Source organism: Sinohyriopsis cumingii, chromosome 15, assembly GCF_028554795.1.
Source record: "Sinohyriopsis cumingii isolate HCF-2022 chromosome 15, ASM2855479v2, whole genome shotgun sequence".
Classification (NCBI taxonomy): Eukaryota; Metazoa; Mollusca; class Bivalvia; order Unionida; family Unionidae; genus Sinohyriopsis; species Sinohyriopsis cumingii.
The window spans coordinates 109,409,650-109,481,738 of NC_142975.1; the positions used below are offsets into that span (position 1 = coordinate 109,409,650).

Sequence of the window (72,089 nt, forward strand, 5' to 3'; positions counted from 1 at the left end):
AATTGGGATTGCATTGTTGGGCATGGAAGCGCCCATGACATTAAACAAAATGAAAAAGCTAATAAACATCGGCTTTCGTCTTCATCATCAACAGCACACACTGAACTTGCAAAGTTTATAAATGCACATGTAATTTGATCAAAGTTCGATTTACTAAATCTCTTTATAAATTAACTTTTCTCAGTTACTAGTGTTGCTGGCGATCTATTTTGTACACTTTTTCCAGACAGTAAAATCCCAAATTATTATTTGTTTACTAGAATGAAAACAGTTCAGTAAAAAATCACACAGAAATCATGTCATCAATGAAATATGGTACATTGTAATCGATAATGATTGAGAAAACAAGATTTGGAAAAGGCTCCTATAAACAGCCTGTGTCTGAGTATTAGTTGCATTTTTGTACCTTTGGAATGGGCACTCAAATGGAACAGGACCGTTCAGAAGATGCAAGAGTACAACACATGCATCTTTGGCATTAAACAATTAAGTTACTATCCTACTTTACTAATGGTTGTAGATCTTGTTAATAATTACATATGCAATAAAGTTCTAAACATCAGTATGTATTCCTGAATATCGGTATTCATGTCATAAGCAGTCAGTATTTTTCTACTCTTGGGTTGACAGCTGTGCTTTCACCAAAAAACGTATTGTGATGTCTAGTTTATCCTGAATGGCAATGGTGCCAATATGACAGCCTGTATGGCAGCAATTACAACCATCTTTAAATTCTTTTGTATCTTTACTCTAAAACAGAAAGTTGTATCGACATAGGGAGTCGACAAGAAGACTTCTTATAATGTTTTGTTGGTCATAAATGAAAACAGTGCCAGTCTGAAATCCAATATGTCCACCACATAGCTAATTTGACAATTTTGTTATTGATGAAGAATATCAGAGATGATATTAACGCTAGGCAGATAAAATGAACAAAATGGTCTTTTCTTGAAGTCCTGAAACTTCTTTGTGGCCAGCAGAGCAACAGTTCCTTCAATGGGAATCCTATTTGTTTGGTCATTGTTAGAGGAATACTCCTGGTTTATGAATCAGGTTAGGAATATGTTCTTACTGTTCTGGTGTAACAGTTCTAGAATTTTCAATACAGATTAGAGGAAATAATTATTTAGCTCGGATTTGTTAACTTGAATGTGTTCCAAAAAGGTAACCAATTCAAAAGTAACTGTTAATTGTTACATCCTCCCCTCCCCAAAAAGGACGTTATGAAGGATTAGGGTCAGTGAGCCAAAATATATAACTCAAAAAAGAGATATATGTGGATATAATTGAATTAAATTTTCAATATCCATTTTTGTAGATTAGAATCATGATGGTGTTTGTTAAAACATTTGCTTTACAAGATAAATGAGTGAAGTAAATAATTAATAGCCAAAGAGGCTTAACTATTTATATGCTTTACAAAATTAAAAATGCAGGCATTAGCTGCAATCTCTCTTATTACATACCACAATATTTTCGTGTGTTTAAGCTGTCAGCAATCCAACTGTATTAAAAAGGAATAAGAAAGATTAGTTTTTTGTTTTAAAAAAGTACATGTAGATGGCTTGGAACCAAGACAAATTGCCATGGCATTATGAGATAGGAGTATTCAGATCAACACAGTGGAACAGTTTATCAAGAATGAGTTGTGTGTATACATTTTGGGAGTAGACAGGATGGGTGCAAATCAAATAGGATACACCTATCTATGTATGTACGTTTATACTTTTGTCTATTTCTACAGGACATGCAGCTTATTAAAAATGAACGTTATCGAAAGCCGATGAAACTTGATAGATGTGTGTCATGCTGCATAAACCCACCAGGTTAGTAATGAGTTTAAATTGTGGTACTATGGACAATAGTGTCAAGTCATGACTGTATGTTACACCCCAAGGCTGACTTATAGTGTTTTAATTGTCGATATGTGTATGTGTGTGTGTGTGCTTATAGAAATAAGAAAGCTTTGGCCAAATTGTTTTCCAGAACTTTAAGTTTAGTAACCCCTCAATCCTTTTACCTTTAAGCATAGCATGATTGTCAGACAGCAAGCAGATAAAACAAATTCAAGTGGCCTATTAACCAATCTAATCACTGAGCTTGGTGTTTATCTCACCTTTTCTTCTGCATGTGCATACAATTTCAAGACTTTATGCTAGTGGAAGTTGGGGTAACTTCAACATTTGTAATCCAATTTTCATTACATTTTTAGAACATCAAAGTCCTCAGTCAGTTAAAACATTTTGATTTTAATAGAAATTATATAATAATTCCTTGTATTACATAGCTTTCATTTCCAGGTTGCCAAATTCCACAGCTGCCAAATGTCCCATTTTCCCGGTATTTTAATCAAAAAAATTATGTCAAAAATTTCTATGCAAATTTCTGTTTAGAACATGCACGCGGTTCCACTCTGAAAGTATATGCATCACATGTATATAGGGATATAGTTTTAAAATGTGATTTGTTCATTAGAATTTGAGGCTACCATGACACTCTTTAACCAACATATTTGATTGCGCAACTAAGTTGCCACTATTACTGTATCTCATCATCATACTACGCAGCTTCTAATAATGTCAACAAACAAAGCAGAAGATTCAGAATTTTCTCCAGCAAAGAAAATAAAAATAACTGGAAGGACAGTTAAGCCATCATGTTTAGATTTGTGACACCATCTAGTAAAGGAGACAACTTTGCATTTTGCAAATTGTGTAATTGTAATTTTGCTGTTGGGCAAGGAGGTGCCCATGACATAAAACAACATAAGAAAGCAAACAATTTTATTCATCAGATTGCTGCTTCTTTATCAATAACACAGCCTGAACTCACAATATTTGCAAATACAAGAGAGAATCTTGATGTAATTCGATCGGAAATTAATTTTACTAAATTGCATTTCAAACTGAACCACCATCTATCAGTTGCTATTGCTGCTGGCGATTTGTTTTGCACACTTTTTACAGAAGGTAAAATCGCAAAGGATTTCTAATGTGCTAGAATGAAAACAGCTCAGAAAAATCTCACAGTATTCAGATCATTAATGAAAGATTGTACAATGGAATCAATAATAATTGAGAGAAAAAAAACAAGATGAGGAAAGGGCTCCTATAAACAGCCTGTGTCTGAGTATGAGTGTGTTGCACTCCTGCAAATTCTGAACGGGCACACAAATGGAACAGGATGTTCTTCCAGAAAGTACAAGAAATGCATCTTTGACATTAAAGAATTAAGTAGGTTATTGTATTACTGATCGTTGTAGATGTTGTGAATAGTTACATATACATTAAAAATTTTAAAATCAGTATTGGTTCCTGAAGATCAGTATTCTTTTTACAATCAGTCAGTATTTTTCTACTATGGGATAATCAGCTATGAAATCCTCAGTCAGAGCTAGACATCTCATATTATTATTGTAGGGTTGATAAGAACATGATCTGACTCCTTAGTCTTAACCAACATATGGAATATTTTCCTCCTTTTCCTTGGATTTTCTTTACTACACTTGTGCCAAATTGCTCATCAGAATTTACAAGTTCCCATTTGTTGACAAGTAAACTTTTGTCGTCCAGATTCCAGAAGTTCTGACTATGTGCTGTTTTTAATTTCTATTTTTAATCAATCATGACATACTATCTGATGGCTTATGGCAGTAAAAATACATGAATAATAATGAGACCCTGGTATGTTCAAATTGTTTACAGTTCTCCTTAAAATGCTTATTTCAAAAATACCTTGAGGATATCTAATTGATGTTGCTATATGAAATTGAATATTGTTTTAAGGACTATGTCAAGAAGCCATTGAGCTCTATAGGGTTTGGAACAATGGTTTATGAAACTAGTGGAGGTAGTTAAGGTTCAGGTATGCTTTACAAACTTTGTAATTGAACACAATGTTTACTTTTGCTGCAGCAGTCTTGAATTACACTTCTGGACTTTTAAATGCATGTTTTCCAGATTGATGATAGAGTATATGAAATTTTGTTACACTTTTCTAAAACCTAGTCTAACTTTAAAAAAGATTGCCCTACTGAGAATGCCTTATTAGGATTGGCAGGTCTATTATGTGCATGTTTGCAAATTTTGGTAAATGTTGTAGTCTTGGTCCTCATGCCTTCTCCCTCCCTGGGGTCCAATGCTCCTTCCCACTGATGGGTCAGTTGTTGGATGAAGAGAACATATGGAAATTTGATAAGATGTTGAAAGTAGTCCATGTCTCCATGTTACAGACTTATACGCAAATTCCTCTGGAGCCAGGACATAAAGATTTTGACCATTATGGTGAGACTATATGGGACTCTTCTTGCTCAGATATTCTGCTATACCCAAAATCTACGACGATCCAAAAGCTTGCATAGAGTAGTTTAATTCGGGACAGGTTTCTGCCATGTGTGGTCTGACCCAGCTTCTATGTTCCAGCTACAGGTAACTGCCTCCAACGATCACGGCCGCTTAACCCACCCTAACCTTTTGGACTCTGGTGTATCCCAAGTGGGGATATCAGCTGGGGCCAAGGCTTGCGTTCCAGTTAAAAACTTAAAGGAATTGGAGCCTGAGCCTTAGTGACTGCCTGGCATGCCGGTTTCCTTTCTGCAGATTCTTTTGAAGGAGAAATCATTGTCTCCAGTCGCATTTAAGTGTTTCTTGGAGGCCATGGCAAGGACTCCACATCTTGCACTTCGTATCAGTGGTGCTCCCTGCACAGTTCTGCACCGTCCACAGGGATGTCAACTTAAAAACATGAGGTGGAGACGTTATTAGGAGGTCTCGTCACATTCACTTTCACACGATTTAAGGACCAGCAACGTAGGTATCTGGCTATGACTCTGGACCCATTGAAACCAGCGAAGAAGCAGAATGTACCATCCCTATTGGACCTCCAAAATGTTTCAAAATGGATCAGCCCCAACAGATTCAAAAGTAGCCTCAGTTTAAAGCTCCCTCCCATCCATCTGGTGAAGGACCAAAGTCTTAGGATTCTTCCCCCGTTTCCAAGGAAGAAGGGATCTGCCTTAGGGATCAATACTCTCCTCTGTAGCCTCTTCTGCATCCAGCAACCCAGTAGGTGCTTGACAAGCCCACTTTTCAAAGGGTTGATTGGCATCACAGATAATATGTCGTTCTAATCATCTTGAGGGATGGATACCACTTTCTGTTCAAGGCAAATTCTCCCTTTAGAAAGACCCCTATTTTCTTTCAGCAGTCCAAACTTCTTTGATTTGTGAATAGGGTACACACCTGTGCAAGGGTGCAGTTAAGAGGCTTGAACATGACTAGTCTGTGATGTTTTCTTCCAGAATCCTTTTGTTTTTATGGTATTAAAAATGGTAGAAAGGTTTCAATCAAAATCAATCATTCTGTAAATAGATTATTGCAGAAAACATGATTCGGGATAGAGACTACAACTTCAGCAAAAAGCTCCATAAGGCACTGTGACAGGACAGGATGTGTACATCCACATCCCATCTTCCTGCCCTACAATAATATGCCTCTGTTGTTGTTTTCTACTCCTAAAGGTATTTTGTTTTTGAGCTTTTTTTATGTTCCTCCAGACAGAATCATTTAAATCATATTCCTCATAAACGACTTTGCCACATCGATTTTACTGTTATCTCCTGGAAACTATGAATGCTGCTGCAGAATTAGATCTCTTCGGGAGACGTAACTTGCACCTGCACCAGTTCCTTCTTTTGCCAAACTGGAGACCATGCAAAGACCCAATATTAGTCTAAATCACTCTGTGATCTGTCCTTCACCACCACCATCATTTGTATCTTAATAAGCACCAGTTTCTGACAGAGTCACATTTCTCTTCTTACTGTACTCAGATGTATAGAATTCAGGAAGGAGTCAGAAGGAATACATCTTCAGGGACATTGGTCTTGGGAAGAATGAAATCTTCATATAAATGTAATAGAAATGCAGACATTGTTACATGCTCTTCATGGGTACGTCGACCTCAATGTCTTAATAGTGTACCGTAGGTACCAGGGAGGTGCACATTGCATGGAAGTCAGGAACCTTCTATGAACAGTCTTAGAGTAGATCACTCTCCAAGTTTGCCAAGTTTGGGGTAAATGGAACATCCTGGGTTACAACCTGTCCAGATGGGATCATGTGGTCTTCACGGTATGGTGTCTGTGCCAATCTGTAGTATTGCACTTTTTAGTATGTGTACTTCTTCACTAAATTCAACAAGCAAACATTCCACCTTTTATGTCTCTGCAATGTCAGATTAGACCATATGGGCAGTGAACGCCTTCATCCTTAATTTGATGATAACCCACTGTGGCTTAAATGGTCATGTTTCAGCAAACTTTTCAACCAATTGATAGATAAACCCAGTTGACTATCACAAAGAGGAGATACCTGCTGTTATACCATAGGGAGGCTTTCCTACGCAACGCCTTGTAGATGCTCCACCTCATCAAATGCGATCGATCCACCAGGATCGTGTTTTTTTAGTCAGGTTGCCAATTGCATCACCCATACTAGAAGGCAAATTGCTTCCTTGGTTTTTTATGCAAACTGGAGAATCCCCTGTGAATGGTAGTAGGAAAGACATTTGTTCTAGCCGCGCCCACTTGAAATGCAGATGCAGACTTTTAACTTAATATTCTAGGAAAGAGAATGTTCTCTGTGTACTGTTACAGGGCTATAATGCAGCCCTTTCTAACACTCTTATGTTCTTTAGGAGTTCCACCATTTAGTCACACCTGTATCTGTCTGATCTTCTCAGGTACTTTGAGCATGAGAGACTCGTATGCTGGTCACTAATGTCAAGATGAAACCTGTCATGTGTTATTTGTGCATTGTCTGCACACACCCTCCATAAAACCTTTGATTGAATATGCATCAATTTAAGACGGTAACTGTGCCGATGGAACACGTATTTTACAGCCCACACTTATTACCTACACCCGTCCGCGCAATTTCTTTTAGGGTCATGCATTCTTTTCTTCAGCTAACTGACCTGATTGCTTATAACACGATTCGGTCTATAAGGCGGTCGGGCTATATGGCTCCCAACTACCGTGTTATACTGGGCTCACACTCTATTTTCATTAATTTGTTCTCTACTTTCTCAAAGTATATTGTGCTGCCTGTTTGTTACTATTTTCATACAATAGTTTGCAAGATCATTTGTGTGTTAATTGATTAGTTACACCCTCAACATATTGGACACTATTTCATACAAATTGATAAAAATTAATATTTAGATACATCTTAACAAGAGTATTTTAGCATACCTGTCAACACTCATGCACGGAGGAAGAAACTACTGATTTTTTGGGTTGTTCTACGCCTACATCCCAATTTCATAATATCTCCCGATTTTCGCAGAGAACTCCCTATTATTACATTATGTGGATATTTATTTCTCCTAAAAAATTCTACATACTGGTAAATAGGTATATCATATGCAGTCTACAGATGCCATGTTATGTTTTATCACCCATGAATATTGCTGTGACGTAATAATTACTATCACACACAAAGACTTTTTCTTCAGCAAATATAATGTTTAAACGTTGTTTGCGTCAGTTTGTTATTTTTTAAAACCCTACAACAACACTAAAATCAGAAAATAAACCACAACTTTAAAATTGTCAGCAATTAATTTCACTATCAAGAAATGATCACTGTGAATGCTGTAGCATCTCCATTCCCAAAAAAGAAATTTACATCAGTGAACACATGGCATTGCTCTGCCATATATAGAAAAATTAATTAAAATGACTAAATTAGAAGAAACAACAAAACATGCCACACAGCGTATGTGCCCTAAAAAAACTAACGCAGAATAAATATATTATTTAGTAAACAATGTTAAATGTCTTTTGAGATGAGAATAAGGAAATGAGGTGTGATACAATCATCAGAAAAAGAGCTGCAACATGCTGGGTAGCTTGAGACAGCATATTTAGCCATCGCTAGTTACAACGTAATTGGGCATTGTTTATTTGCCAATCAGTTGCTTGTGCTTACATAAACACGCACTGTAGAACATAGTTTCTTTGAATTATCTTGAAGGGTCAGTTCTTTTCTCAAGATAATTGCAATGATAAGGATTAATTGTTAATTAGTCACACTGGCTTTCTCGCTCATTTACTTAAGACTAACATTTAACTGTTGTGCAGTTTTTCCACAGCTGACCAGAATAATAAAATAGGGCACGTCCTGGGGGAAAAAGAGGTGCGTCACAGGGTGAAATGGTGCATCATTTGACAATTCCACGGTAAATCGGTCAATATTTAGTGAAAACGAGGCTTACAAAATGCCACGAAAAACTTCCCAATTTTAAGTCACAATCTCTCCATTTTTGCACTCAATCTCTCTAATTGACTTTTAAAAAGTTGATAGGTATGTTTCACCGTTACCAAAAATTCTCAAGTTTGAGTGCCTTTGGATGTTCAGCCCATTTGTCCTTTTGTCCTATTAATTTTGTGTACCCTAACCGTCACTCATAAAAACTGATACGTGAGGGAATATTGATTAATGTATTACAGCCATATTATAAAAAATATATTGCTGTGACCTAATTTTAACACTGGCGTGTCATAATTTCAGCTATTCAACCATTACACTCTACCTACATTTCATGCTTGAGTGACATTTGTATTTTCAGCTATTAGAACCTCAGTATATTTGACCTTATTACATCAAGACTAATCAAACGTTTGTTTCTGTCCTGCACTAATTAAATGTCATTGATGCATCATAGCAAATAGTAATATATACTTCATCACAGTTTCGTGTTATCAATTTAGATTAATAATCATGTCCTGAAGGGGTTTGAATTCTAACCAGTTCAGTCTGCATTAGCTGTCATGGTTTATCTCTCTGCATATCACTTAATTCCCACTGCCCAGTGTCGGTCTGTATACCATCGGTTATTCCAAATGTGCTTCTGTTGGCAAGGGGATTCATATTTACAATTGCTCCTATTAAAGTTTCCAGTAAAGATGCTTGAAGCACTTATATTTTAATAACATATCGATTCAGCCACTTCATGTTTGAAATATAAATCTGACATTCTCAAATACTTACTGTGATTGTAAACCAGTCAATGTTTTAGGTCATGTCTGTTTGGTAGCACCATGGGGTAAAGAACTTGGATGCTTTCTGGTTCCTTTTCGTTAAACACCTAGTCAAAAAATTGATAGCACATGCATTTACACCACTACTGACCCTTTCCATTTCCCAGCTTGGAAAATAATGGACTAACCATTAAATTCGGGCTGGGGGTTGGGACTGGGTGTTTACCTGTTTATTCATAAGGTCTTGTTACTGGATGCATTCACGTGGTCAAGAAGAACGAGAGTTCTTGCAATTTATTTCAGTAAACTTCGTAACACCAATTCAATAAAATCACACTATCTATTTCATATATGAATATAGCTCATCCCATGCTTTTTATTCACCCTAAGCCAAGCCATATCCAGTCCATGCTCCTGCTTTGGGCCAAGAGGTGAAGAAGAAAGGTGATTCCTGGTTATAAGAAATAGTCTGTTGTATTTCATGAACCCTTCATATGGTGTTTTAGAAAATACCATCATCACATAGTTTCCTTTCAGAGTATACCATTTCAGCTCCATGCCAGGACCATGACGTAAAAAATAGGATACTTCCAAGCAAAATGTTTGGCCATAATTATATTTCATTAATTAATTCTTTCATAATGTTCCATATTTGGAATAAAAATTGCCTGTATATATTTAACCTGTTCTCTCAAGCATTCCTGTCCTTGGGACGTCCTTCTTGTTGGGGCCATCAAGTCACAGTCTTATGCCTATTTACAGCTCATATCATATGCTTTAGGTGGTTAGGTAAAAACTTCTTTTTATCAATGATTTCGGTTTTCTTTCTCATGGAATGAATGCCACAAAAGTAGACATCGTGTTCACATATTGTTTGTGCCTCTAAATTTACTTGCTAAAGATTAATGTCAGAAATTTATTTTCTGTTAGAAATACCTCAGCGTGCTGTTGAATTATGTTATTGTCATCATCCTAATAGGCAAATATGTTTGTAAAAGAATACTAAATTTCAATGATCAGAAGTAATTGAATGGTCAAGATAATATAGGTCTATGACACAGCCAGCAACAAATGGTTTTTACAAGGCAATATATGGAATTTTTTCCCATTTGTTCCTCAGACTTCTGTTGTCAATAGAAGTGAGATATATAGTGGCTACGCACGGGAAAAAACCCAAACAGTCATTTTGTACACATGTGATCTCTTTATGCAGGTTTGCCTTTCAAATTATGACAAACATCATACACGCCATTATTTTTATTATTATTATTGTTATCATTATTATTATTATTATTATTATTATTATTATTATTATTATTATTATTATTATTATTATTATTATTATCAACAGATTTAGTTGAGTGCAATATTTAATATGTATATGTTGTTCTCTACAAGATTACTATATCATGCTCACATTAATCCCTATGAAATTAATTCATCACTAACTCTAAAAAAAAACTAAACTGACCTTTGTGCACCAAGTCATAACACCAATTTAGTCACTAATTTACAACTTACATGTACCTGAGAGTTAAAAACAGAGGATTGACTATCTTTGGTCAACTTGCATAAATAACCATAACAATGGCATTTACACTCCACTCAATATCTGGATAAATATTTGCCTAGCTCCCAGAGATCAAAATATAGTTGGCTTATGTGAGAGACCTGTAATGGATAGGGATGAAAAGGAACTATATATGGATATTATTTTGTTTATTGTATCATGCCTTATTCCTGATGAAAAATGAAGCAACTCCTATCACTCCTAAAACATGGGTGTTTTGTTCATCAGAGGTGGCTTTAATTCATAGGCATGTATATACCTGTCACACTGGCATAAAGGCTGACTATCACTTCTGCTGCAACAGCACTTACGACAAAAAGCCCCCCCCCCCTTTCAAATTTGACACATTGTAACATTTGAGTTACACTCACAGTGTGAATGGAGACAGTAAATAAAAATGAAGTGAGAAATGTTGACACATCAATTAACGTGTTGGCACAATCATTCCTAACTCATTAAGTAAACATTTTATTTGCACATAGAGTTCACTGCCAGTATACTCTGCGAATAACCGAAAGCAGTGAGAAACCATTATTTAGTTTGAAATACCTGACCACTTACCATAGAAAGCAGGTGGTTGTTTTATTCATGACATACATAGGAAATTGGGTGTGGGTTGGGTAGACCACTCGACTGCAGTGTAAAATTACTGTTTTAATAGGCTCTGTTTTTGTGTGTGTATTTTATATCTAGAGAAATTTATGACAAGAAAAGTTTTCAGGCACTGATAACACAATTTCAAATACTACTCTTTGGATAAGATCAATATAATCAAAATATTTGTATCAGCAGGAAATGTGTTTTCGACCATATGTTAAGACTATTTAGATGTTTATATGCATATGTATTAGATCCTGCAGCTTCAGATTGGTTAAAAATGTTATCAGCATTAAAGAACCTTATTTCTGAACAGAGTTTTATCATACAGTGAAATTATTTTTAAACAAATATGTTGCTGATCTATTTTGATCATGCTTAGCAATATTGCATGTTGCCATAATTTTTAAAATATATTTGATCATACTCTTTGAATCAGTTTATGGAAGTTAAGATTTCAAAATTATTTGTTAATGAGCATACAGCTGTATGTGAGGAAACTGATCAGCAAATTTGAACTATATTTTAAACTGAGGTAAAGTGCATTATTTATCTCATAATAAGACCGGTTAGGAAGCCTTCTTTATTTGTTAAAATGTTGTAGGTGGACTTTTCTATGGAGAAGATATCTTCAGTAAATTTTTGCAAACATTTTGTAAAGTAGTGGGTGGGTTTATTATCAAGTATGGACAAGCCATGATATAACTACAATAAGCCATGTTGTAAGGATCTTCGCTGAGTAGGATTTCATGGTAAATGATACAAAATACCATAATTTTGTATTATTTCAGAAATTATATAACAACACAGAGTAAAATCCTGGCTTTAATATGTTTTTTTTTTCCTCAGCAAACCTGTCCGTAAGAGGTGTAGCTTGTGGAGGGAATGAGAGTACTTGTAGACCATTTTGTATTCCATGTATCAGAAATAATCACATCAATCCACTGGTGTGTCCAGAGCATGGAAAAACCAGACCTCCACTTGGTAAGCTACAATCTAGATATCTACCTGAACTGGTCATAAAGTGAGTTTATGATACAGCCCTGTATCCTTTGTGCACTAGTCCGTCATGCAGTGTGGATCGTGGGTCATCACACCAACAACTGGTTGTTACCACTATGCAGTTCATCAGTACTTAGAAGCATCACTTCTAAGTTTCGGCCAGTAAAAATTATTCAATATGCATGATAAGTATTTGATCATGTCACTCAGTATAATATAATATTATCCACAGGCCCCAAGGATGTACAAACTATTGTAAATACAAGAGAGAGAGAAAAAAATGAAAATAAAAGTCGTTAAAAATACATGGTTATGTTAAGTATAAAAGCTCAACGTGAATATAAAATGCTGAAACAGGATAAATCGGAGTTCATGTATTTCAATATTTACAATGAAAAATGCTTTTTGAGATATTAGTCATACGTTTTTAGTTTGAACACATTTGTGATCAGTTGCTTTGTGAAGTTCCTTTCATAGAATAGCACCGAAGTAAGCAAATATATTTTCTAAATTGTTTTTGGAAATGGTGTTTTGCAATGATCATTTGAAACTGATCTTAACTTAGGTCCTTGGTACGGTTTTTCTGTTTTAAACTTGCCATTCAATATATTGTGACAAAGTTCATTCCTTACTTTAAACATTAATATGGACATGTGATAGGGCTAATCTGTTTTCAGAGTCCATCCATTCAATTCTGAGAACAGAATTTTGGATAGTGTATAAAATGGTAATTTTAGGACAATTCTTTATATTTGTGGATTCCTTCAATATTACTTCCAGCTGTATTTCACCAAATTATGCAGCAATAGTCCAAAAGAGGAAGAAATGATTGCATTGTAAAACAGTTTCTGATGGTTGAGTGGTAGATAATATTCTACCCTCTGTTGTAGGTAAATTATTAAGCTTATTACAGAATAAATGTGTTTCACTTGCTTACATTATTCTAGATACTTATCCACATACTCTCAAAAGTTTTTCTGTGTCAATAATTTCAGTTTCATTATTGAAGATATGCAGCTCAAGATGTGCTTATTTCCAGGCAACATTGTCTTGGCTTTCAGGGTATTGATAAACATGTCATTCAGTAGCAACCATTATTCAACTTGATATAAAACTTCACCCATTCTTTTGTTCAGAGTTAGAATCAGACTCATGTGAAGTAGTATCGTCAGTATATAGATCAGTTCTTGAATGTTTTACCTACAGTTGCAAGATACTTATAACCAATCTGAATAATACAGACCCTAAAACTGATCCATTTGGAATGCCTTTGTTGATTGACTTCAGCTCTAATTTTAATGTTATCTATAATTTGATTTCTGTCAGATAGGTATGATCTGAATGATGACAATTCCGAAACAAAGTCAGTTAAAATTTTGAAGAGAATTTGTGAAATATTTTAAGCAATTTCAGCTCCTGGACAAACCTCATAAGTGTTTCACTGCTTTAGGACTTAAACTATGAAAGAGAAAGAAGTGAAACAAACAATTTAGTTATAATCAACAAGCAATTTATTTCTCTACAATACACAGTGAAAATTAAAGAGAAACTTAAAAATATTGTTCATTAAATTTAAAATAATCATAAATGTTCTGTCACAAGTCCAAAATAAAAATAAAGAATGTTCTGAATACATGTATTTCCAAAAGCCATTAAAGCTCTAATATAACATGATGATGCAGTCCAGAATGTCTTTGCACTGGTTCACTGAAATCTAAAGTAATCGATTAATCTGCAAGTCAGTGAGCATTTTTAATAAGTCCAATGAATATTTTAAGAAAGTAATTACACTCAAATTATATTTGACAGACTGATCTAAAGTTGGAATGAGTTATATGTTTATCGAATCCCTATTTATGCACATATTGCTTTGACCTACATCGAAATAGAATGTAACAAAAAAACTAGTCTAAATGTAAACAAGAATATCCTTAAACTCAAATGCTGGTAAACATTCTGTTCACAACTTAAAGCTATGAGCAAAAGTTAGGTACATAAACATTCTTTTGCAAAAAACAACAAAAGATAAGCAGACAATGTAAATATGATGAGAGAACTTACTTTCAGCGTTCTTGAACTGTTTAAGTCCAATTCTTCAATGGTCCTGAGAACAAAACCTTGCTTCATAGCAACAAATATAGTGCCTTAAATGGGCATTCAAAGAAAATTATAATCAGTCGCAATTCCTCCATTAATTTGAGAGTAGTTATGCATGATTTATTCTGAGTGGGTGGGGTTTAGGTGGTGGGAACACTGTGTTATTCCAGTCAAGAGGGAGAAAGAGGATATAACCACCTAAGCATCATAACTAGGCTTGGGATACACACAGATCTCAAGAACACCTCCTGAAAATTTATACTGATGAAATAAGAGCTATCTCTGCAAGCCTCATGTTAAAATGGAACGTGGCTCTCTGAAAAAGAATAGAGGCAGTTGGTTGGCATGTACAGTCAACCTTCTCAAACTTTAATTTGTATGATCCATCTTCACAGAGACAAGAACTGGACCTGGTAGGTCCTGGATTCACTTGATTATTACTCCGTAAGGAAAGAAAGTCATTGCATCCCTCTTTCTGTTTCACTGGTAATGGCATCAAAGCTTAAGTGACCATCAATGGTGACGTTCTCTTATTGTCATTTAATACATAGCTAAATTATTCTCTATGCATATAGGTTTATTATCTTGATCATTAATAGAAATGAATATGTTTTTTGGGGTCTTGGTTATTGGGATTCCGATACATTTTACTTGTTGTACCTGACATTGTCCAGGTTATGCATTATAAGTTTTTGAACTTACTTTCTAATAATAACTAACACTTCATTCTGTAAATATTAAGAGCTTTCTAGAGGGTTTTTTCCCATTAGGTAATGGGTTTGTTTTAGAAAATGCTAATTGTGACCTGAGGTCAAGTAGAAGACTATATACTTTTATCACAGGAAAGATTATTCATTCATGCTTAAGATCTAGCAGAATCAATTTGTAGTATTGTTGTGTTCAGTGTTCATATGGGCTGGAGTTTATTTCTTCAAATTATTTAATTCAGTGATTATTTTCTCTGGATGCTCATACAAAATAATATACATACAGAGATATTCGCCAGGAATTATATTACTGTGTTTCAACAAAAGACTCTTGGTACAACACAATACAGTCTGCCACTGGCACATTAACTTCTTCAGCATTGGGCATAATTTGGATTTCTGCTAAAGTTTATTCAGAGCTTTAAATTATTAGGTGCCTTCAATTCTAGGATTATGATGATTTCATAATATGCAAAATAAACATTGGAGAGAAAAATGCTTATAAATGACCAAAATATTGAAATACGGACATGCCATATTGCAATTGGTTTTCCTTGGCAGTTCTCACCCATGTTTATAGTTGGTCCTGTTTAATGACTGCCCTTGCCAATCTTGTTGTCAATACTCCTGATTAGATGGTTCTATTTACAGGGGTTTCTTCTGAAACATTCTTAAAATAAGTAGTCTGTCCAAAATTAAAATGGTGCTGGTTTGGTACCATCAAATAGTTGTCATTAAAAGTTTGTTTTAGCTTCTCCTTTTGAACAGACATTTTGACATGGGCTTCCACTGAAACAATTATTAAAATATATAGTTTGCTCCTAAATTAAATTGGTGCTGATATGACTTCCCAATATGATATGACTTCTTCCACAGTGGCCATCTTGAAATTGTCATTACAACTATTTCTCCGAAGCTATGGTCATACTTTTTAAACACTTGTTACAATAGGTTGTTTATCCCATTGAAATAATGGCTACCTTGATGGCCATCTTTACTTTTATGGCTGTATGTACTGAGTAAATGATTGGTATAACTGAAGGAAATGAAATATGTACCTGGCTCTGAAAGAATATTATTCAGATCTGACCATCAACATGGCAGCCACATTATCCATCTGAAAAATCTTAGTATCAGTACTCCACTTTAATGTGGAACTGATATGGGTTTTTAGTGTTTATCACTTAAACACTTCTTTCAATTGGTTCTGAATGAAACTAGTGCAGATCTTTCCATGTACACTCTTGTAAATGAGTCTGAAAACCAGACCTATAGGTACTTGACTTTAGTGTTAGGTCAAAAAGTTTGTATTTTTGTACTTTACCGAGCCTGTGAACACAGTGACATGTACAAATACAAATAGATGTTAATGTCTTTGTGTCATGTACCTGTATATTTAATTTGTATTGTGTGCATGACCATTGTCCATGAATAAGATTAGCATTTTGGTGAGTATCTTCATTTTGTCATGTTTGTAAGTTTTAAATAGGCTGTTTACTGATATCTGAGTTCAGGGTTAGGGATTTTTTAGAAACTTAGAATGTTCTGTAACACTTTGGTCATGCTATAGGATCATATGTTGTCCATTGCATATAGCGATTTCACCAAAAAATTCTAATGTTGCCTACTTTGTCTAAAATCAAAATGGCACCAGTTTGAAATCATTCACTGAGGCCAATACAGCATCTAATTTTTAAAACAATAATCACTGAAGAACATCAGACATACATTCAACACATGGCAGTTGAAAGGAAGTAGTGGTCTTTTTTGAATTCCAGAAGTCATTGAGCAAAGTAGAGTGTCAGTCACTTCAAGGGACCCTTGCTTTCATTCTAAATAAGATGAAACCATATCGTTCTTTGTTTTTGCTGCTGCTGCAGCAATGCACCTAAAGTTATGAAAATTATTGAGGACAGGCATCTGAATAAGGACAATGATCTTAAGAATAAAATGGATCACCATGATCTATATTACAGACTCCACTGACTCTTTTGGATTTTCGGTTTTGAAGTTCATTTATAATGCATCTGTATAAAAATAGCTATTACTCTCTGACCACATGAACACATTTCTGTGATCTATATTTCATGCTCCATAATTTTACATTTTGTATTCTTGGTTTATTTATCTAGTACTTTGATGACAGTCATGAAACTTGATTATTAATTACATCTCAGTTTTACACCTCAGTGTATCAGGTTTCATCACTGTCACCTATATTTTGACACAGTACTATTGTAGACCAGGCATATTTTAGTTCATTAAAATATAGACATTTGCACGATGTAATCTTTTGTCTTCTCTGACCACATCTTCGCTAGCCAAGGCTCCGATATGTTAAAGCTGTCTAACCCAAACTGCTCAATACGCCAAAGTGTCGATAAGGCATACATACCAGAACCTAGCTAGTGAAGATGTTCTGACCATTGCAGTTGAAAATAAATAAATATCTTTATTTTAAGAGACATTGTCTGTACTAATTACCATACAGAGATCATTGTAAATTTTACTCTGATCAGGTTTTACTGTGTGTTAAACAACTGTCTATGTAGTGGGTAATCAAGTGCATGTTTTTCATTTGACTTCAAGTATAGTGACTGATTAAGGAGATGAAACCGTTATTTAAACCATGTTGAATAGTACTTGCAGAGGTTATCATTTAAAACTTACTCAATATCCAGTCTAGCAAATTTGTATTCTATGGATGGAAAATGATAAATAGATCATAACCAATGATGTTTTATTTGAATCAGTTTGTTATAATTGGTACACAATGAAATTGTAGAAAAGAACGATTGGTATTATTCATACCTCGTCAAATATAAAAGATCAGGGTAATTTTATGCTACATTTCTTTTCTTTATGATAAATCAGGTTTTTTTCAGTGGCACTTAGAGGCTACTAGATCTTCACAGAGGCAAACTGTGTAGTTAATGATTATATTTACTTTCTTTCCATTGACAGGAGAGCATGTGTATGGTGTATTTGTTGCTGGAAACGATGTCAAGGGTACAGAATCTTACAGTGCACAGAAGGTTGCAGAGATCTATATAACAGATGTTGAAAAGGTTGTTAAAGTTCTGACAGCAAAATACCCATGCATATTAGGAGCAGAGTAAGTTTTGTATTTCACATTAATAAATCTTTTTAAAAGTTTGGGAGAAAATTAAAAAAAACAAGTTTTGTCTCCAGTGCTGAACTAGCTAAGAAAAAACATTGTTTCACTTGCTTTCATTGTTCTTGATGGCAAATAGCTTCCTTCATTTAATGTGATCATTTAGTTACATGTACTTGTGTTAAGCTTCCTTAAGGTAAATTGTTTCTGGCTTTTAGCTTGTATGGCATCCTGGTTGCTGTTACAAACATTAGATGTATGTTTATGTCCTGATAACATAAACTTTCTTAACAGAATCCGACTAAATCTCTGCAAGTTTTCTTCATATATACATCTGGTATAAGATTTTACTACCACTTAAATAAGTACTTTTCTTCAAATAAAGACTTAAGTCTTTGGTGAATCTTGAGAAACAGACAAGTCATACAACTTTCTAAATAAGAGCAAAATTGAATAAAATCTATCATCTGGTTTTAGCTCAGTGTTCAAATGAAACTGATGTAACTGATTGTCAAACATTAATCAGAATGACTGTCTCCATAGTTGCACATTTGTGTATAGTGATCTAAGATGGAACATTTCTAGCATCTGGGCAGATAATGTAGTAGCTAAGGTATGAAACAAATGAAAAGAACTCTATTATATTTAAACATGCATGCATTACATAAAGGTTATAGGTTTGTAGCATGGGTAAACTAAGATACTTTGAAATCTAAATTTGCTTTTCTATGGGATGGAAATTTTTCAAAAGTTATTTCATGACATGAATAGATATATGGGTATTCCCATTGCAATTTTTAGCTCTGCTGATCTTAGAGCAGATGAAATTTTGGGACAGTTTGTTGTCTATTGCATGTCCATATGTTAGCAGAAGTTTGTAATCACTACTCTCCTAAACTACTTGGAGGATTGCCATGCAATTTGAAACATGTTATTGCATTGTGTGTTTGATCCTGAATCAAATGGTTCTACTTGGACATCTAATTATGACTACCAACGTGGCCATCTTGAAAATGTTGGTATTGCTACTTATTAGAGAGTTATATCAACACGTGAATTTCACTAATGTTGTGTATATCAATATTGTGTGTTAAATATTTGTCAGCGATTGTACATTGTAAGGGTCTTTTGTAAACAACATATAGCATAGCTAACTTTTGTCTATGATTATAGATTATGTTTCAAGATAATGATCATTTGTAAAAGAAATGTTTATGTTTACTTGGATTTTAGTTACATATTTTGGTTTGCCACTGGCAATTTTATAGTCTACCTTATTTCTATCAGGTTGGTTGCTAAAATTTAAATCTACAGACCTTACTGTGTTTACGAATTAGAAATTTTCACTGAAACTGACCCATATCCTGGTGGTCATCTTATTGTGTCCTAGTTTTCTATAAAAGGTTGTTTTCGTCAGAAGAATTAATTCCTCCTTTTAATGGAATCATTTGCTGTTGTGTTCAGATTGAAATTTGAGACTAGCAATTTATATAAGTTATTGCGCCTATTGTATGGATTAAAACACTATTTGAGGATTATTGTGAATTCATTCAAAGACATTGTATCATTGTGACACATCAGGACTATTGGTATATCAGCACATTTGAGACTATTGGCAAATCAGCACATTTAAGATTGAAATTCATTTGTGACACCACTGGAATTCATTCAGGAAACTGTATACTTTTGGACTTGTTATAGAACTTTTATGTTTTTTGCAATTTAATTCACAACACTAAGTTCCTTTTAAATTTCCACTTTGTTTTCTAAGGAAATAAATTATTTGTTTATTTTTCCTTGACTTGTTAGTTTTGCTTTAATCTGTTACATATTTTAAGACAACAGAGTCATAACATAAATTGGGCACTTGTCCGAGATCTGAATTTCTATAGAATGTTTCAGAGAAACTAAAATTGCTTTTGAAGTTGAAATTGGCCTTGTTTAGGAATTTTCACTGTCTCAGGTAACGATTTTAATTTCACATAAAAGAGAAATCTTTAGTGAAACCAACAAGCTTCCACAATGTCATCTAAAGTGGAGAACTTGGTTTTAAATCCTATCAGGAAAGGTTAGAGTCTTTTGAAAAACAACAAGTTGCTTGAGCTTGCCAGACATTACAATCTTTCCGAAGCAAAGAATTCTTTAACAAAGCAAGAGATAAAGAATATTTTGATTAAGTTTTTGGTGGAAAATAATTTTTTTATACAACTCTTTATTTTGGTTAGTAAAATTCTACCTGGTTTCTATAGGAGACTAAAAAAAGTACAGTTAATAAATAAGATGCATTGATGCTCCCAGGGCACACAATCATGTGATTCAAGCAAAGTTTGTATGAATTTCAGAACTTGAAAAGTGTGGTGCACAAAAACTCATGAATTTGATCAAAGTTGCACATTTAAAAATGTACTCTGCATGGCAGTTTACAAATTGTATTTCCTTTGTGAAAAAATTGAACAAATAAGAATCTTAAAATAAATTCAAAAGTATATTTTTTTATTGTCATACCTCTTTCATTCCAAAGTCTGCAAATGTGTGTTAATATAACATGATACTTGGAAATCCGGTAAATTGTTTATAACCAAAATGTGTGTCCTAGAGGGGTTCTGCAATTGATATTCTTTTCCTCCTCAAATGCACATGCACAAACGTTGCTTCATTTCTAGAAAGTGAAACCATCCATGGCATATGTAAAATTACAGCTTATTTTCATCATCAAGTTAGGGGTGGTGTGAAAATGTGGAAAATGGACTTAAAGTCCGTGATGGTGGGAATAAGAAAAGTGAACAGGATAATGAAAAATATAGTGGAATTGTTATTGAAATGGAGGACAATATTTCAAAAGCATTGTCAGATGCTGAGATAGATGTATCACAAAAGAAGCCAAAATGTGAAGCAAATTTCAGAATTCTTTGTTTTCAGAGTACACCTGGTTACAACACAGCTCCAAGACAGTATATATGTTCTCTGATATTTGCAAAAATCAACTGTTTGAATTTTAGGTCATAACTTCTTACATCACACGCCAAGTCACATGATCATATGCAGTCATTAAAGGCTAATGCACTCAAGCTGGACTTCAAAGCTGCTGCCTCCAATCTTTTAAAGAAAGAGTGAAAAATCAAGTGCAGTTGTATGTGTGATGAGCCTCATGGCGTATTATCAAATGACGCTTCTGTTGAAATTGGTGCTAGCAAATGGGTGTGATGCACTATGATCTCAACATTGGTATTCTGGAGCAGTAAGAAAGCTGGAGCAAAGCAAAGCACTGATTATAGAAAGTGAGACTTTGGAAGGGTTCTTCTTGGTGAAAATTCTTTTTTTGGAGCAGAGATATCCTTTGTGCTGTGAAAAAAAGTAAATAACAGTCATAAAGAATGATTTCCCAGCTTGTTGAAACCGGCTAAGCTAGATATGGATATGCCTTTGTAGACAACAGACTGTGAAAGGGGTTTTTCAGCACACAAAAATATTCACCCGCAGTTTAGGAACAGATTAAGCTTAGAAAAAATAAACACATTGATGTTTGTACATCAGGAGAAGGCATGTATAAATATTTTGAGTTTGATAGAGCCCTAACAGATTGGAGCAGGAAGAAATACTGATGGATATTTAAGCGTTTCTTAAATGTTGAATTATATCTGTTCCCACCCCCACCCCCTTTTAATACAGGGTTCCTATGCTACTAGGAAACTGGGAAGGAGTCGGGAGAATCTATAAAAAATTCAACCTTTAAGAGTCCTTGAAGTATGGAAATGTTGATAAAAGTCAGGAAAAACCGGAGACATGTTTGCCGTCACATGATGACAGAAGCAATTTTCGTAATGGATTCTTAACTGAACTAATTATTAATTAAATATATTGTGTTGGGTACTTGCCATAAACACTCAGTCAATTAGATCTGTGTTAAGTTAGGACAGTCATGGCCAAGTCTGGAGGTAACATTGGAAGATTGGTAATTTGAGTTTCCTCTGGTTCTTCCCACTCCACTTTTGATATTTGGACATTTATGTTGGGGTGTAAGGTCAGTGTGAATTGTGTATTGAAAAGTTGGAATCCACTGTCATCCATCATTTGGTAGCGGCTTACCATTGGGCCCAGCACATTTAAACAGTGTTATATCAAATCACACCTTCATGAAGTTACAAGGAAAGTGATTTATTTTCTGTGAAATTGCAAGTATTATAACCATTAATTGTCATTTTGGGGATGAGATAGTGTATGAATTTGAATATAACACAATCATAACATGGCTCATGAGATTTAATAATAATTTCACCAATTGTTTGAAGGAGCGCAAAGTTCTGTGCCAAAGTAAAAGAGAGTTTGAATAGTTTGGCAAGATTTGGTGCATTCTTGAAGAATATATTGTGTTGTAATTTCTATAATTTGTCAGTATTTGTTTCAAATGTGTAAGTAGTTGATTACTGCCCTTTCATCTTAATTTGATTTTGAAAGAAGTCTGCTCATTAAAAGGCTGATTAGTGTTAAGCTTATTATTACTGAACTATGAACAATACAATCCAGTAAATATCGTCTGATTTTATTCACCACATTCTGTGTAAAATGTTTGCTCAAAGGAAAGAAAAGATTCTCACCCAAATTTATTACCAGATAATTAATAATTATTGTTAATTTCTCTACTAAAGGTTGTTACAATTATGGGACTATAATATATAAAATAACCCTCGCCCCCCAAAAAATAAAAACGAAATAGCAACGCATGCACATGACTTGGTAGTGTTGTCAGTCGTTATTCAGTCAGTTGACCAGTGAATACTATTCTGCATTTCATATAAAAATGACCCCATTGTTCCTTAACAATTATTATTGCTGTAGTTGTTCCAATAAAAAGGGTCAAATCAAAATGTTAATTACTATTTTTCAATAGATAACTGGACACAGAAACGAGAAGTTTGAAGCCCAAAGTCAAACAAGTGCAGTCAGCCTTGAGATTTAGTGCTAACACATCAAACCGACAAATTGGATGGTCTAAAATGAAGCTTCTTAACTGAATTTATAAATCAATTAATTAACATACTATTATAAACAATAGATTATTTATGCCTGTTAGATTGTCCATCATAGCTGCTGAAACAAGTTTATGGACCAGATTGTCAGCAGTTTTGATGATTGCCACACACATGTAAAATAGCCCCCACACACTATCAGATTAACCATTTTTATTTTTGGCTTCAAACAAACAACATTAAAGTTATATGGGTGGAGTGATTGGCTAATATAATCAAACATTTTACTCCTTGCTGCTCTACAGTGAAGCAGAGTTATACTACAAATGTGCCACTGAATACTGGATTTTTGAAAAGAAATTCCTCTGTCCTTTAGAGGATGGCTCAATATTTGTTAAGGAACTGTCCTGAACCGACACAGTTGAATGGTTTACTCCTAAATTAGGCTCTGGCAGTTTACATGTACAGACAAGTTTCTTTTCAGAAACTCTGTCTGAATTATGCATTTATTCTCAGTCAGAATTCAGACCTTTTCGACATGTCCAGCAAATATGAATTTTGAGATGAAAAAACAAACACCCATTACATAAATGTTTGCATGAATGTATTAGCAATAAATTAAAGGATTTGAATGGACCTAGCACATATTTTCTTATAGAAATTATGCTTCTTTATGCATATTTTGGATAAAATTAATATTATGGATAAAAACAAATTCAACTGGTGAATACATGTGCACAACTATTTATGTTTATTTTACACATTTCCTATAAATAAAAATATTAGACATGTAACAACTGTTTTAAGTACTTGTTTAATATGGAACAAGTTGATGTTTGATATGAATTAAGAGTGTTGTTGTTGTAGAGTTTAACGCCATTTTTGAGCACACTATAGGCTATATATGGCGGCCAGTATTAATCGTGGAGGAAGAACCCGGGAAAACCCCGGAAGGAACCACCGACTCAAGAGAAGCTACTGGCAAGCTTTCTAAAAGTATAACTGTCCTAATGAAGCAAGTATCACTCGTTGTCAGACAGGAACAAGATCCTCAGATCTGTTTGTTTCAGAGGGCTAACAATGAAACTGAAGCCATACAAGCACCAGTCTGTTATGTTGTGAAAATGGGGCTCGTAGGAACAAATGGGGACCTCTTGAAGTACCCACTGGTGATGAGTTGTCAGTGAGCTATTATAATGTTGATCCTAAGTCATATCGACAGTAAATTCTTAGTCTAGCCCATGAAAATCCCCCAGCTGGTCATATAGGAATCAGTAAGACTTATCACAAGATCTTTAATTATTTTTATTGGCAGAAAATTAAAAGTGATGTTTGTAAATGATTCTAAATTATGTCGATCTTGTCAAACTTATCAGGTGGGTGTATGTATTGTGTGTGATTTGGATTTTTAATGTAGTTTTAAAAAAATTTCAGTCATATTGCTAAAATATCCACAGTGTGGAAGTTTATGGCCATACCTACCACTGGGGTATCATGCCACAGACATGTAGCATGATGTCCCACCCAGTCACATTATCGTAACACCAAGCGGATCATTCTTAAAACTAACTTCTTAATGCTGAGCGCCCCGCGAGGAAACTGCTAGTACCATTTTTGTATGTCTTTTATAAGTCTTTCGAACATGCAATCTCCAGCATCCTTGACAGATGCTCCAACCATTAGGCCACTGGAGCAATCTTTATCAGATGGTAGGAAAACCCAGTTAGACGATACCTAAGGCTCATCTGCAGCTTATTCCTGCATTTGACAAACCATTTAGCAGAATAATGCTAGACAGTGTCTCTTACTGAAAACTAAGTCATGCAACAAATACTTGTTGGGAGCCCCGAGTGGCAGATTGGTCTAAAGCACTCACCATTACGGATCACTACCATCTCACCTGTGTCTGCATGGGTACGAGTCTCGGGCTCAGCCAATTTGGTTATGTGGGTCCGTGGTTCTTTCTGGGGGTTTTCCCGGGTTCTTCCTCCACCATTTATACTGGCTGTGATGTATGGCCTGTCTTGTGCTGAAACATTGTGTTAAACCCTGTAGCAGCAACAACAATAACAACCATTATGTGTTGACCATAATGTGTGCATCCACAATATTTCCAGAGGCAATTCCTTTGAGGAAGTATTACCATCGTAAATCCTTTGATCAAGATTTTTTCTTCACTTGTTGACCTTCCCAAATATATCCAGTCTGATTAAGAGTAAAATTTTGTGTCTGGAATTTTCCAACAAGTTATGCATGGATTAGGCTTCCAATAGATTAAGTCCTCTGCCTATCACCCGCAAAGTCAAGGGGCTTTGGAAAGATTTGATCAGACTTTGGAGAACATGATTTTCTCATATTGATTTGATAGCAGAACAGATTTGGAAACTTACTTGGAAAGATTTTCGTTTACTGTTAGGGAATCAGTTTAAGAATCGTCAGATTTTAGTCATAATGAACTAGTTTTTGGATATACTTTCTGTTTACCCTTAAAGTTATTACAAGAGAAACTTCTTTAACCAAAGATTCAAAAATTAATGTTGTCAAAAAGGCTTGTGAAGTAACAAGAATCAATCCTCACTCTTCTAAGACAACAATGAAGTTAAGGAATGACAGAACTACAAAGGAAAGAAAATTTCAGCAAGGTGATAGTTCTGGCACTTTTTGTGCATACATGTGCATTAAAATCATCTTTTGGCAAAGTATTTAGGTCCTTATACAGTTGACAAGACTGTAAATTATTTAAATAGGAGGAGGAAACAGAAACAACATTGCCATATAGTTTAGATGAAGGACTATTTTGATATACAGGAAGTGTCCAAGGGGTCGATGAAGTAGTTGTTGGAGAGCTCATAACTCCAGTAATGTACCAACTCTGTCAGGTCATGATGTGGCTAATAACCAAATTTTTAGACTCGAATGCATATGTAAAGGCTTACGAGAAAGCGTAGTATGAAAACCATAGCGGAGACCAAACAATTTTTTATCGGGATGGTGATGGGTTGCTTGGTATGTCATTGCCATTATTTCTCAAGTTAATTATTGTGCTTTTAAAAGCAGCTGTTAACTGATTAGTCATTATGTTGAATCTGAACTGTGAATGTGGTATCTTGCAAGTCAAACACATGTGCACATTAAGAGAGTTTACTCTGAAATAACCTTTTGCTTCAATGAAGCTATTGCATATTCTTTTCCAAAGTGTAATATCCATTTACATCCTTGACTATACGTTGCATGCTTTGTATACACCGGTGTGCTTCGTCTAAGCATAGTTTGCTATTTGTGCGGCAAGATTGCAGAACTCTGTATCATGAGCAAACATCCAGCAGTGCTGGCATGCAACTACCTTACAAGCAGATATGACATGCAGATTATTGCATCACATCATTGCTTCAAACTGCTATCATCTTTCCATGAAGTCTACCTATAGTGTTTTAGTGTTTGTCATAGTCATGCTGATCAATACAGTACTGCGGGTATGCCTTCTCACATGCAAGTCCATTCCTTGGGGCTCTCCACTGCATAGCTATCCAGTTACTCACTTCTCAGCATGCAGCATCATTTGGGCCTTCTGTTCCCAAGCCACTCAACTTTCAGAGACACAAGTTATGGTGACTCTGCCCCAATACAGCAGCAATTCTGCCTTAACAGTTATGTCAGTCAAACTGGCGAGGCTGCTTCAAACATTGGGACATGTCATAATGATGATTCCAACTCATAGATTGTTCATGTCAGCAATAAGGTGTATATACTGTTCACCTGTCCATCAGTCCAGTCAAGCTGTACATAGGAATTTAATAAATTGGTATTTGCAGTTTTCAGCCCACCTGTCTAAGATTCCATCTATTGTATATTGTGTAAAATGATTTCACAACTAAGTCATAATAATAACTTGCATTTAAACCTTCGTCTGAGGAAATTTAAAAGCAAGAAATATTTTCATATACATCTGTTGATAGATCCGTTAATAATCACCAATAACTTGCAGCAATGAGCTAATCTGGATCATAAATAACCCAGTGTAGTAACCCATATTCAAACCAGTTTATAGCTCATACTGAAGCCACACTCTGAAAATGAGTTCAGAGCAAGAATGTTTGCTTGCAAGGATAGCCAATCAATTGTTAATAAATTAACAATCAATACACTGAGATAATGTTGATCATAAATTATCAGGAAGTTATAATATCTGATCCAGGATCAGAGCTAATGAACTTGCAAATTATTTTTAGCATCTACACTGTAAAGAAAAGTTTTTTAAGTCATGACTCCAAATTAATTAATATAATCTTACAACCTGCAAGATTTAAAATAATAACTTACAGTGAACTCACCTTATGTATTTTGTCTGCAAACCAAAATTGCAAGCTTGTTTTAAAGCTTGCAGCAAGCTTACCACAAGCTTATTTATAAAGCTTGCGGCAAGCTTGTATTTGGAACATTGCAGCAAGCTTGCGCAAGATTATTTAACAAAAGCGTCATAAGCATGCACAAGCTTGCGAAAGTTTAAGCTTGCACAAGCATGCGCAAGCTTGTTATTTATTTGTTTACCTAGTACAATAAGTATACACAAGCTTGTTACTAGCTTGCGCAAGCTTGTTACTAGCTTGTTGCAAGCTTGCAGAGATTTCTTGCTGCAAGCATCTGGGCTTTCAAACATCAGACATGATTGTGTTTTCCCCCCTTCCAAAAAAACCCTGAAAATGTGAAGGAGGGGTCTTGGAGTCCGAAGGCCCCTGTCCAAAAATGCATTTTAGACTCAACTGCTCCTGGTGGACCATATTATCATCATATATTGCAAAATTTTACTTCATTCCAATGAAGTAATCTGCATATTTAATGATTAAATAATGTAATCTTACAGTTGCAATGCAGTAGAAAACAAATCTGTTCCGCCAAAACATTAAGTTTAATTCCATTGTTCAAGTTTATTCATTCACTGCAAGCTTACCTAAGGCTGCAGAAGATTTATGTGTTCCCCTAGCTGCAAGTGTCACGCCCCTATGAAATGATCATGAATAATGAATGAACTTGGTTCAAGAACCATTCATGAAAGTTCATCAAAAGGTTCATGAATTATTCTAGAATGTGCATGAACTGAAAACAGTCCATAAATTGGATCATCATCATTCATGAACAAGTGCATGAACATATTCATGAACTAAGATGAACAAAGTTTCTCAATGATTCATGACTTCATGAACAGTGCCTATAAAACAAAATATGATTACCTGACAAGTCACAAATATCTATTTCATCCTGAATCATACAATAACCTTTGATGGGGGATGGGATTAATACAGTATAAAATGCAACATATTATCTTAAAACAGGGATCGTCCTGGGCTTCGCCAATGTTGCAAATTGCGATTCTTTTTCCTTATTGGCAACAAAAATATCCCATCTGGCGATTTTTTTGGCGACAGACTTTTTGGTTATTTAATTTGTACATACAATCATGGATTTGGACTGAATAAATTTAAAGCCAGAACGAAAGGAAGCCACAAACTTGACTAAGCAATGCATTGGAATCAGTCTGTTACACAAACGATCCTTTGTTCTTATTGACAACCCCATCTTTACAGCGCATTGTTACATCATAATCTGCTTATGCTGACATCTGGGCTGAGTACTGTATGCTGTGATACAGTCAATCATGCTACCGCACTATACCTACAACTGACCGACTTCTGAAGACATGAATAGAACAGATACAATTAATTGAATGGCTAATCCTTCTGTTATTTTTTTTTTTACATATACCAATACAATAGTTTTGTTGAACCTTCATAGAAAACTGATAACCTTTGAAGTACCGACTACTGCGTATAAATACAAAGCAAATGGAAAAAATCTCAATCACAATTATATCTGTCGCCAGTGCAGCATTTTACTCATTGATCTTTTCCTTTTGCCATCAATCCCGTGTTACGGCTGCAGAGACTTAAACTCCGCAACAAAAAATAGCAAAAAAGAAAACAGTTTTGCATAATTAATAATAATTATTTATTTCTCAAAATACAGGAGTGAAAGAATACCTAAATAGGGTGTGAATTTATGCTTATATATACGGTCCAATATTGCCAGGTGTTGACTCATGTAAGTTTCATTCGTGGGAATGGAGATCCTATTTTGCTTGTCGAGAAAATTTATACAGCATTCAGTGATCATTCTTGGGATTTAGGAAGCAATTCACTACAAGCTTTGTGAAGTTAGCCATAAGGGTGTGTGTGGGGGGGGCTGCTGAGAGATTACTGGTGTCACCTGTCAGCACTGTAGACTGTGAATGTGGATTCAGTAAGATGAACCTTATAAAAACTGACATCAGAAATAAACTCTGCATCTCATCTCTCGAGAATTTAATGAGAATCAGCATGTACAGATGTGAAAAATTAGACTTTGAAACTGCGTTCAACAAGTGGGCAGCCCTAAAATCGCGACGTATCTTCGTGTAACACTTTGTAACATTTTGTTAATGCTTGTTGTAATTAGAGTATTAACTAACCCATCTCTTGTAATTTTCATTGCCTGTTACATTAATAGACTAAATTAACACTTGAAAAAATGTACACTACTTGTTCTGGCGACACTTTTTGAAAATTGGCGACAAAATATTGAGGTTGGCGATTCTTTTGGCGACAGCTTTTTAAAAGCCAGGACCATCCCTGTTAAAAACTGTATTTGATTTCAGATAAATTTAAACTGACAAGTGATATTCTTTTTTTTACCCTTAGCAACACTTTTTGTATGTTCTGTAATTTTTCTTTGAAAAATGTTCAAGAGATATTGGGGCAGTTGCCTGCAATCAACTGTTGAAGCATATTTCATCGTCATGGGGCTGTCTTTCAGCTGGGGTTTCTCCTGACCAATCTTCTTCCAGAGACTGACCTGTCTGATAACTCTTTTGTGAAGATGTTCAGGGTCTATAATTTAATAAAATCCTGTCCATTGTCACTACTGAATGTCTCCTTCTGCAACGTATAGCTGTTCCATCCGATTACTGTTTGCATCTTTAACATTGTTGCAGCAGTCACAATATAATGTCTCTTCCATCTTGGATCCTCCAGTTTTCAAATTTTCCTCCTTAACCTACAAACTTCATCCTCTAACAATTTTATTTTTCTGCTGTCTGGTCTGAAAAAAAGGTAAAGTTAGTTAATTACAGATAATCTCTGATCAACGTTGTTTTTAGCTTTTAGCACATTATCACTGTACCCCATTTTACTTACTGGAATAATATGATCCAACTCAAAAATGATTTAATCCCTTACACATTTTACTAAGCATTTATATTATTGCAGAATTTTGTCACAGTTTTATATTAATTGAATCTGTCTAGCCATAGGTATAGTCACAGGAGACGGATGTTTTATTCAGTAAAATATGACAATTTTTTTGACAACATCGTTACACTGAATAACCGTATATATTACAGATAACGGTTATTTCATGCTTTCAAATATTTTCGCCATTTATTATTGATAAAACGCCAGACTTGTGTGGTATAGGCCCTTAGTATGTCACTAATGCATCCACTCCGACTCCGCATTTTGCGTATAGCTGCTTCCGGTTTCATCACTTTGTTATTTGCACTTTTATTGTGAACAGTTTCACGCATTAACTATTTTCTTAAGTTTTTTTTTTAAATTACCAAATTACATCAGATTATAGAAATAGTGATGTCATGTAAAAGAAAACGATCTCGAACATCTCAACTCCTATCGATATCGTACCACGTCTGGTATCGAGAACTGGGGGGTGGGGGTGATCACAGGGGCTCGTTACAAAGAAAATCAAGGGATGGGGGTTCTAACCTGTAATAATATTACAGGTTAGAACCCCCATCCCTTGATTTTCTTTGTAACAAGCCCCTGTGGGGGTGATAATGTTTAGTGATTTTCAAAACTTCGATGAGCAAGTTTAAATTAGGCCTGAACAAAATCGTGTCATTAGCTTGGTTATAAATAATATGATGACATATATAACCAATAAAATATCCATATAACTTCTACTGAAATAATCACGAATGACCAAGAAAAAGATACTCACCGTAATTTTGGTCATCCAGGCTTGGTACGCTTTTCCGCCTAATTTTGCTCTCACCAAATCATTTCCTTCATATTCTTCAAAATCGCTTCTCTGCACTTCTACTTACTTTAAAAAAATGATATTGAAAATATTCTCATCTGTCCAGTCCATGGAGTCCACGGTTTTTGTTCGAGGTTTTTGCCTAACCATCTGCATGATCTTTGGTTTCTGAGGAAGCTTAACTATTGAAATCGCGCGCGTATATTAACCAATCATATCACGTCTTTTTTCACAGTCATCCAATCAGGATAATCGTTGTTAATATATTTCGGTCTTTACTGCAAATTGGCAACCAGTGACTAAGTCAATAGAATATGCAGTTTATAACAGTAATGGAGAGAAGAAAAAAAAAAACGTTAGGACAAAGTCATTGAAAGCTTTTTAAAGCAAATACATCTTGTTGATGCTGGCCAGAAAATATTTTTCCATATTAATCCAGAAATACTCAGGTTAAGTACACAAGTATTGAATTAAAGATCTGTATGAACATTTATACAGTATATCATTTTAAAAAAAGAAGAAAAAATTCACCTTTATTTAAATTTCACTAACATTGTGAGACGTTTGTATGATACATTTTCATGAACATTTTATGAATATAATGATATAGATATTAAATATACATTTTTTTAAGAAATACCATGGTATTGCATCATTAGTTCATGACATTTCAGGAACTTCAAAGATATTATAATAGTTCATAAAAATTCATCAGTGTGTTCATGAACTTCAAGTACATGATTCATCAAAATTAGTTGAGGAACTTTCATGAACACTTCATGATTGTTCATCAAGTCATGAATTTGTTTTCGTAGGGGCGTGACAGTGATGGTCACCGCTACTTGGATACATGGTCTCAAACTTTCATAAACAATGGAAGAAACTTGTTGCAAGCTAGTTTAAATTTACTTTCTGAAACATACAAGAAAGCTTGCGCAAGCTAGTTTTACTTTCTGAAGAAAACAAGCTTGCGCAAGCTAATTTTACTTTCTGAAGAAAACAAGTAAGCTTGCGCAAGCTAGTTTTACTTTATGAAACAAACAAGAAAGCTTGTGCAAGCTAGTTTTAATTTATGAAGCAAACAAAAAAGCTTGTACAAGCTTGCGAAAGCTTACGCAAGCTTGTGCAAGCTTGCGGTTATATCCAGCTATCTTGCCTAAGCCTGCACTTGCTTGTACAAGCTTGCGCAAGCATCTATGTTAGCTTATAAACATCAAACTAGCTTATCGGAAGCTTACCGCAAGCTTGCCACAAGCTTTCATCAAGGATGCATTTTGGTTTGTAAGTAAATAACTCAGGTCTGACTTATTAACAATTAACAAGTAAACCAGACTTAAATCACCGTAAATGGTTCTCTCAATTTACATTCTTGAGTAATTCTTAAAGGTAAAGTTTCTTCCCACACACAGTGCATGTACGGGATAGTTTTCCAGAATATGTTGCTGAGACTCGTTAGTTCAGTACAATTCAGACACCAGGAGCTCTCGAAAGCATATTTCTAAATGCATCATCTCTTGCCCCTCTCCTTTCCCACCAGTACAATTTAGGTCTAATGAGAATTTGAGCTACAAAGGTTGAGTTGTGTTCTGTGGTTGCTGGTTTCTGGTGTGAAGATGCTAATGGAAATGGGATCAAATTTCTTATCATATGGGATTTTATTTTCCGCCCTTTCTAATCTTTTCGCACGATGTTTATGATATGTAATGGTCAACATTTAGACAGCTCAATGTACAAAAGTGGTAAATTCACCCACATATCCCTCTAGTCAAGGTCACAGCCACAGATGATATTTTTTTTAATGATTTCATTTGCTAACACTTAACCTCTGTTGTGATTCTGTTCATATGTTATCAAGCAAAGACAGTTTCTTGTATGACATAATTACTTACGTGGAGGTTTGTGGGGTCTAATATTCTGAGTGACACATGTGTTTGTGTGTTTCTTTCTATTTTCCTATTGAATAGTATTCAGTTTACCTAAAGTTAATACGGGCAACTCATGTTTCTTTACACTTTTAGTCCAACGCATTTGAAGGTTGTGATACCAGAAACTCCAGGTACTGACACATGGATGGAGAATGAAATCAAAGAGTCATTTCAACAGATAAGATATATGATAGAAGAAGCACTTAAAAAGAACAATCTTGATCCGAAACGAGACAGACTTCCAGGTTCTCTTTTCATATTTTACTTCAGTGGTCATTCTGATGAAATAAATGGACTGATGCTAGGGAGTGAAAGAGAAAAAATAAAAGCCAAAGGAAGTTGGATAAAGAAGATGTTACATAATACACTTTGTGTAGATCAAGTACTTGTCATTCTGGACTGTTGCCATGCAGACTCCACAAACTTTGCTGATACACAGGGTCTTAATGACAGCAAAAATGCAAAATGCACGAAAACAAAGGCCGCGATTTTGCAATTGTCATCATGTGAAAAACATGAGAAAATTTCCTTTGATGGCCAAGGCAGCCTCTTTACATCCTTATTGTTGCAGGGCTTAAAAGGCTTCAACAGAAAGGTAACAAAAAATCATACAGTTCAGCACTGTCATAAGTGTACCGGTCCAGTTCAGTACTGTACTAGTTGTGAAAAAGAAATAGAACAGATTTTCAGCAAAAGTGAATTTCGAGATAATTCATTTGAGTGTGATTATTGTGAAGCAAGAAAACAAAATGATAATGTGCCATGTATGAAATTTCATGATAAATGGATCAAAAAACAATTTATAACAGCTTCTTCACTCGCGAAATTTATAAGGTATCATTTCCTTCATTTAGGATACAGCTGTAATCTAGTCACAAATGCTCAAAGGAATCGTGATGACATTTTACTGGCATATTACAGTCCAGATATTCTCTGCATTTCTATTCATTTAACATGCTCAGATAATTCTGACCAAAAGGCTTATATTCTTTCAATGGACTGCCTTGAACAAGACACTGACCTCATCAAACAAGACATCATCAAGTATACAGGTAAGATTAACAATATTTCCAGTTCACCTGGCTAAAACATAACCAAAGTATTTACCTGAACTTCGCCCCCAATAGAAAATGTAACCTTTAAACTATGGTACCAATTAGAAACTTGTTCTCGTATTTAGACCTATTTTAAAGTGGGGCAAAGTCTTGATCTGCCACCAGATAAGACATATAATACTAACTGAAAACCTTATCAATGACTTCTAAGAAACAGCTCCACCAGCTGTGACCAGTTTCCTAGAAGGCATCTGCTAGCACCAGTAATATTTGTAAATAATGCAGTTCAGCCATCATGGACAGTATTATTGGAAATATAAAAGCATGTAACAATTTTTTTTGTGAAAAAAGCACTTGTCAAATTTAGACCATATTGAACTGGGAGTATCATAGCATCCAGATAATCAAATGTTTGCCATGTTATTGGCCAATCAGTATAGCCAATGTTATTGTAAACGTAAACTTGGAAATGGGTACCTCATATTGCTTGATTATTTCAAACTGAAATTGATTAGAATTATTCTTGCACTGAAATGCCAGATGACTATGCTATGACGTTTGCCATTTGGCTGTTTCAAGAAAAGATAGTGATGTCACGTAATATACAGCCCGACACTGCTTATGGACAAAACGACAATGGTAGCTACTATGCAAAGTAATGTCCTATTAGTTATATTACCATATGTGAAGCTGTTCAAGTAAATGTTTGTCACATCAGCGACATAGCCATGTGTGAAGCTGGGTCACAGTGGGTGGGTGTGGATTCAAAATTTCATTAGCCTGAAGATAATCAGTTAAGATAATATGCTTAAAATCTTTATGATATTGTTATGTATATTTATATTGTATTGTTTGTTGGCTTTTTCTACATGATTATATTTTATGTATAATTGTATTTTGTAATTGATCTTAGTGCAAACATAATTTTATGGTGTATCTGACTAGGGACATCCTTTTTTTTAAACAACATAATACATATATAATATTTCTCTGTGAGTATTGATTCAATATTATGACATTATCAGTGGAGGTAAACATGTTTATCTTAATATGAGTTTAGAGCAATGGCTTTTTATTGGAAATTCATAAATTTGCTGACAACTTTAAATGTTGTATAAAGGAATAGATATACGTCCTGCTTTAATATTGTGTCTTAGGTTTTTATATTTATGTTGCTTACTTGAAAATTACTAATTCATGGGTTAACATCCAAAGCAAGATCAGTCTTATAGTTTGTTGTGTTCAGTGTTTAACTTTGGGTGAATTTAATTATTCACTGGAATTACAAGATGCTCAATAATATTCTTGGACTAAATGATTAATTTAGAATTTTATAGTTAATTCGGACAAGGACAGTTTGGATTATATTACTGTGATAAATATAAAGATGGTTAACACATCACCACATTCCAGGCCATTGGTACATTAGCCCATACAAGACTACAAGCACATCAGTACAGGCACTGTGGAGCTTATTTGCAACACCTCTGGAATTTAATTATAGCTCTATTCATTTGCACTTTTGATATAACTTTTTTGTACTATTTTCGATTAAATTCACAATGCTGTAAGTTTTTTTTAAAAAAAAATTCACTTTGTATCCTTTATTTGTTGACGTTTACAAAAAAAATGTTGGTTCTCACTATTGTATGTTACTTAGTTTAAGACCATAGAGTTGTAACAGAAAATTGGGGGTTTATGTATGGGATATGGATTTCTCAAAATATATATCTGAGGACTTTGTTTTTTTAAATTTAAGTTCGCTTTGTTTCAAAATTGTCAAAGTCCCAGGTATTTTAATTTCATATATTCGTAAAATATTTAGTAAAATCAATGATCTACCAGAATGTCATTTAACGTGGAGAACTTAATTTTAAATCCAACCAACAAAGGGTTAGTGTCCTTGAAATTGACGAATTGCTCCAGCTTGCCAGACAGTTTGGTCTTTCTGAGGTGATAGCGTCTTTAACGATGCAAGAAAAAAATATTTTGGTCCAATATTTGATGGAAAAAATTTTTAAAATAAAAATACCTCTGAAAAATAAAAGAATTCAAATTAAAGCAAAAGTGTAAAAAAAAGTTTCAGCTTCAGAAAGATAAAGAGACACAAATGCATTTAGAGAAAGAGTAAGAAGAGAGACAAATACAGTTGGAGAAATAGGAAAGAAAGACAAATGCAGATGCAGAAAGGAGAAAAGAGAAATGCAGTTGCAGAAAGAGAATGAAAAGACAGCCAAATGCAGAGAGAAAAACAAAAGAAGAAAGGGAATTTCAATTTAGATTAAAAGAACTGGAGCTGGCAATTGTAAAACAATCCCACTTTACACACAAGTTCTGGTTTGGATCTTACCAGAAATGTTAGGTTAGTATTTTCCTCATTTTGAAAAAAATTGCTACAAATTTGAAATGGCCAAGAGAGAATTTAACTCTATTATTACAAAGTGAATTTTTGGCAAAGCTCAGGAAGTCTCCACTTCACTTTTATTACAACAATGTGCTGATTATAATGTAGTTCAAGAATGTATCTTAAAGGATTATGAGTTGTTATCTGAGGCATATCAACAAAGGTTTAGGAACCATAAATAAACTGGACAGACCCATGTTGATTTTGCAAGAGGAGAAGCAGAAAAATTTGATAGTTGGTACTCAGCCAAGAAAGTTGGTGCAAAAAATAAATTACCTGCAGATGTACATTGTCCGCATGTTTTCATAAAGAATAATAAATGACCAATGTCGGTATTGGCTTCTTTTCACTAAAAACATAGTATATAATACTGGAATATGGTGCATCATCATTTCTGTTTACCACTGAATCCCTAAACTGTTTCAGTTTCAATCCATGTGCCCTGCTTGATACTAAAGGACATACCGCAGCAGAGTTGCTTCAATTCAAAATTAGTTTCCTCACCTTGAGCCACCTCAAGCAAAATTTCTACACTAACGTCATATGCTTTCTTTGTTAAGTGCAAGAAGAAAGCTGTATTTGAAATTCTCAATAAAAAACATTTTTTGACTCATTTTTAATAATATTGACATTGTGCTATAGAAGTTCATATTCAAAATTATATGGATGGCAGTTTTAGTAAACACAACAACACTGCTGCTCTTTGTAAATAACTAAATTAAATTGAACATGCTGATTTTATTATGTTCATCTTGTCTTTTTTTATTATATCATCTTTAAACTTTGAAAAGAATTCCCTGAAATGTTAAATGTAACTATATAATCAACATTAAACTCGTTTACTATTCGAACTTGTGTTGTTTGAAATAGGAAAGGAGTCTTTTAAAATATTAGTACAACATGGTAAAACGAGTAAAAATCAAATTTTATCACACACGAACATATATACCCTGCAGGGGAGTGTGGTATAGTAAACTTTGATAACCCACTTGTTATGTTCACTAATTTATGGCATTCCAAATGCTCTTATTTCTAAGAGATCATGATAATCTACTGAAAACAAGACATTTTTTTGGTCAAACAAACCCATCTGATTTTATTATGGAGAATCGTGAACCATTCATCTTGAAAGGTTCTATATCACTTAATAGTGATTCTGCTAGTTCCATCTTTTAAAATTTTAAGAGACACAGAGTCTTTTAATATGAGGTACTTTGCCTTTTTCTGAGAAATCTTCTTCTACTGAAAGTGTTCTTATTCATGAGTAGAGTGTTGTTTTATTAATGTTCCTCTCCATTGTGTAAATTTGTCTCAGGACCAGTGAGAGGCAGAACAGTGACGTCTTTGTCCATTGAGGGTATTCATTTATTAGTTACTTAGCTGGAGATAAGGTTGTGGTTAATCACTCATAACTGACAAACCTTTTATGGAACAGAAGGTCATTTCTATTAAAAATGAAATCCCTGATTTATACCCAGCTTGTGCAATTACTAGAGCTAAGACACAGAAAGCTCATGAGAATGATGTTAATCAGGAAATTATTCCTTTAGCTGACACATGTGTTGATCAGTCGTTTTGATGGGGTGACTATTGCTCCTCTTTAGTCTAATCAGGGTGACAAATGACAATCACTCATTGTTGAACAGCAACAAGATCCTGAGATCTCCTGTTTGTTTCAGAGCACTATAAGTGAAACCACACAAGTACATGTTTATTTTGTTAAAAACTGGGTCCCTATGAGAAAATGGGAACAACCTGAAGTTTCTGCTTGAGACAAGTGGTCAGTGAGTTATCAAATTGTTGTTCCTAAGTCATATAGACAGCAAATATTTAGTCTAGCCAATGAAACTCTGTTTGCTGGGTATTTATGGGTCAGTAAGAATTTTCACAAGATTCTGAATCCTTTCTATTGGCCAAAAATAAAGGTGATGTTTCTAAATGCTGTCACACTTGTCAGATGGTAGAAAAAGTCAATCAGTCTTATCTTCAGCCTGTTCTTGCATTTATACTCTGGAAAAGGATGGAATACGATGGAAAAACATGGAAAACCCTGGAAACCGATGGAAAAATGAAATATTCTGCAGAACATGGAAACCCTGGACATTGTGCATGGAAAATGCTGGAAAACGATGGACATTTTGGACTTTGATTTTTTTCAGCATGGAAAACACTGGAAAATGATGGGCATTTTGGACCCTGAATTTATTTCAGCATGGAAAACCCTGGAAAAGCATGGACAGTTTAGACTTAGAATTTTTTGGATAAATTTTAGCATGGAAAACCCTGGAAAAGGATGGACAGTTTAGACTTAGAATTTTTGGGATAAATTTCAGCATGGAAAACCCTGGAAAAGAACTTAGTCAATTTTCAAGATTGGTACAAAGAATTATTTTTAATTACCTAAAGAAAGAGAAATCATGACTAAACTGCGCTGTAACACAGATTTTTGAACTTGAAACTAAACTATTATTTCAAACCTATGATAAATATATACTGAGAAATAGAGGACACAAGTCAAATAAACAAACTAAACCATACACACACACACACACTTGACCCCTGCTTTAAAAAAACAAACTACAAGTGTTGAAGTAGTACATCATTTATTGTATGTACCACATATGTAATTAAATGTTCATTATCAAAAGAACATCACTATACAAAAATGTTGGTGTAACACAAACTATACATGTATGAAAAGATATCCTGAAAAATTAGTTAAATCCTGACCAGAAAATATCTGGTGCATATAAACTCATAAATGTCCAAATCTGTTCACCACTTGAGCTTGACACTACAGTGTATAAGTATGAAATTCTGCTGTGCAATGGTGAGAGCCATTTTAGTCCTTTTCATGATGATTGGGGAGAACAGTACCATAAATGGCATTTACAATTTCAACAACAATAATAGGTTCTCGAAGACACTTGATCCTATTTTTGATGATGAAAGGAAGTCTTCTTTCTTGTCAGAGCCAACTTCATTCCAAAGAGATGTTTGCTCATAATTATTAGTTATGTACACCTGTACAGCCCCCAATTTCACACATTTCTTCTTTATCGGAGTACAATTTTTTGCAGATCTCACAATAAAAATTGTATTTGAGATACTCCTTACTGAATTCACATTTTTCCTTCAAATCTTTGACAATTGTCAATCCTGTGTTTGCTGATGGAAGATGCAACTGAATTAAGTCCAAAAAGTCACATATTTAGCATCTGACAAATTATGTCTTGTTGGCAAAGCCCCAAGGACAATAACATGTTCGGACTTTGTGATTTCACTACAATATATATCTTGTTATGGGGCTATGACATAAAGTGGTGGATCTGTGACATGGGATGGGTAAGACTGAGTTGCTTCATTCACCTGATGATACTGTTCATCGTCTGAACTTGATTAAAACTCTATACTTTCTTCTGAGTCAGATGAAAAACTCATGTTACTGTCACCATATCTAGTTGGTTCATCTGTTGATATTCTCATTATATTTGAAGATTAGTATCACGTACAGTCGCCAATTTCATAATATCCAAGACCAACAGAACTGGATTCACCTAGATCAACAACACTGTAATGAGAAATACAAATTTTAGTGAACATGTATAATTCATATTAAAATCTTAACATTCAAACATTATTGTTTGCTTGTGGGAATTGAATATGTACAGTTAATATTACACTGTTACAGTAGTTTAGTTTGACAAATCCAATGTTAATGCATGCATCATTTAAACATGGGTAATGCAAACATGATACACAATGAATGCATGTAAATGACAAGTAATTGATACACAATAATATACTCAATCATACAAAGTACATGTGATATAACATATACTTCATAAATGTATGTGATGTTTTCAGAAAAACAACTCAAGCTTCATAACGTTTTAGGGCATTATAAGAAAAATGAAAGTAAAAATTATATTTAACATAAATAATTAAAAACTGAAGTATGACAATGCATAACAATAAATTATTATATCTTGTTCTGCAAGAATCAATACTGATCAGATATTTCCTGGAATTTCTGTAATTGGCTGATTTGGTTAAATATTGTGTACACTGTGCATATATTGTGTATGGTGTGTTGGATAACCCATACAGAGTGAATGTTCTGTTCAAACACGTACATTGAATATTCTGTCTGTAAATACTGAATGATTTCACCATATACTCAGAATCTGTTGAACTCTGAAAATTCCACTTAGTGTTGTATAGTGAAATTTGTTTATTCCTTAAATTATTGATATGGTAATGAAACTGTGTTTAAGATATGAGCCATGTTAAGCTGTGAATGTACTAGGTAAGAACAAATGTATAAAGAAAGAATAATGCTTATCTTCACACAAATAAACATTATTGTGGGAGACAGCTGCAGACATTATTTAAAATGTAAAAAAACTCTCTATTACTCCTGGAATTACCATTGTTTTCTCTTCCTCCAGTACATGGTGCTTTTAGGAATGGACTTTGTGGAATTAACTTCAAACTGCTTATATATTTTGTCCTGAACACCAGTACCTGTAATACACAAACAGCATTAAAACGTTTACAGACTGTACAGTCAGACTGATTAAAACATTAACATATCGTTCAAAAATCATCTTCATGGTAAAACTTGTGTACATTTTAATCTTGCTAAGATTAATGTGAAATTTTGCAAAATTTCTTTTTCCAGGACTTAAGTTACTTAAGTTATGATTTTACTTATATATGTAGCAATCTGAAAATTTAGCAGTAACCTAAAGACCTTTTTGAACTAGATCTACAAATACTCAAGAAATTCACAACTTTATCATAATACCAGAGCAGTCCCTGTTTGGGCTTACATGTATCACTGGAGTTAACATTTCCAAGACTGACAATTACAAGGTTATGGCTGTTAAAATAAAATTCCACCAATTAGGTTGCTTTGAAAGTTATATATACATATATATTAAAAAGCAAAAATACCTACTCTAATTTTAAAACTGGTGCAAAAGGAAACTTGTTTTTGACCTTGTATATCTTTTCACATTTATTGAAATACTTGCTTACAATTTAATTATCAGTCATACATATATAGTGTTTGGGGGTTAATCATATAGTCAGTTTATACTTGGGCAAACGAGATAAAGTCGAGACTCCGTTTATTTCATACTCACCTATAATATTTGGGTGTCCAGTTTGTGTTGTCTTTCCATTTGTGTTCCACACCTCGACACGATATTGCCTCTTGGTCGTAAACTTTGTCTTCTAAAACCACTTTACTGTAAACCAATCATTCCCCAACATATCCAAATCACGGCGTTGGTATCCGATGTATAGATATTAACTCTTTAGATAAATCATAAATCAAAAGAGAACAAAATGTCTGATTTTTCTGTCAAGTATTCGCCTTCACGTATCGGAGTCACGTTTTTGTCACGCAGAAATAGCCGAGGTTGTTCCGTATGATGATGGCTGATGAAGCTGACTATGGTGGGATATAAAATTATGAACTTATTTTTTTTAACCAATTACTATATTGAAAAAGCCGGCATATTTCGATTTCATGCGTTAGAACCAAATTTTCTGTAAAAAAAAAAAAAAAAAACCGTTTCTGTAAAGTTTGGTTCCAAATTTGGCACCGTAAAACCCTTTGGATAACCAGTCTAGAATTTGGGCGAAATTTCCGATTGGAGTGTCATTGAAATTGTAAAATATAAAATATCCCAGGATTTTAAGATGACCACTGAACCAGAAATATCACTGGTTATATGGGTGAATGATCGTCCCATTCAGGGAGGCATAATCTGTATGGCTGATGTGCACTCGCCACGAAAAGAAATGAAGGAATATCGCACGGGAGAGAAAGTGATGGCGGTTTGTCGTGGATTCAAGGGATACCATGAGTGTATTATTGCGAAAATAGCAGGTAAGTCATTACTCAGTCCAGTTGTAGCAAAATTATTTGCACGGCCGCCAAGTACCTTAGCTGCGAAAGACTTTGCGTGACGTAAATTTACGGAAAGCTATTACGAAATATATCCTATGGAACAATTTTTTTTATGCTGATTGAAGACTGATAAATTAAACGTCAAACTTGTAAGGATATTGAAAGGTATGTGTTATGTTTTAAGCTTTGTTTACATAATTGGCAACATTTTTTACTTATCCTAATGCACAATGACCAGTCATCTCGTGTCTGTCTTTCAAAAAAGTTGGTACGTGCCGGCCTTGCGAATATACATTTCCAAATTGTAAATTTCACTTTAAATTTTATTCACCCTTGATATTATTAATGATCTGACTGGTATTTGTATTTTTTAATTTTCGTTATTATTTTCCAGACAGTGTGCTATTTGTAGCAATAAGCTCTATTTGTTTTAATTAATTTTAGACTGTGACTCGGAAATATACCGGTAGATCTCTTTTCCAATTAATCTTCAATTCAGATTATGGCTTGTTTCTGTCTATCCAATTTATATTCAGCCATTTCTGTAATATTTAATAGTAACTTATTGTATAATTAATAAGAATGTACAGTTGTAAACTGTTGGAAATAATTATCAATTTTCCTCACCAAAAATACTTGTTTAGTTTGTGTCCTTTAATTTCAGAAAAAAAGTGGCAAGGCACAGTTATGTAAACAACTTGATGGCGACAGCTTCATTGAAATTCTTCGATCTTTTAATTTTGAATTAAGCAAGCGAGAGGTAATACCACATTTGTTTCAAATTCAAATGTCTAGAACATTAGCTGTAACCTGGAGTTGTGTATGTAGATAAGTAAATATATCAGAAACTTAGTGCATATGAATCATCATGGTGAATATTTGGATTAAATTTTTTTTCACACCCAGCATGAGGCAGAAATATGTCAAATTTTGGATTTTAACAAAGCTGCTAGATAAATATTTCAGAATTCTGTACAGCTCTGGTGAATATATTGGCAAGACACTAACTGGGGCAAGAGCCAGTAATAAGCACACACAAGGCCACCTCTCCAAGACCAGTCCAGAATTCAAATAATTTATGGTATATTTTAAATTATTAACCATGCGTTTTAAGCTTTGTTAACCTATGACAAAATATATGCCAAATTGTAACAAAATTTTTTTATGAACTAAGGCTGGAACATTATTATGAAATTTAAACGTTTACACAACTACTACTTGAAACATAGTGTAGACAGGCAATATTCAAATGGACACTGTAAGTCTACTTTCAGATTAAATGGTATAATCACAACTGCTTGTATATGGTAGCCAGTTTGTGTGTGCGTGATTCAGATGTTTAGTAACCTAGCTTTAACAAATGTTTAGTCACATCGCTACGATGTCTGCAGTGTGGCAATTTATAGTGATGTCTAGCACTGGGATATCATACCACAGACATGTAGCATAATGTCTCCCACCCATTCACATTATCTTGACACCAGGTTGACCAGTCCTAACACTAACCTCTTAACCGTTTACCTTATAGAGCATAATTACAAAGTGCAGCATGCCATAAATAGAGCACCTGTTACCTATTCGACTCCATATGCATAGGCCTGCCTGTTAACTGTTAAGCAGTGTAGTGTATTTTATGTTAAACAGCAATTGTAACCATCTAACATTTTTGGTACACATCTATTATGTGTGGAAAAATTTAAGATTAAAAGTCTGATTGTTATAGCTGCGTAATTATTTTTCACTGAAGAATTTTTTACGTGCTTTAAAATCTTGAGAGGGCTTATTCACCGTCATGTCAGTGAGGTCGCGTGACCAATCGTAGCTGCCATTTCTCATACTTGAAATTTACAATTTGTCGTCTGCATCTGCATCACTAAGTCATCTGAATTTGATAATTTATGAAAACTAATTGCTGCCTGCATCAGTATCAGAGCCTTTACCTAAGTTATTGAATCTTTCTTAGTTCTGATTGCAATCGTGAAAACTTCGTAAGTACTGAATGAAATCCGTGACCTCCATTTTGGAGAGTGGAGATTATGACCCAGTTACTTTAAATAGCAGATATCGACCAGGGCATAAACAGTGACCACGTGATCTGAAGTAATTGTCATTCACAGAAATGAATGTAGTATCTAAATGGGGGTTTTCCCCGAAGGTGGCGCTATGAAAAGCAGCTTAAAATGGCTGATGTTTAAAGCAGGCGTCAAAAGGCGCTTCCACGTGAATGGAGTAGAGGCGTCAAAAGACGCTTGCATGAGGTAAAGGGTTAATGCTGAGCACCAGGCAAGGCAGCTAATAGTACCATTTTTTTAATAAGTCTTTGGTATGACTCGGTTAAGGGTTCAAACCTGTGACCTCTCACACCCGTAGCAGGCGCTCTAACCACTTAGACTTAGGCCACAGGAGCAGTTAGGTAGCCAGTTTAATTTGTGATGGAAACCACAGGTTTTTAAGCCTATCAAGTTAGTCATCAAGCCAAGTGCCTCATTACAATTACCAACCTCAGGTATTGTAAAAGTACTGTAATTGCATGAAATGTTTCAGGCATAACTCTCATTCTCTCACTCCCCTCTGTCTCTCTCTCTCTCTCTCTCTCTCTCTCTCTCTCTCTCTCTCTCTCTCTCTATATATATATATATATATATATATATATATATATATATATATATATATATATATATATATATATATATATATATAAGATTGAAATAAATATGAAATCTTGCTTGATTCTATTCATTAATATACAATGATTTGTATTTCAGAAATCATGAAGGAGAAGTATAACATTGGGGAGGTGATGGTGAGACAGAAGCTTTACGATTTGGTTAAACCATCAAGAGTACCATCACTTCCACAGACTCCAGTGGTGACAACAGAAAAATAAGAAATGTGGTGAATGAACTATGAAACAACACGTGTAAAAAAAAATATTTTAAATTTTTTTAATTAAAATTGAGATAGAAATTAACGTGAATTTCTGTTATTTTGTTGTTAAGATTGCTTCAGAATAAATTCAAACTATAACTAGAGTAAGAGAACATATTTTTAGAAACTCGGATGATGTTAAGGAGCCATTAATCTGGATTTTATGACACACCAGTAGAAGTGTAGCGATATTTATGACAACTTAAGCCATGTTGTCTACTGAACACTAGTGCACAACCTACTAAGCGACCAGTGACAAGTATTGTTTTTAATTTTTGTTTCCTTGTTTAAAAGTTACTAAACATCACAGTCAATACAAGGAGTTGGTTGGGGAAATTTGGATCATGTTCTTCTTGAAATTGTCATCAAATAAAAGTTGCATCACTGTTAAAAATCTCGTTTTCATAAAATATTTCAACAATTTTCAGCTAAATTTTAGTGTTGTCCAGGGTTTTCCAGCCTACCCTGGATAAAGACTGGAATATTAGTCCAAATGCTCCAGCATTTTCCATGCTAGAATTGTCCAGGGTTTTCCATCGTTTTCCATGCTAGAATTGTCCAGGGTTTTCCAGCCTACCCTGGACATAGCCTGGAATATAGTCCAAATACTCCAGCGTTTTCCATGCTAGAATTTTACAGCGTTTTCCATGCTAGAATTGTCCAGGGTTTTCCAGCCTACCTGGACAGAGGCTGGAATATTAGTTCAAATACTCCAGCGTTTTCCATGCTAGAATTTTCCAGCGTTTTCCATGCTAGAATTGTCCAGGGTTTTCCAGCCTACCCTGGATATAGCCTGGAATAATAGTCCAAATACTCCAGCGTTTTCCATGCTAGAATTGTCCAGCGTTTTCCATGCAAGAATTGTTCAGGGTTTTTCAGCCTACCCTGGTCAGAGGCTGGAATATTAGTCCAAATACTCCAGCGTTTTCCATGCTAGAATTTTCCAGCGTTTTCCATGCTAGAATTGTCCAGGGTTTTCCAGCCTACCCTGGATATAGCCTGGAATAATAGTCCAAATACTCCAGCGTTTTCCATGCTAGAATTGTCCAGCGTTTTCCATGCAAGAATTGTTCAGGGTTTTTCAGCCTACCCTGGTCAGAGGCTGGAATATTAGTCCAAATACTCCAGCGTTTTCCATGCTAGAATTTTCCAGCGTTTTCCACCGTTTTTCATGGAATATGATGGACATTCTACAGCCGGGTTAGCAAAATAAAGGTAGATTGTGTCTGTCCCTTACAAAAGAACAAGATGGCAACCAGTACTTGTGGTCATATTGTGTATGCCCACAAGATTTTCAGAAGCAATTCCTTTGAGGAATGTTAAAACTAAAATCATAGCAAAAACTTTGATAAAGTTATTTTCAAACAAATCTTTCAAATCTGATCAAGGGTCAAATTTTATGGTGGAAAGTTATGTATGAATTAGGCATCCAACAGTTAAAATCTTCTGCCCCCAACCTACAAGACAAGGAGCTTAAGAACAATTGCATCAGATTTTGAAATATATGATTTTGTCATGCTGCTTTGACACCAGAAAAGATTTGGACAAAGGTGCTCATTTATTGTTGTTTGCTGTTTTTTAAGGATTTATTTCAAGAGTCCTTAGGAGAGCTTGTGAGGTGGCAAGAATTAATCTTTGGTATACCCAATAAAACATTAAAGTAAGGTATGACAAAACTACAAAGGAAAGAACTTCTCAGCGTTCTTATCACCGATAAATTTCTGACTCCGTTTCCTATACCACAAAATCCTCTTCTGACTATGTATTATGGTCCCTATAAAGTTAAAAAGAAAACAAGTAACTTAAATTATATCACCGACACTCCTTGGATGCAGAAACAAAAACAGCTCTGACAAATAAATATGTTAAAACAGTATGTTTGTGAAGATAACCCTGTAAATCATTCACTAAATTTAGTTGTTCCTGTCCCACACAGTGACAATTTAAAAGATGACATACAACGAGATTGTAGTGACTTTGGTTCAACCAGTCTTCCGAATTCAGCAATATTAAAGAATCTGAACAAAAAACTTTAACATCAACAGCCACAAGAAAAGCAGCTAAGATGTGAATATGAGCACCTGTTCTTAGATGTTCCAACAGAAACCAAATCTACTATGATGTTAAAACTGTAGATTCTAAGCCAGTAAAACATCAGCCAGGATTTGCCGAACAAAAACTCATTGAACCATGCCGGGTATCAGACATTTTGTGTTTCTTTAGGTCGCCCTATTTTAATCATGCATTTGTAAAACTTACTTCATGGAAGGTTCAAACTACGCCATCATGCTTATTCCAGGGCAGAATGTGCCAGTCAAATTTGGATTAACAACCATTTATGCCATGCTTGAAGAACCCATATACTTTGCTGAGCACATTTTCATGTGCAGTACATTCAAAATATTTGCGGGAGTTCTCATTCATGTACCATTGTTCTCTAAGTGTGAGACCAAATTTTGCACAATTCATGCAGTCGCACACCCTGACAGCGTCTCTGTTTAAGTACTTTACATATCAGTTACTTTTGCATAAAGTTGTTCTGTTACTTTGCTAGTACATCCTTTTAAATAAACAAACTATACTAATTTCTGATTGGTAGTTATTATTTAACTTGGACCAGAACAATAACCACCAATGAGATTTCAGTGTGACATATTTCACCATGTGACACACCAGTAGTGTAGCTATGAAATCGACCAAAGATAAAATTCAAAGTAGAAACAACCTGCAAAACTGGTTATTAAGTGATGTGAAAAGTACTGCATTATACATGTAGAAAGATGGGGGGGGAGGGGCAGATTACAAACCATGTCACTTTGTTTTAATTCACAGATGGTGTGCGAGAATTCTCAGTAGTCTTTTTCATTTTTACTATCAGCTTATAGGTTACTACATTTGTATGGGAAAATATGAACGAATTTATTGGATGTAATACTTCACAACCTTGGGAGTGCATTATATTTAGGGGCCCCGAGTGGCCGAGTGGTCTAAAGCGCTCTTCGTTACGGATCACTGCCATCTCACCTCTGTCTGTGGCGGTTCGAGTCTAAGATTCAGCCAATGTGGGTATGTGAGAAAGCTTGCCAGTAGCTTCTCGTGGGTCGGTGGTTCTTTCCGGGGTTTTCTCTGGTTCTTCCTCCACCATTAATACTGGCCGCCATGTATAGCCTATCATGTGCTGCAAAATGGCGTTAAACCCCACAACAGCAACAACAGCATTATATTTATCTGACAAAACGAGTTCATATTTTCCCATACAAATGCAGTAACCATTTTATTATATGCTCATTTTCTTATTATACCTATGGCTTAATTATATAAACAAAATACACTCGAGGAAATAAAGTAAATGAATGTATGCCGTATTTCAAGCTAAATACACAAGTGCAGATTCATCAGTACACAACATTATTAATGCGCACATAATTCTGCCCAGATAAACTTGTCATGCGCTAGACATAAGTTTAGAAAGAAAATGGCTTTTTTGTCTACTTAAAAATGAAACTTGGAGTCATATCGTGAATGAATGCACATTGAAACAAGTTTTCCATTTGATCTGGAATGAATAGTTTTTGATAGTTTTGTCGATTCTACAAAATTGTGCGGTCATGGACTAGATTCATCTGTGCAAATTGTACATGAAATTCATTGGATTGGAGCAGCGTGGGAGATGTGTTGACATCTGCAAATGTGTTTGTTCTATCATTGACTATTTAAAATTAAAATGTGGAAAATATATGGAGTCTTTCAATTGTAATTATCAAAAAGACGCTATTGAATTTAATGTTTATTTCAATTTGAATACAGTACAATTTCGAAATGTGTAATCAAGCTTGAGAACTCATGACATGGCTCATGTAATTTGGATTTGCAGAACGAAAGTACATTTTGGGAAAATTCAGGGTCTAAAACTGTAAGTATATTTTTTTGCCATTCCTATAACCAGCTAAATTGACAAGTTTACGCCTTGTCACTTGCATGCTATTTGTAATGACGATGTCTGGTTTCTACTGAATAGCTAGCCTAAATCCGAAACATTGTATCAAAATAGTTAATGCGAAATGTGCCAAAGCAACTGATATGTAGCAGTCTACAAAACATCTGTTTTAGTTCAGAAACAAATTTCATCAACCAAAATGTAAAGCACCTACTGCATGAGTGTACATGATTTGTTTACAAATCAAAAGTGCTGTTGTCTGTGTCCATTATTTGTTTACAATAGAAAGTAATTACTATATGCACATGAATGCAATACGAAGGTGTGCAATATCATAAAATACTGAACGAGTCTGACAATGTGAAGTTAACGAAGATAAAAATGAGCATATAATAAACACTATTACTGCATTAGTGATGTCACTTGGTACATCAGATCCTCCATACATCACATTAATATAAATATATTTCACTCAGGCCATATGTACCATGAAATATAGCATAATAATACAAACTTGAAACTAACAAGAGACCTGATATGTGGGTCAGACTAACGAGTCTGGTGGGCCATATATTTGACACCACCGATTGAGACTAAACAAAACATTGCACTCTGGCCATACTTTCAGTTGTTTGCATGTTAAGGTTTTAGTTAAAGTTTGCCATTTGCACTTGTTTCATAAGCCTCCTGCTGAGTTTTGTACAATGAATCATTATAAAGATAAGTGAGCTTCTTTGACATCTTTAGTTCTTCATTTGACCTAAGATTCAAGGGCATACTCAAAAAAACTGGCTCAGCTAGATTGGTTAATTTTATTCATTTGCATGTATTTCTAAAACCTTGCAATGAATTTTGTTCATACTTTGAATGTGTTATGAAGAAACCAAGATTATTTATTCTTTGACAAACTTATTTGCTGTTTGACCTTAAGGTCAAGGTCACAAAGGTTATGGTTACAGATTTTTGTTTGCTTGTATTAACTAAAGTTGATGGATTTTGTTACACGTGGAAATAATTAAGCAAAGACAACTTTGCATTAACTCACTCCCATCTTTGACATTTAATTCAAGGTCGCATTAACAGGAAATGTTATGTTCAGGTTTTTGTTGAAATATTTATAGTGCTTTTGTTTCCAACACCTTTGATAAATTATGTGCATACATGGAAGCAATAATTTCTTGACCTTGACATCAAAGCCTGGCAAATAATATTTGTGTACAAATATATGATAACCTTTGCTCATTTCCTTATATTTATTTAACATTATCATATATTCTGTCATTACTTGGGATGTCACATTGTGATGATGTGACAATTTGTGTTTTGACTGACTTATTGAGCATTTTGAGCTTGGGGTCAAGGTCACAAAGTTTACATAAATGCTTCAACCATGTTAGGTCTATGACTTCTTGTCATTATTCATCACTTTATAATTTAAAGGCAAAGTTGTTCACTTCTGTGTATAATAAAGATTCTTCACTGTCTTTCAGTTCTGTTTGGTTTCATCCTCATAGCTTTTGTCCAACCATAGTTTCATTTGTTTGCTCATTTTCTGCTTTTATATGCCAAACTTAAAAAAAAAACAAAATTATTTGCAAATTAGTGAACATAAACTGATCTCATCACTTGACACAGCCTCCTTTTATTTATTCCACATCAGTGCGTTAGCAAAGTTTTAAATGGTTGCGACTGTAAAGATGTTTTCCATCATCCGATTATATAGTAATTGTTTGCTCTACTCATCATTCACCAGAGATGATGGGATGGCCTGACGCCTGTCATCCATCATCTATCTGTCTGTTTGCATACATTTTGTTATCAGTACTCATCCTAGATTAATTGAGGGTTTGTCATGAAACCTCATACACACAGACACACACAGACACAGACACATACTCATTCCATGGATCAAGTTGTTCCTAAATTAAAATGGTGTTGCTCAGATATCGAACTTAGCCACAATGTTGACCGTCATGAAAATCTTGTTAACGCTACTCCTCCTGAGTAGATGGCCACATCAACATGGAGGTTCTCAGAAAGCCTTCTTATCATGTCTGGTTGGTCCTAAATGAAAAGTATGCCGATCTGATAGAAGCTATACTGAAAATCTTATTATTGCTACTCCTTCTAAATGGATGGTCATATCAACATGGTTTTCCATGAAAAGACTTCCAATGATGTTTCGTTAGTCCAAAATGAAAATCTTTTTAGCTATACCATTATGAATCAAAGATCATGTCATGGGGTTTCCACGAAAGATGCTTATGATGTGTAGATGGTCCTAAATGAAACTTAATTCCTCCAGAATTAAAACTATTGCTATTGAGTTTTCACCACATATTTTTATATGGTGTTTTGTTGGTCCTAAATGAAAAGAATGCCAATTGTACATTTAATATGGACACCACAGTGGCCATCATGAAGATCAATTTGTTATCAATACTGCCTGTAAATGATCATAACAAAATGGGCCTTTACTGAATGACTTCTTATGCTGTTTAGTTAGTCCAAAATGAAAATGGATCTCTGACATTCACATTTTAAAATCTTATTACTGTTTGTTAATGAATATCAGCATTGGGTTTTGTTTTTGTGAAATACTTTTTATGATGTCACATTGGTCTTAAATGGAAATGATGCCTATCTGATTTCCAATATTGGTGCCACAATGGCCATCTTGGTCTTGTTATATATGTTTTCCCTTGATGGATGGTAATATCGATATTGTTCTTTCAACAAGAAAACTTCATATGATGTCTAGCTGTTCCTAAATCATAATAGTGCCAGTCTGATATCCAATATGGCCACCATCATGAAAATCCAGTTATTGTTATTTCTTCAAAATGAGATGTCATATCAACGTGGGGTTTCCACTAAAAGATTCCTTATGATATGGTACTGGTTTTTAAATTAAAAAGGTACCAATCTGACATTGCATATTACTTGAACATCTTTTTTATTGTTGAAGAATATCAGAGATTTTTTCAACACACAGCTGTTAACATAAGAAATGGTTTTATCTTCAATTCCTTGGGAAAGAAATTCAGCCAGTCGAGCATAATTCTGTTTGGGAGATTCGTTTATATTGTAAATTCTTATCATACAAACATATATAATATTTAATTAAGTATGTCTTACCGTCTAGCTGTTTGTCTTGTTAAGTTTTGCATTTTTGGTGCAGAGACTGTGGCCTGACATTTATATTCCACTGACACCTTTCTCTTTTGTTTATTTTCGTCATTCTGTTACATGTGGAAGATAGTTCATTCTGAAGTGTAATCTCTATCATTAATTCAAAACATCAAAATTAACAAAGAATATGTTGTCTGATTCAGAAAGGTGTATTGCTGAAGGGATGTAACTGAAACTTGTTTGGTTTTATGCAGTATGAAAAAGATATTAGGAAAGTTTTGATTATGTGTGACATCTGAGGATATTAGTTGCTATATTTTCTGTAATATTTTATTACAATTTTTAATAATTACACTCTCGGGTAAATAAAAAGTTTTAGGTAAAATATGTCATTTTCTATGTACTAAAATTTTGCAGACTTTCGAAAAGAATGTTCTCAGCAGATTTTAATGGCCTCTACAAGAGGCGTGCTAGGACTGAGAAATATGTGCCTATAAATGGCTATATTTATGCAATGTTTGGGACAATAAAAGGCATGTGTACCTATTAAAGCATATGTGTGGGTCTATATTAAATAGTATAGTCCTTTGTCGCAGATATTAGATGACAAACAACAAGTGAAATTCTTTTGGTAAAAAAAACATTGTTTAGACTTTTAGAAAATTACGTAGACAGTTTGACACTAACAAGACTTCAGCTGAGTTTGATTGTCAGTGTTGCATAGATACATGTTCATTTTGGCACATAATCTTTCAGCAGAGTTATAAAATCATACTGTCAGACTAACAACTTTCTGCACAGTAAACGTCTTTGGTATGCAACTTTATATTAATATTATTGATGCTATGGTTTGATGTGATTTTTCTGCATTCAGTCTGCATAATCATCTGCAGAGTTATCACTCCTGCCTGTGGTACCCACTCGCCTTTGTTTCTTCCCAGGAGTTCCATTAAACTTCTGTTGCTGTATTGTTTTGAAAACTTGATTTGCAGTCCACTCTTGGTATAATTAGTGAAATTTGATTGTTAGCATCCTATATCTTCATTAATTGGAGTTGTTAAATCATAAAGCTATAGTTTGTATGCATTTAATATTAATAAGATCTCACCTAGATCCATAATCTGCGTTCTGAATCATCAGTTATGTCTTCTTGGACAGATGTTACTTAAATTATTTTGTATATCTGCATTACCTAGTTGTTTCCTCTATAAACTTCATTTCCCTATTTCTAATGAATGGGAGGGGGTTGACGTAGGGGCTGGAATTTGCTTGTTATGCACACGTTTTCTAAACTATTATATTCCAGTGGACGAGAATGTGGACTGTGATGTGCTAAAATTTCATAACCGCCTGAAACAAAAGGTTGAGGACACCAGCCGTCTGGTAGCCATTTACCCAAGGGATGGCAAGGATAAGGGTAAAGAACTGATCACTTTGAACTGCTTTTTCAAGGTCTGGAGCACTACTCGTGATCTGGAGGCACGAGTACGGGAAAACATAGAGGGACTTTACAGTGGCCCTGTTAAGTGTCCTGTTATGTTGAGTACAATTAAAAAAGGCATGGCTGAAATCTCTAAGGAAGACTCTGAAAAGTACCAAGATTTTTTAAGAATCAGTCAGGTAAGAAATTATTTGTATGCTGTATGTACTTGGTATGATAACAAGTATAATATTTTTCTAACTTCAGTCTAGGGTGCTAATTCTGCCCAATTAAAATTAGTTTGCCCTTGAATACAATGTGAAACAAACAATAATAGAAACTATAGGATATCTTGCATCAAAACTAACAAAATGTCAGTCGTGGAATTAATTTTTGACTTCTAGAACTACTTTGAAGCTGAGATTTTTGTGTATTGATGGCACAACGCTATGATTTTTGTATTGTCACCAGTTGTTTTTCTTTTATGATTTATTTGTAAAACAGATTTATATAATTCTAGTATGAGTGCATTAACTGGTAATAAATGGGCAATCAGTATAAAGTTCTAAAATTGGCGGCTGTTAGTTATATGTATAGCACATTAAGGCAACTCAACTCTTTAGCACATGCTTTTCATGAGGTGATCAAGACAAGCAATTGGCGATAGCTAACCTGCGACAACTAATAAGACGAGAAAATAAAATGCAATTCCTGCAGAATTCTCAGTAACGTTGATAGAACATTGTTTTCTCAGTGGCTTAGTTGATGCATTATGGCATACATGTAGTTAAGGGCTACATTTTTCTCATGGTATTGCAATCTATCACCATGTCCAGATCTAAAATTCAATATGACAATCTGGCCACCATTGCTGACATTCATAATTTCATATTACCTTTAGATCACAAGAACATTAGGTCCATTGTGTGTGTGTCATATGACCCTGCTCATTTAGTGTACCATCAATTGTTCATCCATAAGCTATTGATATTTTCAACTTGTCAGAATCACAAAATTAAATTCAGCCAAACTTTGCAGATAGCATTGTGGCATAAATGCTTTTCCAGTCCATTTTAATGATGCCACAAATATGACATTCATTACAACAGGTCAAGCTAATTTTGCATGATCTCTTTTCAAAAGCTGATCAAAAATATTCTACCAAATAGGAAAATCTTTAAACAACTACTCGAAAACCACTCAGCAGAATTTGACCCAAGAAGTTATAAAATGCATTCTGGTATGAAGGCCTTAAAAATGTTTACATGTGATGATGATATGCAGTTGACCTTACGCCAGAAGGTAGATCGCTCCGCCTACCGAACACATGACTTGACAACGTCTTAACCTCCGACAAACATTCTGTGAAAATGGCGGGCGTGATAACATTGAAAGATATACCAGACGATATTGGTGAGCAATATTTGCCATATGAAACAACATTGAGACAGAGACAGAAAGCGAGAGCATTTATCTATCGCTTGCACTTCTCTAAGTTACGACGGTATGCGGAGAACTCGCCCCATGTATCTGGAGAAGTCGCCCCAGAGTGGTTGGAGAAGTCATCCCAAAAATTGTCACCCAAAGAACCTTTTTATAAAAGAATTGTCATCTTTTACGTGATTCATATTTATATTTTATATATACGCGATCACAAAAGAGATATTAACTAAATTAAAGCATAATCATAGTAATAGTTATAAGGATGAAATTAAGTCTGTATATAATCTAATGAATGACGATAGTATAGAGATTAAAAAGGATGATAAGTCAAACACTATTATTATTGTGAATCAAGATGATTATGTTAAAGAAGTTGAACGTCAATTAGAAATTAAATTAAAAACTTCAACATACAATAATGAGATCGCTAAAAATAATAATTCCGTATGTGAGGAATTTGATATATTCCCTCTTAACATACGTACACCACAATGCTACATATTACCAAAAACTCATACAAATCCTGACCATAATTTACCTTTATATTTTCCAGGACGACCCATTATATCAGGTTGTAATTCATATACTGAAAACCTATCCAAATTTATTGATAGTGTTTTACAACCTTTAATGAAATCAATTTCTTCATACATTAAAGGTACAACTACTTTCATTAAAAAGTCGAAGTCTATTCCGCATCTATCTGATAATTTCAATCCTGTTATCATTAGATGTAACATCACTATATACCAACATTCCGCATGCAGATGGTATTGAAGCGTGCAAATATTTTCTTGATAACAATCCTAATGATAGCACACTATCTAGCGAAGATATTTGTAAAATAATAAAAACCTATCTTGGAAAATAATTATTTTCAATTTAATAATACGAATTGCATACAGATAATGGGTATTAATATGGCTCATATATACTCTTCCATTTCATGGGTGAATTAGAAAAGGATTTTATTCAAAATTAAAAGTTGAATCCATCTCTTTGGTTCAGATTTTTAGATGACATATTTATGATCTGGAATCATTCAACTGAAGAACTGACAAAAATTATTGATCGCCTAAATCATTTTCACCCGATGATTAAATTTACTTATACTGCATCTAGTATACATGTTTCATTTTTAGATGTAAATGTAATAAAAAATATTGATAACACTATCTCTGAAGAGCAGAGCAAAAGGAACAGATAACAACAATAAATAAAGCCTTAACCATGTGGCTATATCTCAGAATTACTATATATGATCCTTGGGGCGACTTCTCCAGGCATAGTGGGGCGACTTCTCTAGGCGTAGTGGGGCGACGTCTCCGAACCGTTGTGAAATTTGTAAATATATACAACAGCAGAGTCAATGTCGACAGAAGCAACTTGTCGGAGGAAAATGGCAGATGTAAACAGTACCTGGAGGTGTGTATAATATCACTCGCTGATTGGTTAATCGAGCAGAATGATTGACAACTGGCGTTTGGTCAGTTATACATCATGTTACTAAAAGTACACCTTTAAAGGACTTCTCTTAATTACTCGACAAAACATTTGCCAATATAATGATGACTTTCAATTCATGTGTTTCTCATATCTGGTTTGAAAATCATCAGGCTTTAATAAATAAATTAATCATAGTGATTGTACATATATTCATTTCCTTTTCATATTTCTTGTTGCAGTATTCAGCAATACAAAATACATCGATCATAAATACTGTCATTTTGCATGAAGTTTACAAGGTAATACAGTATTAATGTACAATCAATCAGCAGTGGGTATCACTTTTGAGGGTTTGATTTCACATACCAGTATTCTTCGGAAGATCATGATACAAATGTGCTGAGAAATACATACAGCAAAATGAAAATACATGGATATTTTGGACAAGGTCAACCAGTAGGCATAACATTATACACTGGATCGAATGTCAAAAAGAATGCTCAGCATGTTAGAAAAAAATATGTGTGCATTAGCTTCCATTGGTAATAATGACTTACTCTAAAGTACCTGGCCACCTTTGTTAAGTCTGTAGCAATCCATACTTTTTGTCAGAACGTTTTGTGATGAGCATTCATCAGTCAAGAAATAATATACTTTGGTATAACTATTTTGGTATTAAATATTAGAACAAAAATTACAATATTATATTTAAGATCTGAATGCTCTTACATGACCATGAGAATATAAACTTTAAAATATAAATACTAAAATTATCTATATAATAAGTTAATAACACTTAATTCCATGTATATACTTAGTGTCCAAAGTCAAACTTTATGTCAGACATAATATAAATAATAAGTGGAACATGTTTGATAAAAAGAAAGATTTATATGTAATAGATGAAGTAAGATGAACAACTGACGATGAGATCTTTTACCTTGGCACTTTGGGATTGTGTGCTAGTTTGTGTAATGTAACAATAACATTGCTGAATCAATGCAAAATAGAAACCTTTATAATAATTATAGAATTAACTCACTTCCAAAGCACGAACAATATCTCAAGATAACAATACAAAACTTGATTCAGCTTGATAATTACTGCAGTATACGTCATACTACAATGAAAGTAATGTGAGATCTTGCATTATTGCATAATTGCCATTTAAATGTTTAAGCATGGTGCATGTTTTTGCAAAAGATAATATGAACCTTTGTACTTTCCATGATTAATAATCCTTTAAAGGTGGAACTGTTAATCAAGAAATATGACAGATGTTGTTTCCTTTGACTGCGTAAATTTTCTTTGAAATGTTGAACGATTCTGAAACTAAGCATCTGTTCAATATAATAAGGCTGAACCATGACATATGTAGGGCTTTCCTTTACTAGAAATACAGCTAGGTTATTCATAGCATGAACAAGTGATGACTTTAGAGTGGATATTGATGCTTTCACAATACATTTATGTCATAGTAAAAGACTATGTACTGCTGTCTTCCATGGGATGAAATGTACATAGTATTGTTGGTTAATGGGATCATTACATTATAACTCCTCTCTCTCTCCAAGAAAATGATAATAAAAGGATGAGCGCACTGTTTATTTATATGGTACACATACTCAGACTTTACATAATTTCTGAAGTCCACTAAATATGTACTGATCCTCTCTGATAAATATCTTTCCCAGGCCAGGTGTTGGCATCCCACTAAAAGTTTCCCTGCCTATATTATCTATAGTATAGGCAGAAAATTGTAGGCTTAAGTATCAACACTGCCTTAATATTTAGCAGAATGCTACCTAATGTCAGCACAATATATTTCACATTAGCAGCTATAGTGTAAACTTAATCATTCCATTTTAGTTAATGAAGTTAGATTACAACATATACCGAAATTAACATACATATAGCAAATTCATCACTATAAGGTTCTGGACATTTACATATTTTGTGGGGGTAGGGGCTGTTATTTTCTTTGGACTTGAAATATTTTCTCTTCTTTGAAAATGAATATTTTTTCCGAATAGTATCAAAGATTATAATACGGTGTTGTTTTAGTACAAATTAGAGCGAGATATGTTTCAAACTACTGAAAGATTGAAATTAAACTAAAAGGGTGTCAGGCCCATATACTAGAATATTGACCTGTTGATCATTAATATAAATGACCTACATCATGGTACATATCATGGTGTGTTCAGAAATACAGCTGAAGTTAAAAGAGCTTCATGCTTCTAAGCATTCTTTCAAATGTAGTAAAATTATGTCAAGTACTCTTTGATAAGAAACTATAAGTAGCATTTGTGAATACTGAATTTCATGAAAATGAATAAAAACTACAGGACTATAGTTAACAATGTAGCAATTATGAAGCATACCACATATTGTGTGTCTGAAAGTATTTACCTCGCACAACAATCTAGTTGATAATTATTTAATTCTTTCATATCTTACAAATGTGAAATATTCCACAATCATGTAGTCTGAATAAATGTGGTTTGCAATTTGTTTAAAATTCAAGATTAAGAAGTATTTATATTGTTTATGCTTTGATCATATCTGCCTCCATCCCATGGTTTGTATATTACCCGGTACGGTACAGTTGTGGCGACTACTATAATTTCAAAATACATGTAACTTCATATGATCTTGGGTTAGTTATCTATACAGAGAGCATATAACCAATCCAGGACAACAGAGCCAATGCTCCTTTTTAACAATAACACAATTTGAAGATGTAGAAGATATATTAACTATTAAAACTGATAAGGTGTGGAAAGCTAGTGATAGCTGAGCATTTATGTCCTTGTGGTTAGATCAGATTTTACAATATATAAAGACAGTCATTGAAGTCAAAGACTATCCAGGACTGACTGAGAAGATGATCAAATTACAGCTACTAATATGACAGGGAATAGCCTCCAGTGTCAATGCTGCCAAGTGTCCCATTTTTCCCGTATCTGTCCCTTATTTTTTACCTGAATACGGGTGCATATTTAACCTGTTAAATATCCGTTTTTTAATAAATAAATAAAAACACTTATTTAAAAATTTTGTTGCAATTTCCTGCTTGAAACGGGTATCCAGTTCCATTCTGATAGAAATGTATCGCATGCATGTAGGAATATACAGTTCTAAAATATGATTGGTTCATTCTAAATAGAGACTACCTCGTCCTACAATGTTAAGACTTCGACCCGATATTTATGCTTTGGGCATCAAGTCCCAAAACATAAATATCAAGGTCAAGGTCTTAGATTGTAGGACTAGAGGCTATAATGCCATTCTTTAACCACCACATTGGATTGCGCAAGCGGATGTCGCCATCATAGTATCTCACATTTGTAATATTTAACTTCTAGTCATGTCGAAAAGGAAAGCAGAATATTCAGAATTTTCTCCAGCAAAGAAAACAGGTCAGGAAGGACAATTATTTAATGTTTAGATTTGTGAAACCATCTAGTAAAGGGCAAAATCAATATTTTTGTCATAAGAAGACAGAATTTTTGTACTCGGGGGGTTTGGCAGCTATGCAGTGTGACCTGGCTGCAGTTCTACGAAGATGAATGGAACATTTCCCTACCCAGCATGTCAGAAATGTGTCCTCAGAATGAAAATAAACAATAGGAATGTCTATAGAACAGGGATATTTCTGAACCAACATTTGTCCGTATATATCAGACATTCAGTTACTAAAGAATGAAATAATACAATATAAGGCATTGGATGATTGAACTATGAGTATTATTTTCTGCAACCATGCAAATGACTGACTTTGTACGCCTAACATATTGGAGAAAAAAGAAACATAGCCACTAGGAGGGAAAGGGATGGTTGTATCACTTTACTAAGGGGATGGTGCGCTGCGCTGGGCCAAAACCACACCCTCATATACTCAAAAAATAAAACACTCTCAGAAAAAGGAAGCCAAGTCTGCTACAGTTATCCAACAATTCTGAAAAGTCCAGAAGAAAAGTCAATACAACTCACAATAGGTAATATATGACTAATAATAAAACAGGAGGGGTATATGTCCCTTAAATTAGCAGGGTTAGAAATGGACCTCATAAACATAGGAAAACATAAACTTTTATCTTGACCTTAGAAACATAAAGAAACCTTAAAAGAGCTGAAAATTGTGGAAAAGGTGAATTGCTCTCCTCTAACACTGCAGTAATTGCTTTTTTCTTGCACATAAACTTTTTCTTAGGTTAGCCTAGCAATCTACAAAGTGCATGAAGATATCTGATCAGTTTAATAATTTAATTAATTTTGCTTCATCTTTTTTTCCATTATATTTAGGAACAAACTCAAAGCATACTTTATCGGATTTGTAATAAATGTTATGCTCAGCATGGAGATAATCGTATAACTGTTGCGAGTCATAAACCACATAAACATTTTAAATCCTTGAATATAAATAAAAATTAACATAAAATTTTAACATTCAATTTCACTGCTAACTGTGCAAATGGAGTGGTGATGACAGGCTTTGCTATCAAGGTGCACATGAGGTAGACATACCCGTATACCTCTTTATCAAGAAAAGAGGAACCCAACTTTTGAGTTTTTTGTTCAAAGTTTGATACTTTTTATGAAAGATACTGATAGAGTTAGAACGTATAAAAGCTTTATAAACGTTTGAAGAGCGCAGGATCATCACATTGGAAAGTTAGTTTCTCATAGCTAAAGGTCTGGAGATATCATTGTAACCAACAATTAACATTACTGCTTATGATTTTTTGTATTTGTCTCTTTACCACATTATAGTTAGTATTGAATGTACTGTGTAATACTGTTCATTTAACACTTCTTCTTCCAATATGCAGTCCATTGGCAACAAAGTGTGCACACAAATGACCACTTGCATATAGGTGTGATATATTACAGGCAGATGATTCCAGCATTCAGTGTGCCGGATTTCGGATTATAGGATTATAATATATATATATATATATATCCCTTTAAAAAGCATGTGCACCTTGTTGATCCTCTGTTAGTGGGAAGGTCAGTCATATGGGTTATATTTCCCACTAGCAGTAATGGTGGTGGTGTCTGCAGTTTAAGTTCTAACTTCGCTAATGTATTTTATTTGCAAAAATTCCGCTCGATATATTCTCATCATACTAGACACAAATCAATATGAAGCTAAGACAATTTATTTTGCAAGATGTTCACTTGCACCAATGACCTTGGGGTCAAATTCACAGCCAGAGAAAATTAGCTTTAAGGTGTTGGTTACATGTTTTCATTTGCTTAAAATTCATAAACAATTTGAGATATATTGTTTTAATTTGGAAAGGATCATTTTGGACACGCTACAGCATGATGGTTGGCACCTTTGACATGCTTCTCATCGGTTTGACATTGGGATCATTGGCATACATCTACAGTAAAATGCTTCGATTGTGAGCACTAAAGACTTACAAAAATGGTACTAACAGCTGCCTCGCTTGGCGCTCAGCATTAAGAGGTTAGTTTCAGGACTGGTCGGCCTGGTGTCAGGATAATGTGACTGGGTGGGACATCATGCTACATGTCTGCGGCATGATGTCCCAGTGCTAGACATCGCTATAAACTGCCACATTGCAGATATCGTAGCGATATGACTGAAAAAGTGTTAAACCTACATTAAAAATACAAATCGCATCACATCGATTGTGAGCTGGCTTTATTGTTGATCTTTTGCATTATGTTGCAGTTGATACATGACACGACTGGCAGCCATTGACCCCAATTGTGCATTATAGCAGTGAGTGCTGTACCATAATGCGTGATGAATAGTATAATGATAACTGTTGCCAAAGTGAAAACTGTCCTCATTTCGTTTCAGGATATAATCCAGATACCACTAGGAAAAATACGGGAAGCAGAGGACAAGATGCTAGAAATTACAGACTCACCTGAATGCAACAAAGACTTTGACAATTTACTGGATCAGTTGTTAACAGTATCAGGAAAGTTACCTACTCCTAAGGAGGAGGAATTAGGAAAATGCCTAGAATTTCGTCTGTATGATGAGTTTTCTATTGTTGAAATAAAATAACATTCCCAGATAAAGAATATTTGATGACTCAGCTATTTGTGACCAGGTTCAAACATTAACCTTGTTAAAATTTCCATGCTTTGACGGTTTCTGTTCTTGAAAATCAATAGTCTGGATTGTGTTTTAATTATATTTTAATTATATGCAATGTACGGTTTGAAGTGTGGAGTGTGTATGATGCAGAAAATTAAATGAAATGATATTATTTACCTTTTAGCAAGCTTATTTAAGTCTTGATCACATTTTCATCCAAGTAGTAATTTTAGTTCTGGTCAAAGAATAGGGCCTTGTGCTTTTGTCCATCATCTGCCCTCTGTCATATATTGCACAAAGTTTGTTCTCCAATGTTTTGTTTAAACTGCTGGAATGATTACCACAAAACTTTGCAAATTTATTCATCTCTTAGTCAACTTGGTCCTGAGTGAAAACTGCCCCGCTGACATCTGTTATGGCTGCCGTGACAACAAGAATCATGTTGTGACTACTACTTCTAAATGTATGGTCGTAAATAAAACTGGTAGGCGCCAAATATTCCTCTGGACAGTGAATATGGTTGGGACAGCAGTCATTTTGCAAATCTTGATATCACTACTGTTCTTTATATCACTACTGTTCTTGAATTTATTGTTGCATTTGCATGACATTTGACTGTAAACTTCACATCATGGTTTGATGGCATGGAATCTGGGTAGGACAGATTTTTATGGTAAGCTTTCCATTAAAGTTTTATGATATAATCCATGCATTCATCTTCTCTCCATCAACAATTTATTTTTACGATTCAAAAGGTGTTATTTCTAATCTGCATTTTGATCAAACTTAGAATATAGGTGATTTAAAATCTATGGCAAGTTTGATAATGAGCAAGATCCGTGTATATTAATAAGGATGATCTTTCGTCTGATTTGCTGAGTTTTTGTTAATATCTGGATAACTTATTTCTGACTCATTTTTCATATAAATTAGAATATAGGCAAAATCGTTGAAAGTTGTAACATAAGCTGTTTTTTACTGAGAAATGTTTGCATGCCTTACAACCCTCCATATTCACTCACTGCAGGTACTTAGTAGCCACTGGCATCAACATCAAAAGCCCTGTTATAAAGTCAGTTCAGGTAGTCAATTATACTGGTCTTTATATACATATATAGGGATATATTCTATACCTGGTGAAAAGTCAATTCATGTTGATGCTGTCCAAGTCCGCATTATTATAATGAACTTACTATACATGTACATATCAGTACAGCAATAATATCCCTAGCACACATTTCCAGAGCGTCAAAAGGGCTTATGGTATGTCCAGCTTTAGGATGTTTTCTGATGCCTGATGCTACAGGCAATACTTTTGTTTCAAATTTGATCAGTTTGGGGTATGAGGATAATGAAAGTCCCAGACAATAAACAAAAGGCATGCATATAAATGAACTGATGTTGCATATTTTGATTGGGTCAAAGTTTTAGCACACTCTATGATATATTTCTAGTCCACTTTTGATCAGATCAGGAAATTTTTTTTATATCATCATGATCTCTGATGACTGATCATGAACAAAATACACATATATCAACAAACTGATCTTGCATATTATATTGTCAGCAATTGTTATGACCTTGGAGATCATATTTCTGGTCTGAATTTGATCAGACTGGCCATATAGGCTTATATAACAAAAACAATAATGAATATTACAATGAGCAATATTAATTTGGTGATCATATATATGACTGGCTTGTTGTTCATCAAAGAGTCTGAATTTCTGGTCCAATATTAATAAAACATGGTAAGCAGGCATATACCTTCAAGATGTCAAATATGATTTTTATCGGCAAGGCGTGTGGTTATTAATGAGATGATCTAGTGTCTGATTTGCTGAGAACTTACCACACAAGAGTCAGTCATTCTCTTAATATTTTGATTAAACTTAGTGAATAAGTTGATATGATCAAGAATTTGGAAAAGTTTAACTATGAGCAAGATCAGTGCATAGTAATGAAATGATCTAGCATCTGATTGACTGAGCTTGTTACTATTCTAGAGGTTGTATTTATGAAATGATTTTAGGCTGACATTTTTAATAGTCATGTATAATATCAAACTCTCTGAAAAGTGTGTTGAAGAGCAACAAAGCTAGAACCATGCATATTAACGAAGTTTTGTTGCACCTGATTGGCTGAGCTTGTCAACACTCTTTTATTATGTTTCTGATCAGGATATTGGATGAGTTAGATTATATACAAAATCTATGCATATTTCTGTAGTAATCTTTTATCTGATAGACTGAACTTGTTACAACACTAGATTCATAATTTTAATCCGATTTTCCTGAAGCTTTGTAAATACGCATAATATCATGGTCTTTGGTTCTATAATAAATGAAGCCATGTATATTAATAAGGTGAAATCCATCTCCTTTGCCATGCTCTATACCTGTCTGCAGATTATAACTCATTTGGTTTTGATAAAATTTCTAAGTAGGTTTATAACATGAGAATCTTGGACAGTTATGAGTGACATCTTTTTATGTTAATTACGTCTTTATCCTATGAAAGAATTTGGTTATCAGACAGTAGTAAAATAGATTAAATATGATTGTCAACATCACACATTCACCCCCCGTGTCTATCAGGTTGTAGCTGCTAGTAGTGACACTTATCCAGCATTCTGGACATTTGACACCAGGGACTGTCAACAAGTATGTTCCATAGTTTATAACTTAACTTCCCGGACTAATTTCACTAATTCTAAGACGAAACCTGGATCCAAATATAACACGGTTGAAATAATTATCAGCTTTTTCTGTAATGAAATTTTTTCGTAGATTTTGCTAGTATTCCATAAGTCCTTATTTTAAGTGTTATTTTATGTAAGACGTATGGCAAAAATCGTAAGAGTTGGAAGGTCTACATTTATCTTGACCTACAATTTATACAACCCGAAAGTAGATAAAATCATCGGGAAACACTGGCCCATCGTGGAATTGTCAGACACACTAAGGTTAATCTACCCTAATAAATTGTAGTAGCCTACCAGAGACCGAAACACCTCAAGGACATCCTATTCAGGGCGAAGCTAACGCCAATCACTAATCAAGACCACCCATGTCCATCTGGCCCCGTTGGCTATTAAAGGTGCAAAACCTGTCAACATATGATAGAGACCAGGGCATTTTCTAGCCCAATGACTAGAGAAAAGCTAAAAATACATGGTCCAAACAAAATGTGCAAAACAGAGAATGTAATTTATCTCATCACATGTAAGATCTATAGCCTTCAGTATGTCAGACAAACTGAAAAGCTACACAAAAGGATCAACCTTCATAGATCTGATTGGATGACAAAGAAGCTATACAGAAGCCCGGTTACAGAACACTTCTCCTCCCCTGGCCACACTTTCAGTGATATAACACTTATAGCAGTTGCTTACAACCCCAAATGGAGTTTCCAAACCAGAAAAGAAAATGAATTTTACTGGATACGCTGCTTTAGAACATTGAAACCAAGTGGTTTAAACCAAGAAGACTAGAAAAGACAACCATGCATAAATAAAATTATCTTTTGCAACCGACATATTTTTTTAGAAATAATTCTCTAAATTTGCTTAATAGCCTATGACTACTATAACAATGAAATATCTGGGATATAATTTGCACTTACATAAAGTTACATAACATAACAGATGTCATTATGGCTCATCAATCTCTAGGTCAATACAAATATTTTCCAGTATGAGCAACAAGCAGAAATAAACTAGTGGACACATAATAGAGTTAAAAGGTTTAATTCCTGTAAAAACAGCCATGTAAAGTTTTGCAAACATAACCGTTTTTCTGTTTTATTTGTTTGTCATGTCTGTGTTTGGTATTTGCCTTTGAAAAGACTCATTAAAGAGTAAAAAGCACTTAAGCTAGTTAGGTACTAGTTTTGCACTGTTCGTTGTCAGGTTATTGCATGTATCTGTATCAATCCCTGACATACGTGATCTCTTGCTGGATCCAGTGCACTTGAAAGGATTGTTATTCACCAAATAATTTGTGTTATATATATATATATATATATATATATATATATATATATATATATATATATATATATATATATATATATCGATTAAGTATAGAATGAGTGTATATCTTTCTGTTTTTGACAAGAATGAATTATTATATATATATATATATATATATATATATATATATATATATATATATATATATATATATATATATATATATATATGCATTAAGAACTTTATCTGCATGTACAGAGTATTTTAAGTGGTGAATTATTTTGTGTCAAGTAGTGATGAATTTTTATATTGGTGTCCAGTAGTGCACACATAGCAACTATGTTGGGATATCACTTATAGAAAACAAGCAAGGTATTCATATTAATAGTTTCCTAAAATAAAGGAAATCATTAGATGTAAGAAAACTTGCATATTATGAAATGTATTATCATCTCTTTGTAATTGCAATTTCCATACAAAGTACAAAGAGTACATATGTTCTAGCATGCTCATGTTTTTAATGTGTACTGTATTTTGATTTACTTAAATTGCTGGCTTGTGTTTATAATATGTACTGTATTTTGATTTACTTAAATTGCTGGCTTGTGTAGAAAATGTGTACTGTATTTTGATTGGCTTAAAATTGATGGCTTGTGTAGAAAATGTGTACTGTATTTTGATTTGCTTAAAATTGCTGGATTGTGTTGAAAATGTGTACTGTATTTTGATTTGCATACAATTGATGGCTTGTGTAGAAAATGTGTACTGTATTTTGATTTGCTTACAATTGCTGGCATGTGTAGAAAATGCATACTGTATTTTGATTTGCTTACAATTGCTGGCTTGTGTAGAAAATGCATGCTGTATTTTGATTTGCTTACAATTGCTGGCTTGTGTAGAAAATTCATACTGTATTTTGATTTGCTAAGTAATTACCATTGATGGCTTGTGTAGAAAATGCGTACCATATTTTGATTTGTATACGATTGCTGGCTTATGTAAAAAATGCGTACTTATTTTGATTTGCTTATGATTGCTGGCTTATGTAGAAAATGTGTACTGTATTTTGATTTGCTTACGATTGCTAGCTTGTGTAGAAAATGTGTAGTGTATTTTGATTTGCTTACAATTGGTGGCTTGTGGAGAAAATGTGTAGTGTATTTTGATTTGCTTACAATTGCTGGCTTGTGTAGAAAAATTGTTTGCTAGATTGAATGAGTTTTTCCAACTGATAATAATTTATTTGTTAAACTTTAGAAATGAATATGTCAAAGTTTAGAAATAATACCATGTAATAAATTAGGGATTGGGATATTATAATTAATGTAAAGACATATTTGATTTTTTTAGGAACACACACTAGCACATTTATTACCAACAATATGCTCATTTTTCAGATCAGCAGCTGTACCTTGATTGAGCTAACGTGGTTTATGAGTGTATCTTAACGTGCTATGCTTCGAAAGCTTGTGTTTTACTTAACATTAATTTTTAGTATAAAATACATGACTAAAAGGACACTGAGGGGAACTTGTTAGTACTGAATGTATGTTTAGAAAACAACAATTTGCTCTTTTTACAATATACGTGGACCAAATAATGACTCAACTGATTTTTTTTCATTACAATTTTTTATTATTTGTGAATATTTTAGCCTCATGCAGATTCCAGAATTAGACTCCTATAACTAAACACATCAGCGAACCCTATACAATGTATGTGATACTTGATAATAAGGTAACATTTGGACTAATTGACCCATTTATATAGTTAAATCATTTTCTGTGTAAATACTCTTGGAGACAGAAAATACCACTAAGGTGGGCAAGACTAGATTTATTCTTGATTTCCTAATATATGCTACCTAAGCTAGAAAATGCCTTCACTGAACCTGGTTACAGGTCCGATCATTCACAATATTTGAATTTAAATAACTTAACCCAAGGGAATGGATTCTTTAAGTTTAATAATAGTCTGTTAGCTGATATGGAATATAGAGCAGAAATAAAGAATGCAATTACTAGAGTGAAAAGTTAATACCATATAAGGAATCAAATGAGCTTAATTATAATGCAGACTTGCATCTTAATATAAATGCTGCCTTTTTTAAAGATACAATGTGGATGAAAATAAGGTATAGAAGTATATGCTCTTGCAATAAAAAGAACAAACAAGACGTGGAACAAAAATCTTGTTCAAGAAATTTCTTGTTTGGAAAATGACTATTCAAAAAACATTAATGTAGCAAGTGAAAAGAGAATTTTGCTTAAGTTTATCAAAAAAGAAATATTAAGGGGAAATATTGAGAAATCAAAAGCAAAATGGGTAGAAGGAGAAAAGGCCATTGGAGCTCAATGGATTTATTAGTGTATCGTGACTTGCAATGCATCGACAGTTTTACTTCCCAATAATTGTTAGTATAAAATGCATCAGAAAAAAGGACACAGAGGGGAACTTGTTAGTATTGAATGTTGAATGTATTTTTAGAAAATAACAATTTCCTCTTTCATTAATATATGTGGACCAAATAATGCCATACGCGATTTTTATCATTACATGTTTATATTTTATTTTTGAATATTTTAACCTCATGCAGGATCCAGAATTATACTTCTATAACTATATACATGTCAGTAAACCCTAGGCAATGTATGTGATACTTGATAATAAGGTAACATTTGGACTAATTGACCCATTTATACAATTAAATCATTTTCTCTGTAAATAGTCTTGGAGACAGAAAATATCACTCAGGTGAGTAAGACTTGATTTTTTTCTTGATTTCCTTATATTTCCAACCTAAGTTGTTAGAGAATGTCTTCATTGAACCTAGTTACAGGTCAGATCATTCACAATATTTGAATTTAAATAATTTAACCTAAGGGAAAGGATTCTGGAAGTTTAGTAATAGTCTGTTAGCTTATATGGAATATACAGCTGAAATAAAGAATGCAATTAATGGAGTGAAAAGTTAATACCATATAAGGAATCAAATGAGCTTAATTATAATGCAGACTTGCATCTTAATATAAATGTTGCTTTTTTTAAAAGATACAATGTGAATGAAAATAAGGTAAAGAAGTATATGCTTTTACAATAAAAAAACCGACGTAGAACAAAAATCTTGATAAAGACATTTCTTGTTTAGAAAATGACTATTCAAACAATGTAAATGAAAAGAGAATGTATATCAAGTATATCAAAAAAGAATATTATGGGAAAATATTGAAAACTCAAAAGAAAAATGGGTAGAAGGAGAAAAACCCACAAGATAATTATGTTTCCTTGAAAAGAAGAATGATTTAGTAAAACTATTTAAAATTTAATGCTAACTGATTAATAGGATTTACTTGCAGAGTTTAAATATTATTATGCAAAAATATACCCAATTAATGAATGATGATTGATTTTGATTTAGCTGAAATGTTTTAATAATTTGAAGGTAATACAATCAGATTATCAGTGAAATCAGTTGGTGCAGAAATCACCAATGAAGAAGTATTAGTATATCTCATGAAATAGTAATAACACTGGCTCTTATGGATTAACAAGTGATTTTTCAGATTGTTTTGGATTGATATATGGGAGTTATTTGTTACAGCAATGCATGATGCTTATGATAATGGAAAATTGTACACGTGAAACAAGGTATAATTACCCGTGTACCTAAAGACAATAAGTAATATATACAATAGCTGTAGCCCATTTAGTGTATAAACTTGTTTCTGGATCTATTGCAAATTGGATTAAAATTATACTAAATTTACTCATAAAAATATTTAGATAAACTAGAGAAAACACAAGGTTAATATATTTTACGCTATACAATGCAATAGTCTGAAGAGAAGAGAATCTTATTTCAAAAAGTTTTTACTTCTTATCGACTTTGAAATTTTTCATTTTCATTGCTGAAATTTTTTGTACAAAGTGCTTTCTTTTTACCTTTAGTGCCATGCCGTCAAAATGGATTTCTTTGTTAATTTTTTTATTTATCATGATCATTACTTTACATCCATGTATATATGTAACTTTAAGGTTCATACACTTTAAGGTTCATACATTTTAAGGTTTGTACACTTTAAGGTTCGTACATCTTAAGGTTCGTATACTTTAAGGTTCATACACTTTAAGGTTTGTACACTTTAAGGTTCATACACTTTAAGGTTCATACACTTTAAGCTTTTATTAGGTTCAGAATAATGATTTTAACCACAGACCTGATGCTGGTCTTGTTCTCATCACCTTATTATCAAAAACATCTACTTTGAAGCCTGCACAGTCATTCATTTTCACATGATAAGCACTACTTTTTGTTGGTCAGATGCAGTTGATTTTAAGATACCAGTACTTCTAAACCATCAAAATGGCATGCACTATTTGAGCACTGTTTTCAATTTCTAATAGCGTTTTTGCAGGCATTTGGAAAATGTAAATAGTGCTGTGTCATGTAATAGTATTGATTATACCATGTTTGATAATGTAAATATTTGCCATTGAATTTGAGGAGGACAAACCAAGTATGATACATAATGTAACAGTTATACAATGATTGTGAAGTGAATTTGTGAGTGACAAACTGGATGATTCTCTTGTAATAATGATAGTTATACAATGTTTCATTAGTGAAAATATTTGCCATGAACTTTTGCCAAGTATGATACATCATGTTTATAATAGAAGTTATACAATGATTGCACAGTGTAGAGTGCGCTAGAGAACTTGGGATTCATAATGAAATGATGTCAGTTATACAATGATTGCACAGTGTAGAATGTGCTAGAGAACTTGGGATTGATAATGAAATGATGTCAGTTATACAATGATTGCACAGTGTAGAGTGTGCTAGAGAAATTGTGATTCATAATGAAATGATGTCAGTTATACGATGATTGCAAAGGGTAGATGTGAGCTAGTGAATTTAGGAGGGACAAACTGGATGATTCATCTTGAAATAACAACAGCTATATAGTGTTTGCTAAATGTTAATATTTGCTGGTGAACTTAGGAGGGTGGATGGTTTATCATATAAACACAATTGTTATGCAGTATTAGCAAATGAAATTGGGAGGGACAAACCTTTGATGAATCATCATGTAATAACAGTTGTGCAGTGTTTGCAAGAGAACTTGGGAGGGACAAACCTTTGATGAATCATCATGTAATAACAGTTGTGCAGTGTTTGCAAGGGAACTTGGGAGGGACAAACCTTTGATGAATCATCATGTAATAACAGTT

The 72,089-nt window shown here is 34.0% G+C and overlaps 2 long non-coding RNA genes across 2 annotated transcripts; one reads left to right on the forward strand and one right to left on the reverse strand.

The window, feature by feature from the left end:
* Nucleotides 1-40,074: 40,074 nt before the first annotated feature.
* Nucleotides 40,075-41,855, reverse strand: LOC149782459 (uncharacterized). Its single transcript, XR_016414595.1, has 3 exons — nt 41,718-41,855; nt 40,998-41,094; nt 40,075-40,138 (listed from the first exon to the last, which is right to left on the reverse strand). It is a non-coding gene; the product is annotated as an uncharacterized LOC149782459 (long non-coding RNA).
* A 305-nt stretch (nt 41,856-42,160) lies between these two features.
* Nucleotides 42,161-45,461, forward strand: LOC149782460 (uncharacterized). Its single transcript, XR_016414594.1, has 3 exons — nt 42,161-42,469; nt 43,155-43,250; nt 45,256-45,461. It is a non-coding gene; the product is annotated as an uncharacterized LOC149782460 (long non-coding RNA).
* The last annotated feature ends 26,628 nt before the right edge of the window (nt 45,462-72,089 follow it).